At 36.1% G+C, this 60,948-nt stretch overlaps 5 protein-coding genes and 1 pseudogene across 7 annotated transcripts; 2 read left to right on the top strand and 4 right to left on the bottom strand.

Annotated features, from left to right (window-relative positions):
* The first annotated feature begins 897 nt into the window (after window positions 1–897).
* On the top strand, window positions 898–2,717 carry LOC103956802. Its single transcript, XM_009368847.3, has one exon. The coding sequence runs from the start codon at window positions 1,163–1,165 to the stop codon at window positions 2,381–2,383; it is 1,221 nt and encodes a 406-aa protein (XP_009367122.1). The 5' UTR covers window positions 898–1,162; the 3' UTR covers window positions 2,384–2,717.
* Window positions 2,718–13,341: 10,624 nt separating this feature from the next.
* LOC125473260 lies at window positions 13,342–13,460 on the bottom strand (annotated as a pseudogene).
* Window positions 13,461–13,811: 351 nt separating this feature from the next.
* On the bottom strand, window positions 13,812–19,361 carry LOC103956812 (zeaxanthin epoxidase, chloroplastic). The gene is made up of 16 exons (XM_018649777.2): window positions 18,637–19,361; window positions 17,963–18,125; window positions 17,509–17,583; window positions 17,277–17,377; window positions 17,039–17,154; window positions 16,665–16,876; window positions 16,388–16,479; window positions 16,054–16,168; window positions 15,851–15,954; window positions 15,631–15,676; window positions 15,425–15,489; window positions 15,245–15,331; window positions 15,028–15,082; window positions 14,835–14,923; window positions 14,614–14,698; window positions 13,812–14,090 (listed from the first exon to the last, which is right to left on the bottom strand). Exons 1-16 carry the CDS (start codon window positions 19,152–19,154, stop codon window positions 14,019–14,021), a joined length of 1,995 nt encoding a protein of 664 aa, XP_018505293.2. The 5' UTR covers window positions 19,155–19,361; the 3' UTR covers window positions 13,812–14,018.
* A 13,945-nt stretch (window positions 19,362–33,306) lies between these two features.
* Window positions 33,307–35,173, top strand: LOC103956823. Its single transcript, XM_009368866.3, has 4 exons — window positions 33,307–34,050; window positions 34,279–34,648; window positions 34,735–34,816; window positions 34,903–35,173. The coding sequence occupies exons 1-4, from the start codon at window positions 33,534–33,536 to the stop codon at window positions 35,107–35,109; spliced, it is 1,176 nt and encodes a 391-aa protein (XP_009367141.2). The 5' UTR covers window positions 33,307–33,533; the 3' UTR covers window positions 35,110–35,173.
* A 614-nt stretch (window positions 35,174–35,787) lies between these two features.
* Window positions 35,788–39,655, bottom strand: LOC103956829 (heterogeneous nuclear ribonucleoprotein A/B). The gene is made up of 14 exons (XM_009368874.3): window positions 39,494–39,655; window positions 39,184–39,315; window positions 38,977–39,066; window positions 38,688–38,753; window positions 38,450–38,515; window positions 38,197–38,282; window positions 38,035–38,080; window positions 37,777–37,831; window positions 37,191–37,267; window positions 36,913–37,057; window positions 36,672–36,799; window positions 36,485–36,589; window positions 36,265–36,405; window positions 35,788–36,132 (listed from the first exon to the last, which is right to left on the bottom strand). Exons 2-14 carry the CDS (start codon window positions 39,199–39,201, stop codon window positions 36,058–36,060), a joined length of 1,098 nt encoding a protein of 365 aa, XP_009367149.2. The 5' UTR covers window positions 39,202–39,315; window positions 39,494–39,655; the 3' UTR covers window positions 35,788–36,057.
* An 11,913-nt stretch (window positions 39,656–51,568) lies between these two features.
* LOC103956839 (triacylglycerol lipase OBL1) lies at window positions 51,569–55,613 on the bottom strand. 3 transcript variants are annotated; one of them, XM_009368887.3, is made up of 5 exons: window positions 55,248–55,613; window positions 53,330–53,472; window positions 53,032–53,065; window positions 52,273–52,889; window positions 51,569–51,906 (listed from the first exon to the last, which is right to left on the bottom strand). In XM_009368887.3, the coding sequence occupies exons 1-5, from the start codon at window positions 55,567–55,569 to the stop codon at window positions 51,634–51,636; spliced, it is 1,389 nt and encodes a 462-aa protein (XP_009367162.2). In that variant the 5' UTR covers window positions 55,570–55,613; the 3' UTR covers window positions 51,569–51,633. The 3 variants fall into 3 exon arrangements, with proteins under 3 accessions (XP_009367162.2, XP_009367158.2, XP_048431769.1); XM_009368883.3 differs by having other exon boundaries at window positions 53,330–53,523; window positions 55,248–55,612; XM_048575812.1 differs by having other exon boundaries at window positions 53,330–53,554; window positions 55,248–55,386.
* Between the last annotated feature and the right edge of the window lie 5,335 nt (window positions 55,614–60,948).

Genomic DNA, 60,948 nt, shown 5'->3' with positions numbered 1-60,948 from the left:
AACATCAATTCTTTTGTCAAACAATTTACGGGATTTGATGATTAGAATCATATATAGAAGAATATTTCATCTAAGCAACATTTCATGCGGTTTTTTTTTTTTTTTTTTTAAAGAAAATCTCGACAGAAATTTTTTTATTGAACCCAAAAAAGAAAGTTATACTTAATCAGAAAAAAAACATAAATATTACCCCTCAAAATAAAGCAATATTTCATGTTTGATATTTTAACAACAAAGTATATTGAGCTTGTGGTTTTAAGAATAAAAAAGTACATAAAATTGAAAACCGTTTATATTTGATATCTCATCTAGACCTTACATTCAACACAATGTGCCTCCGATCTGCATAGACGTGTACTCTAGGAAGCTAATTTCATAATTCGTATTTTACGAGCAATATTAATATTGAAAATAAATTTCACATTGAGGATGGGAGGAACGTGGCATGGGCTTATAAGAGCGCCATTTTGCTATTAGAGTAGGTTGTCCCACATATGAAGTCCAAATTACACACGTGCTCTACCTCACCCGAGTTGTGTTGTCTACGTGTTAGGCTAGAAAATTCGTCACGCGTGAGGAGGAATGTTGAGAATGAATCTCACATTGGTGAGATGAGGGACCTTGTATGCTCTTACATGATTTTGGACTACTCTCTATATTACCAATTGATTTTATGGTGAAACTTCAACCCTTTCAATTAATATAAAAGAAAAAAAAACTCGGAACTTTAGATACAATTATAAACAGGTCTTTACCGATTCACAAGCATGTCTAACTTCATAGGTCATGCTCTATCGGATCATGGTCAATTAATGTGGTCAATCAAATAACCAAATACATTGGTAAATTTAGTGGGTTAGTCATTATAAAAAAAATCCAAGGGAAATTAATTAGTAAATTTAGTAACGCCTAGGCTAGAAAAATGAAAATATTAAAATAAAACAAGACCAAAATCTGAATGGGGTCCACATTAGAGCGGCTATAAATATCCAATCTTGCTTTTCACAACCAAGTCCTTCCATCTTCTCTCCCCCCAAAAGCACTCCCCACTCGGCGGTCGGCACCTTCTCTCGCACACTTTCCCCTTTAGTCACTTCACTCGGACCATTTCACAAACACGCCACCTGCATTCCAAATCCCATCCGATTCCGTCCGATTCACAATGGTCGACGTCGACCGGCGAATGACCGGCCTCAACCCGGCTCACGTAGCCGGCCTCCGCCGCCTCTCCGCCCGAGCCGCTGCAGGCCCACCAACCCCGACAACCGCCTCAAAATCCACCCTTCCCGTACGGAATGGCCTTCTCTCCTTCGCCTCTTTAGCTGACAACGTCATATCCCACCTCAAAAGCTCCGGTTTCCAGGTCCAGCCGGGTCTGTCCGAATCCGAGTTCGCCCGGGCAGAAGCTGAGTTCGGATTCGTATTCCCTCCCGACCTCAAAGCCATTCTCTCAGCTGGGTTGCCGGTGGGCCCGGGTTTCCCGGACTGGCGCGCCGCCGGTGCCCGCCTCGGTCTCAAGGCCTCGCTCGACCTCCCGATCGCTGCGATTTCGTTTCAAATCGCTAGGAACACCCTTTGGTCTAAGTCCTGGGGTCCGAGACCGTCCGACCCGGAAAAGGCCTTGCGGGTCGCGAGAACCGCTTTGAAGAGAGCCCCGCTTTTGATACCAATTTTCAACCATTGCTACATTCCTTGCAACCCCTGTTTGGCGGGGAACCCCATCTTCTTCGTCGACGAGAATCGGATCTTTTGTTGCGGGTTGGATCTATCCGATTTCTTCGAGCGGGAGTCATTGTTTCGGAAATCGGAAACGGACCCGTATATCCTAAAGAAGCAAAGATCAGTGAGCGAGAAATCGGCCGGGTCGTCTTCGAATTTCTCGCGGCGGAGCCTGGACACTGGTTACGGGTCAGGAACCAAAACACCGAGATGGGTCGAGTTTTGGAGCGACGCCGCCGTGGATCGTCGCCGGAGGAATTCAAACTCTTCCTCCTCCTCGTGCTCTTCGCCGGAAAGGTTCTTCGATATGCCGTCGAGGTCCGAAATCCCGAAATGGGTGGACGAATACATTGATCAAATCGGGTCGGCTCTGAGACAGGGCGGGTGGAACGATACGGATATATCTGACATTGTTTCGGTATCGGCCTCCGGCTTCTTCGAGGGAGAAATGGTTATGCTGGATAACCAAGCGGTGCTCGACGCGCTGCTGCTTAAAGCGGATCGGTTCTCGGACTCGCTCCGAAAGGCCGGGTGGAGCTCTGAGGAAGTTTCGGACGCTTTGGGTTTCAATTTTCGACCCGAGAAGGAGAGGAAACCGGCTAAGAAGCTGTCTCCGGAGCTCGTGGAAAAAATAGGGAAACTGGCTGAGTCGGTTTCCCGGTAATATTTCCATTTTTCTATTTTTTTTAAATAATTTTTTGGGAAATTGAAAGGCTCGTCGGGTTTCGGGTTTCCCCCATCGGGTTAAAAGAATCGAATACATAGGGGAACGCGTTGTATTATTAAACGAAGATTATAAGTAAAAAAGACAAAATGAAGAGTTCAAATTACAAGGAAATAATATAAGCATAAATAATTGATAATCCTATTTTTAAGACAAAATTATGGTTCCTGTAATTATGTTGTTGGCTTAATTATGTGGAAACAGCTCATACTGATGGGTTTATTTAGTTGTACAAAAGCATAAGAATACTATTAATTAATTTTATTTTGATTGAGTCTTTTGTTTAAATTGGTTTATCCTCCTATTTGTTTTAGTGTTTTTTTTTTTCCGTACTTTCGTGAGTAAATGACAAATTGTTCTAATTAATAGCTTGTTAGCATCTCCTCTTTCAACTTTCTGTCTTTGAATTCAGATCCTCTCTACCCCTAGTTTAACTAAATTATTATTCATTAATTCATTGCGCAACTTAGTGGAATTCTGTACTTTTAATATTATTTTGAGAAAAGATAAAGAGATTTTTTTAAAGACTATCTTCATGAACTTTCTATCAATTTACATTTTAATGTCAATATTATAAAATATTATAAAAAAAAAGACGTGCGAAAGAATCCACGAAAGTAATAATTTTGAGAGAGTTTCCGTGATATTTCTCTATCATTATATAGGAAGAAAGAATGGGGTAACGGTTTCTAGGGGGTAATGCACGTGTGCTATCTTTTAAAATTTTGGAATTTAGAGCGCCCCAACCAAAGATTTGGCGATGGAGCGATGCGCTGGGCTGTGTTGTGTGACCGCGTGGGACAGCATGAATGCATGATATGCTTCCAGGCGGCAGTGAGCGAGCAGTGGGTAAACGACACCGTTCTCATGGGGCCAAAGCAAGGTAGGGGAGTGCAGGAGGGAGGAACGGCATCGGCAGGTGGCAAGTGAAACCAGGAACATGTCAGTAGTGGCAAAATTAAAATTTACTTCCTTTGCCTTGAAATTTGGGAAAAAAAAAAAAAAAAAAAGAGAGGAGAAAAATAATGGTATTTGAAGAAAAGAGTGAATGAACCCTGACATGGATGAAACCTTCTCCTCTGTGCTATGCCTTTAAGACACACAACTACCACCCTACTATCCTACTAGCCTACTAGGTGTGTGAATTTTCTTCCCCAAAACGGATTTCAATCATTTTGGGGGAATCAATCAATCATAACCACTTATTACACATCCCCCCAGCTGAAAAATCATTATATCGTGTAAAAAAAAATATTAAAAATTAAAATAATTTATGATCAGCGGTTAAGATTCTTTGATTTCTAAAATGTTCAAAATGAAGATCTGAAGAGAATCCTGATCATCAAAAACAGAATTTTGTTTACGTACATATTAATTTTGTGGATAATTGGCATTTTAAGTAGGTCTATATTCTGGACTTCTTTTTTTATTTTTTTGGTTTAAACGATAATATGCATTTACGACTTACACACTCAGTAATTCTTGCTGAATGGGCTAATAAGCATAGCAGTTTGTTAAGAGAATTTTCAGAAGATTAAATACTTATTTATGTAATTTTTGGAAGTGGAAGGGGCATGGTTGATAACTTGATATTTACCAGTATGGGGGGCAACGTGATGTGGGGTTATATTTCAGATGGGATTGATTTGGACTTTTCGCACTCCGGAGGGGGTGAGACTGGAGAAGTGAAGCTTTCACTTTTTTTTTTTTTCCTCACACATTTGTTTCAACCTCTTCAAGTAAGGGAGGGAGGTGGGGGGTTTTGTGGGATGTTTCGATGTTTAGGTTTTGGACTCTTTGATGAAAAAAAGAAGACAAAATATACTTATTTCGTTGTTGTTCAATACAAATTATATGCCAAAGTATAGTAGAATTTTCATTAAAATGAAACATTCATGTTTGGTTCGTCAACAAGTTGATCTGGTACACATTTGGGGAACATCTAATTTGTGTCCATGTGGTGCGAGGCTACGGATATAGAGCATGTTTGGAATTAGTGTTTGGTGACATTACAAATTAGTGCTCAGCAAACATCCAATAATTTGGGTTATTGAACGTATAATTCATATGCGGCTTTTTGGCCTTTGCTTTCAAAATAAGCCAGTTTGTTGTACTCTCTATCTAGCTAGTTGATAAGAACTTTGTACCCAAAAGCACATAAATGCACCGCCGAAGCATCATCCAGAGACTTCCACTAGAGAGATTTTTACATTTATTCATAATACAAGCCGGTATTTTACGTTGCATAATATAAGTAGAAATAATATATATATATATATATATATATTTTTTTTTCATTTATTATTATCTCTTCATTTATACTACAAGACAAATACTATTATACTTGCTCGTGTACTGAATACATACACTCAAAAACTTTCAATTAGTGCTTCAACTTTACATTTTTAGCCGTAAATTTAAATGCATGTCAGACAATACGCAATGTCAAATTATGAGCTAAAAACTAGGTTGGTCCACCACCTTGTTTCGTGCAAGTAGTGTTAGCTTTTCAATCTTTCTATAGATGAAAAGGATGAAGTTTGCAAAAATCATTGGCGGTTTAATAAAAATCATGTAATTTTGTAATTAATAAATGGAGTATTTGTCCACAAAAAAACATGCCATCGCAGTTGTACTGTCACAACAAAATTAAAGAAAAAGAAAAAATTAAAACGCAGATTTCAAACGGCTATTAAGTGTTGACGTGTTATAATAGAAAAAAAAAGGGAATGAAAATAAAGAAGAGAAAAGAGTAAAGAGCAGGAATAAAGGAGTATGAATCCGATCCATGATGCATGGAATGGAAAGCTCCCTGATTTGGCATGGTGTTCCAAACTATATGCTAATCCAATCGAATGTGCAAAGGCAAACACAAGTTGCTGAAAGTACGTATACGTGTCAACTCAATGAATGTTCCAACGGTCACTGCCACCGCCACCTGAACCGACCGTTGCTCCATCACGTGCTTCTCCTACTGCCTCATTTACCCTCTTCACATGCCACTCATCTCCCTGCTCCCTCTGCTCTGCTCTCTCTCTCACGTTCAAGGTCATAGATTCAGAGGGTCAGAGGGTTGAAAATAGTCTTAAAATCGTCTTCAACCGAGGGCTATGTTAAAAGACTCGTGGACCCTTTAACACAAGTGATGACGGGTCCTACCTCTATTATAGAAATAATACAAGTTATGGTATAAATAGATGATAATTGTAGCATTACTCATTATATATAAGTGTGTGTGTGTAAGGTTTTAATAAAGAGAATGGTTATTAGTACTCCACAAATCTCATTTTGTAGTCTAAACTTTTTATAATTAGAAAGAAAAATATATTTGTGGGGAGTGTAGAGTGAGTTTTTTGGAGTGTTAATAACAATTCACTTAATAAAAGGGATTCTTATTATTATTATTATTTTTAATGGGAGTTAGTTGTGGGCTACATCACGTCGAACTTCAATAATTCGAACTATTTATTTTTTAAGTTGCATCTTTTAGATTATCTATGCAAAATATTAGCCAAATCGGAAAGATTTAAGACACCTAATTGAGTTCAAAGAAATCGACGAACACTTTGTTCCATAAAAAAACAATGAAATTTCATTGTGACAATTAAATAAGCAAATGATTTCCGATTGAATTGAATAGAGAGAGAGAGAGAGAATGGTTATTGGCACTCCACAAATCTCTATATATAAGTGTGTGTGTGTGTGTAAGGCTTTAATAAAGAGAATGGTTATTGGCACTCCACAAATCTCATTTTGCAGTCTAAACTTTTTATAATTAAAAAGAAAAATATACTTGTGAGAAGTGTAGAGTGAGTTTTTTGGAGTGCTAATAACAATTCCCTTAATAAAAGGGATTCTTATTATTATTATTATTTTAATGGGAGTTAGTTGTGGGCTACATCACATCGAATTTTAATAATACGAACCGTCTATTTTTTAAGTTGCATCTTTTAGATTATCTATGCAAAATATTAGTCAAATCGGAAAGATTTGAGATATCTAATTGAGTTCAAAGAAATTGATGAACACTTTGTTCCATAAAAAAAAAAAAAGAAATTTCATTGTGATAATTAAATAAGCAAATGATTTTTGATTAAATTGAATTTTTGTAAAGATGATCTATAAATTGAGACTTACAAAAATAAACGGTTCAGACGTTGAAGTTTGATATACAGTGAGTCCCACAACTAATCCTTTTTTTTTGAAAAAAAATAGAATAGAGAGAGAGAGAGAGAGAGAGAGAGAGAGAGAGAGAGAGAGAGAGAGAGAGAGAGGAGCTATATTATATTGAAGCTAAGGCCTACACGTATGACAAACGATAAATTAGATGAAGAAATGACAAATATGAAGCAAAGATTGGTTACATGCAACACATACGCATGCATGTCTGGTTGACAGGGTTTTGCATGCATGTGGTGGTGGCCTCGATGTTTAGGGTTTTGCATGCAAAGGGAGACAATACCACTTGGTTTGGCATTTAATGGAGATCCAATTGATCTCAGAAGACTGAAGAAGAAGAAGAAGAAGAAAGACAAGCTCAAGACATTTCCAAGATTGAATAGCTAATACATGCACATATAATATACATACATATGTCAAGAATTCAGAGTCGGGCTAGCAGTTCACTAGTAATCACACATATATTGTCTCAACTTAACAATCTGCATATATACTGGTAAGTGTTGAGTTTATCACAATACAATTGGATGTAAAACCATTCAATATTGTTATTTATTTTGTCAAGTTTCTAACGTGGGATTGAATTCATCAAGATCGCATATGTGCAATCCAAATGCATGCATGTTGATATAATGGAGGAAGAGAGGGATGTCTTGGACTGTTGTGCTATTTTTGCTGCCAGAAGTCTTTCTCTTTGTTTGTTGCATTATCGTGGGAGGGGGCTCACATAGAAAAAACTAATAAAACTGAAAGCTCACAAGTCATATTTTCAATATCTATCCATGTGTGCATGGTCTTTTGGTCGATCATATGTCAATGCTATCTTCAACGTACGCTTTGATTGATGCAGGAGGTTGAGTCATATATAATGCACTGAAAAATGAAAGAGTACGTGTGTAATCACAAAGCCTTTTCTCATCAACCCTAATCACTAATTCACTAGCAACCAAAACACAAAAAACTTATTGATTTCTTCTTTTTGATACAGATACTCATTTGTTTATTGTTTTTGATACAGAGGATTGTTTGTTTGTTTGTTTGTTAGTTTATATAGTGAATGATAGTTGTTCGTGATGAATAGAAAAGTTTATGTAATTAATTGTCATTTAGCTTTGACTCCCAACAGTTTGTCTGTGACAAACAGAAAAGCAAGCTCTCACGTAAAGGCTAATGTTAAGGAGATTAAATTTTGTAAACTAAATGATATGGAAATTGATGATTGGATTATTTACGTAAGTGTTGATTAATATGCATTTTGTTTACTAGTGATATATTATTTAGTTTGTAAATTAAGTCTACCTAGCATCATTATCGCACAAAAAATATCTCTTTTATTTTCACTCTTCTCACATAGCATCTCTGTATAGCAATGTTTGGGACGAAGCCAACCAACATGAAAGTCTCTCACATTCATCATTCTCCTCTCTATCTTTTCTTTGATTTCCTAAATAACTAATAGTTTTAGGTTTGAGATTGTAGATCATAAAATTTGAATTTTAAATTCGTATTAATTGTTTCGAGATAAGGTTGTGTATGAATCTATGACGTGATAGTTTTAGGTTTTAGATTATCATATTTAGTCTATAAATAATTGTGTTTTCATTATAATTATAGAAAGTCCTCTTAAGCTTCTAAACCATGGGAATAAGCTTGCTGGAAATAAGATTGTTGTTACCTTAGGTAACCCAAGACCAACACTTTTCACATGCCATTTGGCGAGAGGAAAATCACCTTAAATGATATAGCTTATATCTAGGTATTCAGGAAAGTCCCTATATCTACGGTACATGAATTCACTTATGGCATGTTTACGTAACAGGGAATAGAAGGAAGGGAATGGGAATTGCACTATTTTCAAGGGATTCCGGTGTTTACCAACACTAGCGGAATGAAAGTGTCGGTGGGGCCCATCTAAAATGGAGAATCAGGTTACTGATTTTCCCAGAATTGGACTACCGAACAATAGGTGGTATTCAGACTCCAAGAGAAAGCATCGATCCGGAATCAACTTTTTTTGCCCAATATACCCTTATCCCTTTCTTCCTTCAACCTCTGTCTCTGCCTCTCTATCAAAGGAAAATTTAGCAGGTTTCATGGCCTGCGAGATTATGGCTTCATGACCAAAATCAGAAGGGAAGAAGATGAGGATTTTGGAATTTCAACTTTGATCATTCGTCGGCAACGACTAAAATCACTTCGATTCATCCCCGACTCGATCTCGTGTGTTAGTGGCGACCCAAATTAAACATTTACAAAATCAAGAACAGATGAAGAGAGAAGAATTTGTGAGGGATGGAGAGAGAGTAGGGGGAGGTGGCTGGTGGTGACTGGAAAGGCTGTGGCTATGGGGTAGGACAGAGGGTCACAATAAAAATGAAAATAATGGGGAAGATAGAGATGGGGCAGGAAAAGGGGCTCAACAAAAAATGAAAAAAAGAATAAAAGTTTTACTAAAGAAAAACTATACTCTCTACCATAAAAAATAAAAATAAAAAGTTTAACTAAAAATAATTAGCTTATAAATTCGATTAGTTACACTAGGGGTATTTTAGCGGTACCCTTGTCATAGAAGGAAACAAGAGGAGGTGACTATTTCATAAGGTGTCATTTTTGTAGCAGTGTGATACCCTGTGTTATAGCTCCATTTAGCCCAAGCTAACCACATAGCCCACTTCCTTGGTTACAAGCTGCAAAAACATCTCAAATATGTTTCAAGACGTCGATTGAGAACCTCAATTTGTCCATCTGTTTGGGGATGATACCCTGAAATAAAGCACAAATTAGAACCCTGAAGAATAAAGAACTCTTTCCAAAACTTGCTCATGAAGACTGGATCTCGATCACTAACTATGGAGTTGGGCATCCCATGCAACTTGAAGATGTGATTAACAAACATATGAGCAATCATAGAAGCTGAATAAGGATGAGCTACTACTAAAAAGTATGCATACAATCGATCAACTACCACCCAAATTACAGTTTTGCCTTTGCAAGAAGACAAACCAACAATGAAATCCATAGAAATGTTAGCCCAAATTTTAATATAAATAGGCAGTGGCTGAAGTAACCCTGGAGGTGACAGAGTTTCATACTTGTGTTGTTAACATATGGGGCAGCTTTCAACCAACTTTTATGTTCTTCTTCATGCCCGCCCAGAAAAATGATCTAGAAATCCTTTTATATGTTTTAAGGAATCCTTCATGGTCTGTCGTAGGACTAGAGTGATGTTCTTCAAAAAAATTTGTTCTCCAAGAACTACGAGGACTAAGAACAATTCTATGCTTGAACTTCAAAAACCCATTATCCATTTGGTATCTGAGATTACCAACTGGATCTTTATTTGAAGAATTAATCAAAACTTGTTGAATTTGTTGCAGTATCCAAGCATCATTCTCCCGATGTCTTCGAAGTTCATCCATCTATTAAGAATATGGATATGAGATTGCCAAACATTCCATAGGATCTAACACATCTGGTTCAGACAGTTCCGGATCAAATTGACCTATTGACAATGCATCAGCATCTAGATTATCACTGCCTTGCTTATATTGGATTTCATAATCGAATCCTATAAGCTTGGATACCCATTTTTTCTGAAATGGTGTATTTGCCCTTCCTTGAAGAATATACTTCAAACTGTGATAATCAGTTTGAATAATGAAATGGTTACCCGCAAAGTAACATTGCCATTTGGTAATTGCATGAACTATAGCTAAGATGTCCTCTCATAAGCAAACAATTGTTGATTTCTAGGACACAAAGCTTTGCTTGTGAAAGCTATAAGTCGACCCTCCAGTCGAAGAACTACTCAAATCCCAAAACTAGAAGCATCAGTTTCAATTATAAAGGGCTTGCTGAAATCAGGTAAAGCAAGTACTTGTGGTGATAACATTGATGTTTGGAGAGTATTAAAAGCCGTTGTAGCTTCTTCATTCCAAAGGAAACTATCCTTATTAGTTAATGTAGTCAAGGGACCAATAATTCTCCCAAAGTGTGGTATAAACTTTTTGTAATATCCAGTCAATCCAAGAAACCCCCTCAAAGCTTTGACAGAATTAGGAATAGGCCATTTTGCAATAGAATCCAATTTGGTAGGGTCAGCAACTACACCTTTTTTAGACACAATGTGGCCTAAGTATTCTACCTTGTTTTGACCAAAAGCACACTTAGATTTCTTAACAAACAAAGTGTGACTCTGTAATGTATCAAAAACTGTCCTCAAATGTTGTAAATGAGACTCCCATGAATCACTGTAAACTAATATGTCATCAAAGAAGACCAATATGAACTTCCTTAAGTATGGCCTGAATATTTCATTCGTCAAGCATTGAAATGTTGCAGGTGCATATGTCAATCCAAATGGCATAACCAAGAATTCATAATGACCATCGTGAGTTCAAAATGTTGTCTTCTCTATATCCTTTGGATGCATTCTTATTTGGTGATAGCCAACTCTCAAATCCAGCTTTGAAAAATATTGAGTTCCATCCAACTCATCTAACAACTCATCAATAAGTGGAATTGGGAATTTGTCTTTAACAATGATCAAACTAAGACCCCTATAGTCCATACACATCCTGCAAGTACCCTCATTTTCTTCCTTACCAAAATGACAGGTGATGAATAAGGGTTGTTACTAATTCTGATAAAACTAGATTGCAGCAATTTACTCACATATTTCTCTATTTATGTCTTTTGCACAAGTACATATCTATAAGATCTACAATTAGGAGGTTTGCTGCTACTAATTAACGGAATTCTGTGTTCATGCATTCTGTGTGGTGGTAAGGTATTTGGGCTAAGAAACAATACCTCATACTCCTCTAACAAGGATTGCAATTCATGCTGCTGAGCTTGAGACAAAGTCTGGGGCAGTTGATTGACAATAGAGTGATCCACATGAGCTGCGTCCATGTGATAAAGAAAGGCCCTAATTGCAGTTTCTTGCTGGAGAAGTTTTTGCATTTACAATGCAATGATATCCTCAATCTGGTGCAAAGAAGAACCAGGGCTACTAATGCAAAATGTTTGAGAGCCTTTGGAGAATTTCATATACATTTTGTCAAAATCCCACATAATTGTTCCGAGAGTTCTTAGCCATTGCACACCTAGTGCAACATCACAACCACCTAATGGTATTGCATATAGATCAATATAAACTCTTGAATTTTGTCAGAAACCTGACTTAAGGTTCCTTTTGTAGCCATTATTCCTTCATCAGCAATCTTAACATTGAATATATGGCCGATATCCAATGTACCCTTCACTATTTTCACTAAACTAAGGGCAATAAAATTGTGGGAACTGCCTGGGCAGTTTTTTATGAACCCTTGAACTCTCATTGTGTTAATTGTAGGAGGTGCAGGTGTGCCAAACAAAGCACAAGCAGTGATCTCAGGCTTTTCTGTTTCAATTACTTCTTCCCCAACCTTCAAATTCTCATAATCTTGAACATCAATAAGAAGTAGCTGCTTCTTTTCTCATGTGTGACGTCTAACATATTTATCTTTGCAGTGAAAACACAATCCATTTTTTCTACAGTGATCAACTTCTTCAGGGGTTAATCGTCTCACATGAGGATTCTTAGGGTGAGTTTCAATGATTGGAGGATTTATGACATTTTGCATAGTAGGTGATCTAAAATGAGGCTGAAATGAAGAAGCTTTATGGAGAGATTTCATCTTAAGATCAAATAGCGTAGCATCCACTTGCTGGGCAAAAGATTTCATCTTAAGAACATCCATTGGTTTCAGCAACTTCACATCATGGCGCAATTCAGCCTTCAAAGCTCCAATGAAACAAGATTTGAGAAGTACAGGACTTATATCTTTTGTTTAATTGGACAATCTTCGAAAATCCATGATATAATCTTTGAGAGGCCTAGTTTGCCTTAATTTTATCATATTTTCAGCATAATCTTTGAATTCTGAAGGTCCGAATTCTTGGCACAAAATCTTAGTAAAATCATCCCATATAGGATATTGTTAGAGGCATTTTGCCCTTTGGAACCCTTGCAGAGCTTCCCCTTCCATGTGAAGCGATGCCAATTTGACTTTCTTTGAATCTTCAATGTTGAAAAAATCGAAGTAATGTTCAGCCTTATAAACCCAACCCAATGGATCATCTTCTTCCATAAATTTGGAAAGTCCATCTTCAAGAAAGGTGGTCGATTAGTGTTGTGACCCAAATCTTGGCAATTGAAATTAGGATTAGGGTTCATCCCCTCAGGAAAATTGGGATTCAACGACGTTGCTTCAGAAGATTCTCCACACGATCCCCCACTGCCTTTCGCTGCAAGTGATTGCAGTTGTAGCAGAATCATATCTTGATTGATTTTGAGCTCCGTTTTGAGATCGACAATCATAGGATTCCATGGCTTTCCTCGAGGCTTGGCGTGTCATACAATGATGAAGGTTGAGTGAATCAAACACTGGCTGATATCAATGTTAAAACCCATGCTCTACTTCTTCATTATTGTATACAAAACTCACTTGTTATTTCATACAACAATCAATTAAACAACTTTCATCTTACAGATCTTCCCTATATATTCACCGGTATCTTACTCACCCAGCAACCTTCTAACAGTCTAACAAGATACACTTAGCAACAATTCCTAACAACAAAACCAATTATTAACAAATCTAGCCATCTTGGTTGTACATTTGGACAAACCTGATGATGCCACCTGGCATCATAATAGTCAATAAAGAGGTAGGGGGATGCAACACGAGGACTTCCCAGGAGGTCACCCATTTTAGTACTACTCTAATCCAAACTTGCTTAACTTCGGAATTTTGATGGAATTCGATGCATGTGAGTTGGTATGATTGCATGCATATATGACTGTTAATGGTAAATGTATGTAATGTAACCAAGTTTACCTGGTTTGAACACGTCGCAATCTTCAGCTCATTTCCCAGGCAAAAGCTAGCTAACTCACTAAATGGGCTCCAAATTGGTTGATCAGGATTACTGATAGATGATCTGGGATTAAGAGTAGACTGGGCTGTGGGCTCAGATCGAGGCAAGGATTGTCATTTTAACAAAAACGATTAGGATTAAATCTTTATTTATTTATTTTTTTTTAACAAAGGATTACTTCTTAATTAGCATTCAGATTGTTTTACAAAAGTAAAAGCTAAACTGGTATGTCCTGGTCACATTGAGGTCTACAACACAAACTTCATGACACTAGTAAAAATTGATATATTCACATTGATCATCAAGTATATAAAGTTCTACACGTCGTACATTTTTGTTTTGGGTGGGTAGAATCTGATGGTGTAATGCTATCTACTCTGCAAAGCGCAGCATATTCACATTTTGCATTTCCAATGATCTCAATAATGCTGTACAAATTTCATTCTATAAAGTTATCGGCTTCCACCAAGCGTCACGCGGCCTGAAGAACTCCGTCCTCGGCACTCTTCAGAGAAGACTTCATAACTTTAACCCTGAATGCTACCTGCATCATATTACTTGGATGCTAAGAATTCTTTCCAGCAAAGGAAACAGATACAACATCAAGCATGATGTTCCGTGCACTGATCGGAAAATTAAAGCCACCTGCTTAGGGAATTAAACGATTGAACCACAGAAGAAGATGACAACGCCGAACAAAAATGTGACACCATTCGCTTAATATACGATTTGTTTGTTTGTTTTCTTAAAATACCATGGCAGTAGGAAGTTATCTATGCTTCTATCTAGGTCCCAAAGTTAAGGTCCCATGTTCATGCGGGTTTCTTGTCCAAACAAATTTAAGCAAAACCATGTCAGTACGAGAGCTTAGATGAATACTATCACCGCTTTATCTAGAGAGTTTTGTTTTCCTGTCGCTCTGCAAAAATTCATTTGGAACTTCGTTTGCTATTTAATGAACATGTCAGTCGAAAAACATGCACAACCCAAACACAACTTAAACAAAAATGTCACATGTATTGAGTATGAGATATGGAGAAAACTCTAGGGTAAGGATTGTTTACTACCTTCTGGGAACCAATCTCAATAGCATCGGATGGATGGATACGAGCAGGGAAATTTGGGGGCACTCGGTATCGCTTCTCCTCAATACTGCACATTTAGAAATTAAATTGTAGGGGGAATGCAGGAAACAGTTTAGCAAATTGAGTTGCATGCAAAAAGGAGGAAATCACTTTGTTTCAACTATTTCGGAAAAAAAAAAAAAAAAAAAAAAAATTCTACTTACTCGGCAATCCAGGTACCATGCTCGCTTTGCAAATCAGTCACGTAGAAGGCACCATCCTTGTAGCTGATACGAGCATGCATTTCTGAGACCTATGATGAGAAATACCTCAGCACTCAATATAGAACACCATAAAAGGAGGAAATAGGTTTGTTTCTGGAGATAAATGTAAAGTGAACAAAACCGGCCAAATCACCTGGGGCGAGCGTATTGTTATTGATGTTCCAGAAGCATCCCCATGCGGTATGCTCCTACAATTAGAAGAAAACATCATACTATCTTTTAGAACATCTGACTGAAAACACTCGTGCATTTGAAAATTATACGGTTTTGATGTTTCTGTCCTAAGCAACAATATAGCTCATGGACAAATGTGTCTTGTAGGGGAGGACGGGAATGACGGATATGCATACCCAATTACGCAGGATGTTTTCTCATCTCGATTCAAACAAATAAGTTGTGAAGCATCATTGTCTTGCCCACAAGGTATAAGATACCACCTACAAGAACAAAGTGGATATTAACACAAGTATCCTGGATTACTAAATTGACTGAAAATATTTCGTGGACAGAAAGAAGGATTAAAAACCTACTCTCCGTCAATAGCACGCTCCAGTGCATCATCGTCTTCAAACCATGTTCGCAACTGGTCACTTGCCTTCATAAAATTTTGCCCACACATTAGCAGTTAATTCACAATAAAATCCAACAGGTCAATCGTAGGTTGAAGGAAAGAAATAACAGTTTCCATATCCAGTGACTAACACGGTGCTGATTAATAGTACTTTGAATGACATACTTTATCTGAGAGCCTGCAACTGGGGGACCTTCCTTCAAGTTTTGAGCTGCAACAGAACATTTTCAGATTCTTTAGAAAAGAATCGATTTAAAACACACGAAGATCTATGATCTACGCTTTGACAGATTAAAATTGTAACGAGACTTTTAGTTAAAACAAAAATGATACTGAAATAAGAAAAAGACACAGAAAATTACAAAGCTGTTGATCAAAATTTTACCTGTTACCACCTAAGACCCAACTTAGCATCAGGGGCATTGCCTTATCAATAAAAACTCTCCCGCCAACTCTTCCCGGATGCGGTATCCGAAACTTTGTCAAAAACTACAAGGGTATTAAGTCAACATAAGTACGTACGCAACACCTCCATTCCATCACCAATCATTTCACTGCTATTCAGATGAACTTAATAAAAGGTCTTACCGACAAAGGACCAAGTCCCACACCCAGATAAGCCTTGTAAGTAGAAGCCATTAGAGCAGCCATTCTGGCCATTCCATGAATAATTGCGACACGTAGTCTTCTAGAATTCTCGTAGCTGAAGACAAAGTAAGAAACATAAAAAGTTAAAAAACAGTCCTCAATGAGTAGTTCATCAACTCACCTAAGTCTATACAACAACTACTTAGGTTTCTTCTGTGAACATCACGTATCTATGTTCTCCATTTTAAGAACACTGATTTCAGATGCATCGGCAACTTCATCAGATTATCTCCATTTACTTTCAGATTATACGGCAAGTAATAGCACAGGTTACCTTCTTAAAGAAGAATTAATGTCAATAGGAGTTCCCGATTCGCTACTTTTCTGCCATGCTTTATCAAGCTCCATGGCCAGTTGATAACCATCCTGTCATGATGAAATAATAGTGTCAAAGAGTCTTATGACTCTTGAATCGATCACTTCCTGGTCGATAGCCTTGTGTTAGTCCATAAGAAGCTATGAAGTTTGGATAATCAACGCAGAGATGTCAAAGAATCTAAGATAGACTAAATTTCACCGGAAAAACTAACATGCCAATAATCAATGCATACCTCAATGGCCATGCATCCCCCTTGACCCATATTTGGCTGCATAGCATGAACAGAATCGCCAAGCAAGGTCACATGGCCCTTTCCCCAAGTTAGGATGGGTTTCCTATCATATATGTCACGTCGTAGAATTGCATCTTCCTCGGTGGCAAGTAACAAATCTGTCACATTATCACACCAGCCCTCAAATATTTTGAGCAGCCTTTCCTTTTTACCTGCCAAAAAAATAGACAAGAACAAATGAATTGTATGCTTGTACTATCATAAAGAGAAACAACACACACACACACACACACACATATATATATATATATATATATATATCACCATCTGACGTTTTCAACTACATAAGAAAGGTTGAGGATCTTAATCGATACCACTGGGGCTATCAACACCACCAGGTGCTTCCTTGTGAAACGCATACCACTGCATCTTTCCTGCACCTACATCTGAAGAAACGAAGTATTGCTTGTGCCCCAAAAATACTCGGTACCTTGAAAAGATAAGTTTAAATTTAAGTCTTCACGCAGGATACAACATTACATATAAGAAGATAATGCAAAGTAAACATGCCAGTATAGCAGCCATACTTGAAAAATAAAAGATAAAACATACCCTACAGAATTAATGTCAGCAGGCACAAAATCTGCGATACCAGTGTAACAAGTATAACCAGAGTAGACAGCGTCCGATAATCCAAACAAGTTCTTCCTCACCTACTCAGAAGAAAAATGTAATTTGATTTCAACTTAATATTTTTACAATGAATATACTCTGCAGATTATGGTCTATCAGTAGACAATATTTCATATGCGTGCCCAGAAATATCCTCAGAATATTGCAATACCTTTGACCATATACCATCGGCTCCAACCAGAACATCACCTTCAAAACGTTCTCCATTCTCAAGTATCACATTAACCTACAAAAATGACAGAGGCATAAGAATCAAATGCCAAACCAGATGAACTACGCTGCCTATACAGTTCAAATACATCGAACTAGCACTAAGAAGCTGCAGATTATATATAGAAACAAACAAAAAGTACAAAACAAGTACCAAAATTTTTCACATTTCTAAGATGAAAACAATGGTCCATATAAGATTTAACTGATTAGCAGGTAGTACGAGGGGAACTTTAATGAAAAGCTCCCGGTACTGTTCACTTTAACAAAAAAAACCACATTTTTACACTAAAAAGTCAATCATGGTACTATTTACTTTACCCTTTAGTTTGTCCTTATTAAAACTCAAAGTTTTAAAACCTTTTTCATTAGTTTCCTTTGTACGAGATCATTACCTTATCTCCAAGGTCCTCAAAGTTAACAACATTACTACCATTTATAATAATATCGTCCCCAACAGCACGAGCAAGGATTTGTTGCAAGGTCATTCGGCTTATAACTCTTGTAACTGGAAGCCCTCGTTCCACTGCAGGAGTGAATGTGTCAAACTTGACATACCTGGTAATCAACTACTCATCAATACATATGAATGGCTGCATACAGATCAATAATTGCTCCCACTCGCACACATCTCATCTTATAACAATACTACTTGTATGGAATCGTGTAAATTGTGTTGAAAATTGAAATGAACAATTTCTAATTTGTTTGACAAAAGATTTTATTTTACATATTTTCTTCATCCATTATTTTTCTTGGTCTTCATCAATTAAACAAGAAAATTTTATTTTCTTTGACTTCTCATTATCGAGTTCGTAAATTCCCATATTATTTTTGGACTAATACAATCAAAAGGAAACAAATTTGGCAATCGATATAAATTTGATCACTTAAAAACACAGAAAAACCAAAAACAAATACCCATATATAAGCTAACAGTTTAGGACAACCGCTATCCAGTTATGGAGTCCAATCCAATCCTAGACACCAAACGCGACCTCCATTCAATCAAAACAGATAAAAATTAAAAACAAAAACCCAATTTAGAAAAAAGTCCAAAACAACATACCAAGTACCAGAAACCCCATCAACGAGGCCATTGATCCTGTCCCCAGTAACACAACCAACCCTCATAATCTCATCAGCAACATCAACATCAATGGCTTCCAACGCCGCCAACGCGTTGCTCTGTATCTGAATAGGACCTCTGTACTGCCCCTCTCCTCTCACAGCGCTCAAATCCTTCTCAAACACCACGACATCAAAACCCTTCTTCTTGGCCGCAAGAGCAAACACCAGCCCTCCGATTCCACCACCGGCAACCAGAATTCTCAGGTTCTTCTTCTGCTGGGCCGGCGCGGGTGCACTGGTGGGGGCCTCTGCAGGAGGCACCGCCGCCGTCACAGCTCTCACCACAGTCAAACACTTCTTATTGCCAGTTCTTCTTCTGCTTCTCAAATGGCAGTTGTAGTGAAAATATGGGGAAAATTCAAGTGGGAAGTCTTTGTTGGCGGGAACTGAAAGGTGGTTTCTTGAGAAAACTGCCGCTGATGGGCTCATGGAGTTGCTGAACACAGCGGAAGCCATATCTTTGCGCTCTGAGAAGAAGGAAGAAATAAAGAAAAAAAATGGAATGAAAAAAAATGAAAGCTTTGGGCTTTCTTCCTCTGTGGGGAAAGATAAACGACTGAGACTGAGGATTTGTGGAGGGAGAAAATATGGAGCAGAGAGAGAGAGAGAGAGAGAGAGAGAGAGAGAGAATGAGTGAGGGAGATACAACCATATAGGTGATTGGCAGCCACTCCCTTTAAAGGCTTGAATTGCCCACCAATCATGGAGATCCTGAAGCCATGCGGCAGTCTCTGGGCGAGCCAAACCCCACTTTCTCAAGAGGGAAAAATTAAATATCTTTGTCGAAGTGGTGGTGGGCGGTTTGTTACGTGCTTTCATTATTTGGTAAAAAAGAATATTGTGGTTGGATTTTCAAATTCCGATTTCTTGTGTACTTTTCTTGATTGTAAAACTGAAACTGCCGAGGAAAGTGATCGTTTAAATATCATAGGAGTACATGGACTTTACCAACTTATCTCCATTAATATCTCTCTTTTTTCCTTGTAATTGTACTTTGGATGTGTGATAGAAGTTGCACTAATCTCAAACTATGAAACTGGACCACGCATTCTCAAATTGTAAATTTGAATTACATATTTAGCAGCAAACGTCGAAATGATTATGTTTTTTAAATCTTACTATTAAGGGAGGGGGTCGACATTATTACTTTTTTCAATATTATTATTATTAAAGAGAGAAGATGTAATAATTTAGAGGAATGAGAGTTTCGAACGCGGTACATATGTATAGAAATTCAATACTCTATCCATTAAGATATTGGACCACATGCAACTTCGAAATATTTCTCACAAATACAATATATTACAGTAGAAATCTAACTGATTAGTAATTTAATTTGTCAGTCTACAATACGATCGTAGGAGATTATAGCCACACATTATTTTTCTTCTCGTATACATTCAGTTTATTTTTACGATTTGATTGAATAAATTAAATGACATAATAGACATAGTTAAACAAAGCGTATATAAAAGAAAAATGTGTAGTTAACTTATGTGGTAGCAACAAATGGAAAACATGTGGGGGTGGGCATAGAAACCGCAAAATCGGAAAACCGAATCGAATCGTGACAAAAAAAATGTAAAAACCCACGTTAACCAAAAAAGTCAAAACCGGAACAAAAATCGAACCGAACCGTTTCAAACGGTTCCAATTCCGGTTTGGAAATATTAAGAACCGGAGGAACCAGACCGAACTACTTTTAATATAAATTATTGTTTTATTATTATTTTTATATAAATAAGACATTTTTCCAATAAGACCATGTGCATAAGCCCAATATTTTTCTTCACTTTTCTCCCCATCCTTTGTTGTTTTATCACTTTTCTCCCCCTACATGAACCAAACCATATGATTTTAGTAATAAATTTAAGCGGAACCGCACCAAACCGAACAGTTGAACTTTTTTTATTTTGGTTCCATTTTGAGGGTGGAACCTGGCCGAACCGGACCGTGTCCACCCCTACATATGGATAGATTTTAAAGGGTTCATTTAAGTCGAGAACTTGAAAGTGGTAGCAACAACTCAAGTTCAACTCTCAACTAATTCAAAAATTATCTCTCTATGTTATCTTAATTTAATTTTATGAGATTATGAGTTAAGTAGTTGGTTCGTGTGATGGAGAGTATGTTTCTTTTCTTTCTCGTATATATCGACTTTAGAGTTACTTAAATAAGTGAAGCATGAGGTGAGGATTTCTTCTACGATATTAAAACTGGAAAATTCATGTGTCGCGCCATGACTTGGGACATGCATTGCATCCATTGCCCTTTTCTATAGAGACCGTAATTGATGGGGATGAAACATTATCGTGGTGATGACTAAAAAATGTACAAAATATTCAAGCGGCGGTGTGGTCGCAAAAGCAGAAAGATAGCAATACTCTTCAGATATAATATAATCAAGTGACATTAATTAAATAATAATTTGAATAAAGACAAACAAAATGGAAACCTTCTTCGAATTTCATAATTTGAGCTAATAAATAGAGTAATCTGAATCATTCATTTAAAATCTTACAGCCTTTATTATTCATTTTGCTGACACATCTGAAAAAACGAATCTCTCTCGTGAACTGTTCGGATTAAGTGATTATTGTGCTCTAGCATGCAAGATCCATCTGAATTGGGACAAACGGAATGCGTGTTGACTGTTGGAGGGCGGTGCGGTGGTGGAATGTAACATCTCTCGCACTCTTTCTCCCTCCTCTGAGTGTGGTGGAGTGTGGATATGACATTCTGTTTTGTGTTGTGTTGTGTTGTGATTGGTTGTTGTTGCTTCCAACTGACTCATTGAACGACAGTATCATTCGTTGTTGTTGGGTCCACTAACAAGCTGACTCATCTCATGCATACGTGGCGTTAATAGAAGAACCTCTGTGTTCCCACAAACCAGGTGTCAGGTGCCTGGGTTAACACGAGTCTCTATCCTTTGAATAAAAAAGTAAAAAATTATTAGAAGTGGATTACCCTTTTGGTATTGACGAAGTTTAAAACTTTATTAAGTCGCTTGGTGACTAAAAATACTAAAAATACTAAGGAGTAGGATTCTCATTTATTTTATTTTATTTTATCTTCTTCTTCTTCCTCTTTTTCCTCCTCTTCTTACATGAACAGTTATAATTAAGCCACGTCAGCATCTGATATTAATTTTTTTATAAAAAAAAAAGAAAAAAGAATGAAAAAAAGAGGGAAGATAATCCTAATTCTAATACTAATCACTCATCGTTAAGCTTGATCTTAATTTTTGGGATTAAATATTATATTTATTTATTTTATACCCTTATATCAAATCGATCAATAACTTTATTGACCAAGAAAACATTTGGATTATTAGGAATGGGCATATATTAAATTACTAAGTTGTCAATCCTTGATTAATACCAACATTAAAGATTATGGTATTTCTATATTGTACAATTCAACCATTATTATCAAATGCTCATGATCCATGATGTTTGAATTGAACAATATAAAAACCCCAACTCTTTAAAGTTGGTATTAATCAAGGATTATGAAGTTATTGATCGTAAAATATAACACAAGTTCAACTTGAGTCAATTAGAACGTTCAAAACTATTAACCAGTACCATTAAAGCGTTAACATAAATGTAAGTTTCAAGGGGCTTCCAGCTCAACTTGTCTTGTAACACTCTTTATGTATTGGGTAGCAACCAATCCAGTCCCTTGATACTTTTTTAACCAATTGTAACATGAATAAATACATGTGAAAAAAGTATACTCAATGAAACGTTCACATTGTTAAATTCGATCGATAAGTTAAATTGCATGTAGTTGAGGTGGAATATATGTGGGCAATTTAGTCTAGCTAGTTGGGGAAGGCTACTTTGAAAAACAAGTTAAAAAGGAGTTATCATTTTGTTATTTTCCAAAAGAAGGACCATGACCTATGGTAGAATGAACATAAACATAACTAAACCATATTCAAGTGCTAGGTTAGGTTAGAATACCGTCAATTGAGTTTCTATTTTAGGTAAGTTTTTTCACCATTACGTATGAAATGAGTAAATTTTTTTGTGAGTATATAATCTTAACAAATGGTGTTATGGCTTCAAATAACACTACATGTATTTATTAGGATGACTCATGCTACATATAACTATTTATTAACGGTATATTAAATGTTCATGAAATAACAATAATGTTGTCTACTCAAATATGTGAAATAGCATCACGACTGCGAACACTTCCACGTAAAGAATAGAAATCAAACTACCCTATTCCTCCTTTTCATTACCCTCTATCGATAGATATCTACAATATGAAAAGGCCAGGGGCCGCGTTCTGTTTTTTATTTCATTTATCAAACATGATAGAATTTCATTACATAAACAACCAAGTGAGATAGGTATATATACTCCAGTGATCAATTTCTTGATCTGAAGGTAATTAACACAAAATGGAAATAAATTTAAACGCCTATACGGAAACCGCACAAACTACACCACTAGAATGAGGAATCTCAAGGTAGGTATGCCCCATAAACAAGACGTGACATACCAAACATCGAAACCCCCACCAAAGCCATCGCAAAACAACGAAGCTACAAAAACATCAAAATGACACTAACCACTTGCCGAAGCAACAAAGATAGAACATTAAAACTAAACTAAACCACAAGAGAACAAGATGACATGTCCACAATGGAGAGGCAATTGCATAAATGGTAGGATGCGTGGGGTAGCAGAGGCAGAGGCACGTGCAAAAAGACAGGAGGTGTGAGACACCAGCTGTTGCCGAGACAAACACATAGAGGTGGGCGGAAGGGGATCCAGCCAAAACGACCAACGTCGTCGAAACGCCACCACATCCCAAAAACCTACAAACGACATGTTAACACCATGAGCCGCCAGAAGTTTTCGCTGACGTGTGGGTCGCAATTATGGCAAGAGTAGCGGCAACAACATAGATGGCAGAAGGGTTGCCAAGCCAAAGCCACCCACGGCGCTGCACCGCCATCCCCACCACCACCATGAACCCAAAAAATGACAGAACCATGGTTCCAAGGGCAAAGCCCTTGGAAAGTCCAAACAACCAATAGAAACTCTGACGGAAAATCTGCACACTAATCACTTCGAGTACCTAGGAAGCCACCGCCGGTAGGAACACTCCACGTGCAACCTCACCCATGAAACAGAGGCATGCAAAAGTGTCGTGGCACAGGTCCCAAATTTTCGAGGGCTCCCAAAAATTTTCATCCTCCTATATATTATGAGTATAAATTTTCTTATAAAAAGGTTTTTTTTTTCTTTTTTTTTTAGTACATTGATATTTTACACTAAGGGGAGGGAGAGTTCGGCTAAGTCACATAATGGACAGCCTAATTGGTATCGAATTCGCCATCTACGAGATTCGAACCTAAGACCTATCCCTTCTAGGTGAAGAAAAATACTACCAGACCATAAGACTGAGTAACTTATAAAAAGGTTTTTCATTGAAAAGAAAAATCATATGATGATGATTTGATCTATATTACAATTGATTAAGTGGAGCATATATACTTGATGTATTATTTTCACTTTTCTCTAGCAATAAAAACTTGTGTATTACTTTTTTCCACTTTTGACTAGCAATAAAAAATTAACTTGTGCATTACTTTTCTCTACAAACACAAGCGTATTTCCATATCTCTTTTACTCCTCATGCTCCCTTTTTTCATGGTTGAACCCTAAATCATAATTTCACGGCATTTGAAGATTATTCAATTAGTAAGAGTGAGATGCTGATTTCAATTAAGTTTAATATTAATTGTTGAATTTTGTATGAATACGTATATAGTCTAAAAAATTATGTAAGAATAGTATTTTTATTAAATTTGCATAGAGAGCCCAAAACGTCAGAAACGGCCGATAGAGATAAATGCCCATCAAAAGCTGCAACCTCCCCGATAGGTATAGAAACCAACCTGACTTCTGAATATGCCATATTACAACGCTAAAATGCATAGAAACCTTCACCCATAATTAAAACCTCATGTAAACCTTATAATGTTATACAATTAAAATACAAACGAATGAGTGACTAACCTGATTCCAATGGCAGTTATGGAAGTCAAACACAAAAGTAGTAGAGCACAGCAACATCAGGATCTTCTATAAACTCCTAGCCGAATAAAACTACTCTATGGGAAGTATTATGTTGTGTGTTCTAGGGTTTATAGGGACTAATGTTTTATGTATGCTAAAAGCTAGGGTTTGCATCCATAAAGGAAACCTAACTTACCTTATTAGCGTCCAAGTCAAGTATCATAATCATATTCAATTAAGGATTCCATCAATCCTATTTCCAATATAAGACACTTATATAGGATTGATATCTTTAAGAGATCAAATCACAATCAACATTATTCTCCAATATTACATTCCTATTACATGTAGTAGACCATTTAAAGGTTGACTTATATTGGATAAATCCAACATTCTCCCACTTGGTCAACAAAATGTAATATTCACGTTTATACTTGAGATTGGAGATTAATGTCACTTTAGTGGCCATGTAACAGTGATTACATCTCGTCCTTAATGCATCTTTTCTCAAATGAATTTCTTAACATGGAACTAACAAGGTTGTAGGATTGACACAACCCAGAACCTTCATAATCACACATGCTAAGATCCTCATTCACATGAAACACAAATTATGATCAAGAGATGAAACTTTAAATTAACCAAAATGTCTTACTTTATATCATCTTAGGTCCACCTTATTGTAACTCACAAGTTACACTTTAAGCTTCTTCGAAGCCTTAAATCTGCCAATGCAGACATCCTTCATCTAATGAAACCACCATAACCTACAAGTGTGAATACATCTCCAAAACAATCATGCATCATTTTCATTAGATCAGTAACAATACAAACAATGTTTGTAGCCAATGGACACAACTGAAAATACCAAATAGGCATATGTCCAAGTAAAATATCCCAAAAACTTCATAAAACAAATTAATTCAACACTTGTGAGCAAGACGAATAAATATGTTTTTGACATTGATCTATGCACCATACCAGTTACTTTCATAGTGATTTCTAACGCCTACAGGCAAGATGGAAATCCTCATAACTGAGGTAGTGCACAAACCATGTCATGCCATTTAATATGCAATTTGATAACAACTTGATATCTGATATGTATTTCATCAAATGATTGACTAGCACACGAAAATTGTGACTTAATGAATCCAACTGGAGATTAAAATGAATAAATGGACTCTATACATACCTTATAGGTCATCTGCAAATGTAAGGCATTACTAACACGAAACTTAAACTCTCACCGATCTGCACCATCGTTACTTAATTTGCAAATCAATACTTAAATCATATTTTTGAAAATATGCCTTTGGGAATAGCCTTACTCAGTCAATGAATGCACATTACCTCAATGAAAGGTACGACTAAGCACGAAAGCATTCACCATGTTACAAAAAACATGCATCCAACAACCATCTTATATGTATCAATAAGTCCACATTTATGCTAAGTCCTTATGAGCCTCAAAACAAATGATCAACTAAGAAATCCAAATGACTGCAAATAACAGAAAAACGTACGCATATACCAAGTATCCATTTGTGCAACTTAAACATATTATAGACATTCGAGTAACACAAATTCATGGAAGATAGAATAATGCTTTAATAGATTCATGCAAGTCCACTTAATGCTCAAAATTTTAGAACAACTCCCACTAAGTTTTCAGATTTTATACTTGCAAATAAGTTAATGAGTGTGAAGCCCAATTTTCGTTCACTAATTCTCCCACTTGGGCAACACCCTTTCAAAGATGTACCTAAATAAAACTGCTTTATATTTTAGACATAATAAAATAGGCATTACAACCAACATAAAGTTGTCACACATAATTTCAGCAACAAGTTACACTTACTTTAGAATTTATCATAATTAATTTACAAGCTTGATTGCTACCAAAGTTATACTCATCAAAATAGACATACTAATCTTCATAAAATAAAAATATAGAGCCGTTTTGGGTCAAATTGGTAGTCTAAAGTCACGTCTCAAAAAGACCAACACAATCTGCCAGTAAAACTGTCTATACGAGCATGGGTTACTAGTAAATTCACCATAATTAAAATACATGGCAGAAAATTACACAAATTTTCCGATACATAGTAGACATCTATATGTTGAACATATCCAAAATTCAGGTCAACTGGTGGCCATTAGACATGTCATTCATCCGATTTAAATCAAGACACTAAATCTGCCAGAAACAATTATGTGCATCTACCATGAATTTATGCATCCATAACAAATTCAATTTCATATCATTTCAATTTCGATGTCCAAAGGAAACTCTAGTAGTCAAATTTCATCCTCTAAACCGACATCATAGTTCAAATTGAAAAGATTTACAAGCATAAGGCTTAAACAATGCGTACCTTAGCAATCCTTGATTAACTTTGATGGGTCCAATGCTTTGCATCAACAAGTCTCATGAAGAGACACAAAATACGTCATGATGCAACCAATTTCCATGCCTTAAAACCACAACCTATTATGGGCTCATAGTGGAAATATTTTAACTAATGGCATGGAACTTTATCCCCAATAGACTTCATGAAACTAAATTAATTTACACCTGTAGGCAAGAAAATTAACTAGTTTCTAGTACTATATTTATGTCACAAAAGTACCTTCATGAAAAACTTCAACACCTATAGGCAAGATGAAGATTTTCTCAACTTTTGTGAAATAAAACCCATACTGTGCCATCTTAGTTAAACTAAAAGAAGTAATCCACATCTATAGGCAAGAAGATTATCCATTTTATTCTAATTAAAATGCAAAGTTGACCGAAGTAACTCAAAAACATAGTCTCATAATCAACTAAGCCGTTGTGGCTTGCTTTAGTTGAAAAGACATTTATCAACTCTGCCCTGAAACAATACAAATGTCACATGGATTAACTAACTGTAAGTGACAAAATTATGATAACCTGATTCGAGCGTTGAGTCTTGCCAACAAACTGCACTAATTCCTTCATGACTCCCTTTGACATTAAATTAATCTCAAGAAACCTGACAGCATACTTGAAAGAGAGTAATCACATATAGAACAAGTTCTATTCCACCACATGAAAGAGAGTCTTGTCAATACTTATCATTATGAAGTCAATTACTTAAAATAGAAATTCTTTATGTAATGGGAAAGAACAATACGTTCCTTTACTTTAAAAGCTTAATCACTCAAATGTTTTCTTAAGTCAAATGTGTTCCTTTCCTTTTATATGCATACCAAATTAAATAAAGGAACAACCAAAAGTATTTTCTTTCATAGAAAACATCTCCAATATATGCCCTACATTAGCCTTGAAATGTTTCTTTTCTTCTCCCCTTATGACACATAAAAATTTACTAATCAAAGCACTGTTTAAATTCTTTACGCATAGGAAAAACCACAAACAATAATACGTGTTTGAAAATTCATGCTTATCAATTAAGCCACATACTTTGAATGGATTACATACCTCATGTCTTCATATGTTCATCACTTCTTTGTAAATATATATATAATCACATGACCAATCAAAATTCTCATATAATTAGAATAGATAAAAATACAAATGAGAATTATCACATAATTATTACAAACCTTATTCATTTGTATAATACCCTTATTCTTGTCACTGGATGCTTTCTGTCATTCTCAGTCAATCCATAAGTTATGCATTAGTCATGTACAATTAAATGACTACTGAGATAGGAAAGCAAAATTGTAGACAAAACTAATTTGATTAGTCATGCCAATTCCGTATGGAGTTAATATCATTATAAACCGTACTTGAATTAATCCCCAATCATACTTAAGTGCTAGTATACTGCATTACTAATCAACACATTTGTGTCTTTACATTAGAACATCTCAAGCTTAAAGCAATATAGGACAACCCAATTACTTTAATAAAACACGCCATACGTCAATTTTGCTACATATTTGCAAAACTTAAAATTTTAATCCAAATTGATTACTTCCCACAATAATGAATGTCATGGCAATTCAATTCAGTCTACATATATGTCCCACACATTATCATATAAGACAACTGATTAAAAAAAAAATTGATTTGCATGAATTTATTTTACCCATGGAAATCAGAGGCAATAAGGATTTGGGGTTTAAGAAGAATTTCCAAAAATTGTCCGTAAAGGATTTGAGGGGATGTTTAGAGCTAGTTTGGTATTATTTTGTTTTGAAAAAAAACTACTTCTACTGTGCTATGAGAATAAGTAGCTGTGAAATAAAGCAGCAGAGTGTTTGGTAAACTTATTTGTAAAAGTGCTTTTGAAAAGAAAAAAAAAACAGTATTATAGTGTTTGGTAAACTTTTATATAAAACAGATGTGAAAAAAAACCGGTTTTTCAAAGCTAAGTTTTGCAGCTTCTTGTTTTTGGCTTTTTTCATCCAAAACTGTGAAAAAAAGCTGAAGCTGAATGTTTACCAAACATAAAAACAACTCCCAGCTTTTTTTATACCAATTTTTTTCAGAATCACCTCAGTATCAAACCAAACCTTAGTGTCCCCTTGTTGCCCTTCCACCCGGGAAGCACCGACTGGGGCTGCTGGGATCAGCCAATAGGCTCACTCATGCACATTACTAACGAAAAGCCACGAACAAACAAGATATATATGCACTTTTATATGCATGCATCTTGGCATGTCTTAAAAAATTCTTCTTTCCCTCGTTCTGTATGCCACTTATATGCATATAAGAATTAATCATGTTCAAAACATATATTTTCTCTTTGTTTTGATAACCAAGTTTAAAACTTAATAGTCAAAACTAAGCGTACGCATGATCAACTAATTAATTCGCAATTGACACATATAATGATCGATAGTGTTTGCTTTGATAGGAGATTTTACCGAGCTGCTGACTTGAGATGCTTCATAGTCTTCCTTGGCAAGATTAGTAAAGAAGTACATATTTCTATATGCTTACAAAGTTGACAATAATGTTAGCCAAAATAGGTGTATCTACCACTAAATCATTTCAACCAAAACATTGGCATGAATACCGAAATAGAAAGCTTAAAGCATATCATCTTCTTCCAGTCATAATTAATTTAGTAAAGATGATGAAACTGTTCCAATCTTTCTTTATGGGAACTGAATACAATAAAGAAAGCTTGAAGTGCTTGAAAACCTACCATTCTCGTATAACTGAACATGAAGACCAAAAGAAAATATCATACCAAGATCTCATATGCCGATGAACTTCTCCATTGGCTTGCTGATGTATAGGGATTTCAAAATTTTCTCCAATACAAGATTAGAAAAATGTAAATATATACACAACTTGAAATTATATTTGTGTATATTAGTCATACTGTTGCAGAAGCAACCAACTAGTTCTGTCTTTGATTTTATCCATACTTTTTATATTTAACTGGTTAAATATGTACAATAACGTGGGCTTGTGACCCAAATGTGAGGCATTAAAGATGATGTGGAAGATAAGTGCATTAAGTCGATCTCATTCTCTCCTCGGGAACGTGTCTTCCTGTGTATACGTATACAGCGGAGCCAGCCATATGGGCCTCTACACTGGGACGGCAACGCCGCCACACCGACAACCTCTTAACCGTGCGGCCATCTTTGATTTTTATATTTAACTAACGCTTTCAATTTATAGGATCAAAAGAAAATAATAGCAAAAACACCTTTACATAATAGCACGATATACATATATTTATATGCTTCTCCAAATTCCTATTTGATTATAGGATTGGTCCACGACTTGCTGCTATTCTTTATAAAGTTTCCCCAGATTGATTAAAACAGAATGGTTATACAACCTATTAATCATCCTCAGATTCCAACACGGTGGTGTTGCCGTGTACATGCAATTATATGCAGGAAACGTTATGCAGATTTCATGGGGGTTCGGCGTGATGGTGTTGCCAAGTGCAATCACAATTTGGATGTAAGATCAAAACCGCAATTCATGAAAATTTTATATAATCAAACTTCAAACTTAATAGGTCTTAATTATATAATCAATGACTCTGATACCAACTGTAAGCCTTATAAGGTTATACAATTAAAACACAAACGAAGGAGTGACTGACCCGATTCCAATGACAGCCATGGAAGTCAAACACAAAAGTAGCAGAGCACGACAACACCAGGATCTTCTATAAACTCTTAGCCAAATACAACTACTTTATGGGAAGTATTATGTTGTGTTCTAGGGTTTACAGGGACCGGTGTTTTATATATGCTAAAATTCCATCCATAAAGGAAACCTAAACTTACTTTATTAGCCTCCAAGTCAAGTGTCATAATCATATTCAATTAAGGATTCCATCAATCTTATTTCCAATATAAGACACCTGATATAGAATTGATATTTTTAAGAGATCAAATCACAATCAACATTATTCTCCAATATTACATTCCTATTACATAGACCACTTAAAGGTTGATTTATATTGGATAAATCTAACACCTCCTCGATAGGCATGGAAGCCAAATTCCACCCTAAAAGCAGAAGGAAAACCCAACATCTACGCATGCACCATGTCTGGCATCTTGAGTCATCACACCACTTAACTCACTTCCATGTACGTATATAAATCCACAACGACAGAGATAAATAAAGCAAAATGATTTCCTTATTCATTGGGCATATATCATCATATACCCTTAAATATTCATGATTAAATCGTGTATTGTGCAAAATGGGATGGCGTTACCGAGACTAAATCACGGTTTATCAGTGGGTTGACGTAAATCAACTCGTTTTTTTAATAGGTGCTTAATAGATTGGCTCAATAAAACCCCAACCCATTAAGCCTCGACTTGAAATTTGTATTTTTTTATGACGTTTCGTGTCAAGTTACGGATCGTACATGAAATTGTCATGTTTACACTAAACCAAGAATTCTTGAATATTGGTCCCATAATTTATCACAATATGGAACAATAGTCCTTTTGAGCAACTCTGTTAGAATTCCTTACCTTATTTGTCCTTTAAACCCAATTTATTTTGGAAAAATATTCTAACAATGTTATTCAAAATGAGTATTACTACTTATTGTGACAAGGTTAGGAGTCTACACTCAAATTAGAAACTATGATTTTTTTTATTTTGTCAAACAATAAATTTTGTTAGATTAGAAATTAGAGTAACAATCAACAGATTTGAACTCACGCTGTCATGCAAATACTTAACACTTTTCTATCACTATAATAAAATGCTACTTGTAAATTAAAAACTTTGATTTAAAGTACCAAAACTTCAATCGGCAAAAATGCACGGATAAACGCTTGAGTTTTCTCTAGTCATCAATCAAAATTGACCTTAGACCTCACTGGCCCATCCTATCATGACTAACTGCAGCTCGTATTTGGATGGGGGTTGCCCACACCACTACCGAGATGCCTGGCGTCTGAATCACCACCGACCTGCCAGCAATCAAAACCCCCCAAAAAAATGAAATAAAATGAATAAAAAAAAAAAAAAAAAATATATATATATATATATATATATATATATATATATATATATATATATATATAGAGCAGACCTTTTATGCATAGGGATTCTCATTTTTTTCAAAAAATAGAGATTAGGTGTAGAGCTCACTTCACATCGAACTTCAGCGATCCAAATCGTCTATTTTGTAAATCTCGATTCATAGATCATTCTTACAATAATTCAATTCAATCCGAAATCATTTGTTTATTTAGTTATCAAGATAAATTTTCATTATTTCTTATATAACAAAGTATTCGTCAATTTTTTTAACCCAACTAGACATCTTAAATATTTCCGATTTGGCTAATATTTTGTAAGGATGATCTATGAGGTGCAACTTGAAAAATAGATGGTTCAGATCGTTAAAGTTCAATGTGGTGTGGACCCTACAACTAATCCCTATTTTTTTAACTAATTCCCATTTTTATTATAAAAAAAATAAAAATAGGATCTCGTCCCTTAAAGGTTTCCTATATATGAGACGATTGTTCTCAGAGATTTATCTTATCATATCGTTAATATATAATACATAAATACATCATTTTTACTACCGGTAACAAAAGTATTTTATGTTCTCGATAAATTTTTCTTTTATTGTACGTATTACTAAATGAATTAGAAAATCAACGATTTAGACTTTGCATATAAAAATTTAATAAATTATCCAACGGTTAAATCTTTAATAAAATTTGTATGGAACATAGCATTGTAACCAGACCATTTTCTTGCAAAAGAACTTTTCCTTAATATCTCTACTTGTACAAACAGTAAGATTTTGATGGACATCAATCGCTTATTAAGATATGGGACGGTGGAAAGCAATTAAACGTTTAACAACGATTAAAATGACCTAACAGAGATTACAAAGAAATAGTGAGCCATCAAAGCATGCAACAATGCCCTTGATTGGGACAAACGATACCATGCTTTTAATGCTGTTGTCTACTTCCCTACTGTCCAAGTCTTTGATTTGATTCACAACTTTGGCAGCTATACGTGGAATTTCATGAGTGAACTTTTGAGTGGTCCAAATCCAATGAAATTGAAGTAGCCACCGCGCCAAAAATGCCAAAACTACAGCTGTGTCAACATGTTCTTTGCTGCAACTGCAAATGAAGAAAGTACATTGAGCAAAACTTCATATGCATTTTTTCTTTTAATGCAAGCGATATTGAGTAAGGGGGGAATTGAACTCAAAGCCTTTGAGTGTAGGGAGTGCGTATGCCTTTAACCAACTGAGTTATAAGCGTCTTGCAACAAACATCATATGCTTAATCAATATTACAACTTGAGAACATATTTTGTAACATGAATAGAGGTTCTGTTTCTCATGATTTGGGTTTATTTCCAACCCTAGGAGTCTCCGATTGTCGCGGTAATGGAATTGGAGGCCAAAAGGGTTGGAGCTCGGAGCGTGTGCCGTTGCCGACAAGCAGTGGACAGAGGCATATCGTCAACGGGAACACTTCTTTGATGGGGTTGAGTAACGGTGGGAGGACTATGCCTTCAAAATGGGAGGATGCTGAGAGGTGGATATGCAGCCCCGTGATCGGATATGGGGAGAGCAACAAGAGCTCACACTCTCAGGATCAGCAGAGGAGGCCTAAGTCCATGAGTGGTCCAATTGTGCCTCCTTCTGGGGTTGTACACTACTCGAACTATTCGCCTGCAAATCCGGCATTTGATGGTGGCATTGTGAGAAATTTCATGATTGCTTCGCCATTCTCAACGGGAATTTTGGCTGCTGATAGTGTCTCTCTTCTCTATGGTGGGAGTGGAGGAACGGGAAGACCAAGTAGTGTGCTTGGATTGTCTGAATTGCAAAGTGAGTTCTTTCCCATCTTCAATAGCAGCATGTTTCGTGTTAGATATTGTATATGTTATGTTGTCAAACTATCAAATTTCGTATCAGATATGTAATCGAAATTTCAATTAATCATGAGGGGTTCGGGGTTTTGGTGTCTAATTTTGTTGCTAGTTCCATTCTTAATTTTCTCGAGCTGTGTCGAATACCGAATGATTCATGGCTAAAATCAACATGTAAAATATGCAGATGAGAAACTGGATACAAAAAAGTCTGCGGAGCCGGGAATTCCTCGAGCTGTTTCGCAACGAGACATGGCAACCCAAATAAGCCCGAAGGGCTGCCTCCACTCACCACCACCTCCTAATAGGAGGTCATCATTTGCTCCATCGTCTCCAAATCTCATTTCCATTGTGGAGCAGCAGCACGACCATTTTGCCAAATTGGAGGTCAGGGAAGTGCGGGTAGACAATGGAACCAATGTTACTAAGGGGTCCAGAACTAGAGGACGTGGAAGCAACACGAAAGGACCGCCGGATGTTTATGATTTTGACAAAATTGCTATCGAAAATCAAGCTTCATCTTTTGATGCTGCAGATGCAGCTATGAACATTTCAAGGTAATTCCCGAAATTTGTAATCGTAACCATTGAATTGTTGACGAAACATGGATCACAGAGCCAAATCTTTCTGACCATGTATGCAGGTGGCAAAGAGAGGAAGCCAAGATCACTGCATGGGAAAACTTGCAGACGGCAAAAGCTGAAGCAGCATTAAGAAAACTTGAGGTTTCTCTTTCTTGCAAAATGCTTAACACAAATATTTGTCTATGTATGTTGTAGCCATTAGTAACTACAAAGTTGGTTTGTTGCAGATGAAATTGGAAAAGAAGAGATCGTCGATGATGGATAAGATCACGAAGAAGTTGAGAAATGCACAAGTTAAAGCTCACAAAATGAGAAGCTCAGTGCCAACGAAAGACAACGAGCAAGCTCCCAAAACTTCCGAGAAGGCTCGTCCCCTTGGTAAACATGTCCGGATGGGTTCCCTACGCAGTTGCTTCACCTGTGATGCTTCCTAATTCTTTTGGCCTTTTACCATGTCATTTTGGTTCTGCGCATAATGCATTGCATTCCCAATGATCAGTCTTTGTCCATGGGTGTACGTTGAAAGCTTCTATAGTAAAACTCATTCGAAAGGGCTTGGTGGTCTTAAAAGTGGTTCGGATGGGGAGTTCCCATAGGAATAAAGACGACGAATAGAATGAAATTCATGTTCATGCTAACAGGAGAGCGGATCCAATACCGAAAAAGAACTTCCTACTCAGGAAGTGTAGAAAGTACTTGAAGATTAATGATAGATCATCAACATCACCAATGCGCTCTCAATTAGGTAGGCCAGACAAGTCATGAGTAATGAATGTTATTGGCTCAATTCATTCAACCTTCACTTTCCTCTCGCTCGGCTCGCATCGACTCAGTTTACCAACCAACATGGATACACAGCGGCGGCGACAACGGAGCACTAAATCGGCCAAAAACAAACCCTCTCCTCACACTCAATCTCAATCCTCATATCGCTTTTACGAATTTTCAGCTGTTTCAAGTATTAAACAGTCGGGGTTTCAGTGACCAAAGACCGGCGACCTGACTGGTTGAACACCGGCGAACTGACCCTGGTTGAACACCAATTCATACAAACGACATTACCAAATTAAACGATGGAAAATGGAATACCGACCCACTCAATAAACATAAACTGAACAAAATAAAAACCCCGAATTTGCAATTATCCATATATAACCCGGGTAATGAGTCAACAAACATAGAAATTGCTACAAAAAGGAACCACGATCCCAGTTCCTGGACTCGCCAGCATGCTAATATGACAGATTTGGCCATTCCTACTCGCCTATATCTTCACTGGATCATAGAAACCAAACTATTTCAAAAGTCCGACAAGAACATTATTGGGGGCGTCAACTGAGGATGCGATCCTTAATCTACCAAATTTCCCGAGCCATATCTCCCTAGTATGGCCTGTACCTCCAGTTTGCTCTTGATGGTCTCGCAACGCCGACTCCACTGCCAATTCCGTAACCCCACTGCAAAATTTAGAGATGCAGTATGTTAGTAAAGGTCTATTGCAGGACACCGATTGTCACCCATATAATCATTATCTTTTGAACTCTACTCTGCCATGTGTACATCTTACTGAACATATAAAATATACTCACATCATCAAAATCCAGACTTCCATACATCCTACCATAGGAGCGCATAGGACCACCATAGCCGGCAAAGGGATCTACATTATTCATCATAAAATTTCCACTCATACCAGCATCCTCGGGAGGTGTGGCTGTATCTATTGCAACCTACAGAACAACGTATTAAGTTCCATCTTAATGAAACATAAGTGAACAGGTACAATGAAACTTCGCTTCCTTCTACTACCTGCTGGCCACAAATCTCATGAGACCTTCGTGATACACGTTCGGCTACGCCATCTTCCCCAAAAGTTACAAAACCAAATCCTCTATGCCCAGTTCTTTTGGGGTCCTGCATAATTGAGTATTTGCACATTTTCAGGTTCCAATATCAAGAATACAGTTAGTTAATTACAAAATATATGATATCTTACCCTTGGAACATAGACATCTACTATACGACCAAATCTCCCAAAATACTGGCGGAGATCATCAGAGGTTGCTTCCTGAGGAAGCCTGCCAACAAAGATCTTTTTGCCTAGTCCTCGAGAAGATTCCCCTCCTATTGCAACACAAGATTTTTTTTTTAGTTGTAACTTCTGAGTAGTCACATAAAGTGCAATTTAATATTCTTCAAATGAAATGCATTGTGTTGTAACTTGTAATGGTACTTACTTGGAAAAGCTGGTCCAGGTACAGGATGGTCATACAAAGTAGGAGCCCCGAGGGCTGCATATCTAGTTGCTGCTGAGATGTAAGCATTATATGCACCATAGCCACCCTGTTGTGCCATTCTTCCAACTGGTCTGAAGTCTTCTTCCTGAAAACAAGAAATTATGTATCTTGATTCTTGAATTAGTGATATCTGTACAACCAATTTTTAAACTTCAAAAGGAATTAGTGCTATAAATTCAAAAAACGAAGGAGTACAGATTGTCAAAGCTGTAACTTGCCTTGGGTGTAGCTCGATCAACAACTACATTGGAACCGCCTAATTCATGAGTATCAACCATCAAAGTTTCCACGGAATCTGCAACAAAGAACATTTGTTTGTCCAGTACTTTTCCTCAAAACTATAATGATATCAACCACAAAGGAATATATCATACAATCAGCTCCCAGATCACCTATCCTAATGAAGCTAACACATTATATCCAATTCCTATTTTGGATAATGATAAACTAACCACTTCTTACAAGACTTAATGGAAAAACAAAACATGACATCAAAATGTAAAGAATTTCAGATGTAAATGCCACTGAAAAGAACATATAAAGTAATCAAATGTGCTAGAGGAAAACATCTTTTCTTCCATAGTTCCATGCAACAAAATGCCACTGACCTTTAATTCTCCCCTATCTCACGGTCTCACCACACGTGTTTCCCACATCATCACAAATAAATTTATGTCCATTGCAAGCTCAAGTAAAGGCAAACTACTAACTTAATGTTTCCACGAAAGGACTTCAATTCAAATGGAAAACGGAAACTGACATTAGGCATGATGCAAGACATGAGAATATATGAGATGGTCTGACCTGCATTTTCAAATGTTATAAACCCAATTCCACGATGTGCTTTTGAGCCTTGATCCTGAAAAAACATATTTGTGACAATCATAGGATACTAGGTCCAACCCAGCAATAATTCGAAAGGTAAATGTGTGTCTTGGTGGGTACGTGCACAGACATATCTATGCAAATTTACAAGACTTGGAAGGATATGTACTGAAACATTAACACACACAAAATTACAACATCTAATATAATGTGAGTTTGAAGAGCTCGATAGAGAACCTTTGGCATGTATAAATCCGTTATGTCACCATATTTCTCAAAATGACTGCAAAAGAAATTCAAAGAAACATCAGGTTAATTCCACATCATAACTCACAAAATAGTATACAAAGAATTTAACAACGATAGCTAACATCTTGCAACAATAATACATTTAAGTACCTTCTAAAGTTTGCTTCTGTCACAGATTGTGGGATCCTTGCAACAAATATCCTGGTAACTTTTCTTGCAGGTGCTCTCATCTCCTCCTGTAAATAAAAATAAAAAAGAAAAAAGAAAAAAAGATTGTTGGCAATACAGCCCATAAAACTTGTTATGTTAAAGAAACACAATACACATGGACGACAATTATGATTAACCAAAATAAAAATTTGCGAACAGTATTAAAGCAATGCTTGTTATGAATTTATATCACCTTTGGAGTAGCTATTTTAACTTCCAGCATTCGATTGCCAAGAAAGTGCTCACTTGATGCTGCATTCTATAGCAAAAAGGATGTAAGGTATTAGAAATCTGATACTGACTGTTGATCCTAATTCTTAAGATTCTTAAGACATTTACGTTTCCTAACTAAGTGATCATGCAATATTACAACCATTGAAAACATTTAGCCGGTACAAACAGGACCCTTAGAAAATTCTAATCCAACTCACCTTCGCATCTTCAGCAGATACAAATGTTGCATATCCAAATCCACGAGACCGACCAGTTGACCGATCCTAATAAATATGGAAACAAATACAGTAACAAATGCTTTTAAGGTTAGAGAGAAACGAAATGTTACACGAAATTTGCGCAACACTCACCTTCCAAACCAAGCGGCGACAAAACTAACTTACAAAATTAATTCAAGTAGTAAAGCACAAGAGGAACACAGATAAATAAATTTTGAAAAGGAACAACAGCATTAGCGAAGCAAAAAGGGTTGGGTGATTGGCAAACCTTCATGACAATGCAATCCTCCAATTCCCCAAATTTGACCATATACTCTCTCAGCCCTTCCGTATCGATATCCCACGGAATGCCCAAAACCTGAATTACGATCACAAACAACCCAATTCAAATAAATTCCATCAACCCATTAATAAATATGCAAAATTTAATACATAGGCCAAAAAAAAAAAAATTCAAATAAATAAAACAACTTACCACGAGCTTACGGTCCATGAAGTAATTGGAGAAGGCAGCTCAAAAGGGGGCAAAGAAACCCTAAAATTGAAAAAAGAGAGCTTTTTGTTCTTCTAAGCACTCTCTCTCTAACAAATCTATCACACTCGCTCCCTGCACATGATAAGCACACCTCTTTCTCACACACAATCGGCATAAACCAAATCAAACTCACCATTTTGGAAATCGACATTTTTTCTTTCTGTTTTCTTCAATTTACGAAAATTGGGATTCAATTAGAGAAAAACTGAAATTTAGGGCATGAAATCTGTTCGTTTACGCGCTCACTAACCTTGTGCAATCTCAATCCATCAATCAATTTCTGGGATTTTCAAAACCCTAGACACCTGACCTGACCAACCTCTCGCGCTCTCTCTCCTCTCTCTCCCGTGCGCGTTCTCTCGCTCGCTCGCGCCGCCCGGACTGGAAGCAAACAATATACGCAATTGGGCCGAGCTTGATCTCCGGTACTTGTCTTTTTAAAATCAGTTTGTGTTTTTGTGGTGGTGTTGCTGGTGTGGATAGAGAGCAGGGATCCAGTGGGTGAACCACCACGGTAGTCTAAACTCTAAAGTAAGGGTGGGTATGGGTTGGTTTGGATCAGTTTTGGGCCAAAATCAAATCCAAACTGACCTAGTCGGTTGGGCCGAAATTGTAAGTTAAGAGAAACACTTGGCTCTTCAAGGATTGAGAGTAAACTTCTCCTTAAAATATTTTGTGGTTTTTTTTATAGAATTTTTGTTTACGATCAGAACAGTTCAATATTATAAATTTTTCTGTAAAGATCATTTCTAAAAAAATAAAAAACAATTACATGCAACTAAAATCGTTTAGTCATCGAACTGTATAAAGACAGATTGCGTATTTGGTAAAAACATTATAAACGATTTATCTATTTGTTATAGTTGATTGATTAAATGATTTTAGTTTTAATTAATTTTTTTTTCAAAGATAATTTTTACAGAATGATTTATAATATAAATCGTTAATTATAAGTACTAAGTTATATGAATAGGCTGATAAGTATTTTGAGAAAGAACTGATATTTGAGAAATAGATAGCCAATATATATCTTGCTAAAACACATCAATAAACTTCATATCATGCATGCAAGCCAGAATCGAGAATTAACTTTGATTTGACAATGTGATGAACTTTGAAAGGACAAAAAAAAAGGTACAATTCATCCTTTATTCAGAATCGAGAATAATTATAGTGAGACTTTAGGTTCAATAAGCCAAAGATGATGTTACAAAAGAATAAAGAAATCAAAGCAAGAATTAGAGGTGGAAGAGCTATCCCATATAAGTCTAGAGATGACTTCAAAAGCATTTTGAAAAAGAAAACATACTTTGCCTTTGTAAAAGCTACTTTGAACCAATGGCATGAATAATATCAGAAACTATTTCATCACTCTTGTTCCACGAAATTTTTGGGATAGTTTTTCGTTTTTCTTTTTTTTTTTTTTTTTTTTTTTTGGTGATTAAGTTCGTGCTTCACGTTTTTGGTCTTACACACACTCCAGAGGAAAAAAAAATTCCCTCGGTCTCGGTCGTAGGCTTCGGGGCCGACAGTAATCTCTCTCGGCCTTTTCCCTTTCTTTTCTTCCGTGTTTTTATGTTTTGGTTGTTGTCATTTTTCGCTCGGACAAGAAGAGTTTTGGTAATTGTGTTATCTATGGCTTCCAGCTATCTGGCAAACGACTATTGTTCAGAATTAAAATTGGTTTTGTTTTTCTTTTTGTTTGTGCATAAGGAAAAAGACTACAAGAGCTCCACGTTTATTGGAACAAAAGCTACTGCTGCTGGTGATATTTTAGAGTTCAGCTTGTGCTATCACAAGCTGTACAAGACTCTTTATTGTTCTGGACACTTGATATATTTTATATTATTGAAAGGATTTAAGGGATTTAGCTTAAAAGGCGAAGAAGTTGAAATGGATGTTTCTGCAGTCTATTCGGACTCAAAATAAAAATTAGGATAAAGTACAAAAAATTACCTTAACTATTGGTGTCACGACACTTTCATATCTCATCTTTTAAAATTGACAATGTTATATCTCATCTTACGAATTTGTGCCAATGTTATACATTCCATTAGTCTGCCTTTAATTTGTCAGTTAAATGCTGACGTGGCTTGATCCAGACCTCACTTTCTATTAAAAACTTAATAAAATATTAAAAAAAAACATTTAATATTTTTAAATATTAAAATAATAAAGAAAAGTTAAAAAACAAAAAACCAAAAAAAAAAAATAAATAAATAAAACAAAACCTTTCGTCCCTTCCACCCCCTCCCCCTTTCTCTCTATCTCACCCATCTTCATCTTCTTCCCTGCTTAATCTTCAACCAAAATAAATAAATAAATAAATTTTGAAAACCCATCAACCCACCCCCCAAAAAAAACAAACTCAGTTCATTCCCCCCCCCCCCCCAAAAAAAACACAAATCCAACCCCCTGCAACCCAGAAAGAAAAAGAAGGAGGAGGAAGAAAAAGAAAAAAAAAAAAAACCCAGAACCCGTTCGCCAGCCCGATTCCGTGGTGGAGAACCTGGGCACGAAGAAAATGGGTGGGGGGGGGGGATGGGTGTGGATTTAAGAAGTGGGGTGTGCAAAGGAGGGAAGAGGGTGGACACGAGGTTAGGTGTGGAGGGTGGGTGCCGGGGAAGCAATTGTTTATTTTTTTTCTTCTTCTTTTCTTTTTTCTAGGTTGCAACATATCGAGGGAAGAAGAGGAAAAATGATGAAGATGGGGAGAAGAGAGAGGGCACAGAGGGGAGGGGAAAGGGACAAAGTTTTGTGTATTTTTGTTTTTTTCTTTCTTTCTCCTGGGTTGCAGCAGGTAAGAAGAAGAGGAAAGGAGATGAAATGGGGGATAAGAGAGAGGGTGCGTGGGGGGGGGGGGAAGTTTTGCTTGTTGTTTTTTTTGTCTTTTCTTTTTTCTGGGTTGCAGCAGATAGGGGGAAGAAGAGGAAAGAAGATGAAGATGCGGGGAAAAAGAGAGGGCACCCGGGGGGTGGGGGGAACAAAGTTTTTGTTTTGTTTTGTTTTTTTTTTTTTTTTTTTTTTTGTGTTTTTTTCTTTTTTCTGGGTTGCTATAGATAGGAAGAAGAGGAAGGGAGATGAAGATGGGAGAGAAGAGAGAGGGCGCGCAAAGGGGAAGTTTTGTTTGGTTTTTATTTTATTTTTTTATAACTTTTCTTTATTATTTTAATATTTAAAAATACTAAATGATTTTTTTAAATTTTTAATAATTTTTTAATAGAAAGTGGATCTCAATCAAGCCACGTCAACATTTAACTGAGAAATTAACAGAAAAACTGACGGAGATATGATATTGGCACAAATTCGTAAGATGAGGTATGATATTGTCATTTTAAAAAGATGAGGTATGAAAGTGTCATGAGACCAATAGTTAAGGTAATTTTTTGTACTTTACCCTAAAAATTAGGATAGAGTCATTTTGGTTCCAGTCCCTAATCAATCTAATTGTTAGATTGAAACCTTATTTGTTTAAATATTTTCATCGAGGTTCTTTGTGACATCCCACATCGCCCAGGGAAGTGATCCTTAAATGTATATTCTCATCCCTACCTAGCACGAGGCCTTTTGGGAGCTCACTGGCTTCGGGTTCCGTTGGAACTCCGAAGTTAAGCGAGTAGCGCACGAGAGCACTCCCAGGATGGGTGACCCATCGGGAAGTTCTCGTGTGAGTTCCCAGAAACAAAACCGTGAGGGCGTGGTCGGGGCCCAAAGCGGACAATATCGTGCTACGGTGGTGGAGCGGGCTTGGGAAGTGGTGCCACCCGGGCCGGGATGTGACATTGGTATCAGAGCCTATCCCTGGTCGGAAATGTGTCGACGAGGACGTCGGGCCCCTAAGGGAGGTGGATTGTGACATCCCACATTGCCCAGGGAAGTGATCCTTAAATGTATATTCTCATCCCTACCTAGCACGAGGCCTTTTGGGAGCTCACTGGCTTCGGGTTCCGTTGGAACTCCGAAGTTAAGCAAGTAGCGCACGAGAGCACTCCCAGGATGGGTGACCCATCGGGAAGTTCTCGTGTGAGTTCCCAGAAACAAAACCGTGAGGGCGTGGTCGGGGCCCAAAGCGGACAATATCGTGCTACGGTGGTGGAGTGGGTCTGGGAAGTGGTGCCACCCGGGGCGAGATGTGACATTCTTAGCATCATTTAAGAGATTTCACTCATGCATTTATGCATTTAATTAATGTCCCACAAATTATGAAATTTAAGCAAATTTAAATAATATTTTTATAATATAATAAATACTTAAAAATCAATTTTAGAGTAATATTTTTCTTTACAAAAATTATAGCAAACAATAATGTACCCACATAATTATTAACATATTTTGAAAAATAACTATTGATATATTTTAAAACATAAAATAAATACATATAATTAGCATGGGTACATTTAGCAAAATTAAAAATGGGTACAATTACAAATAAAAGTTTAAAAATATGGGCACAAAAAAAAAAAAAAATATATATATATATATGGGTACAAATTAAAATTGAAAAGAAAATTAGTACAAATTAAAAGAAGGGTTGCAAATTAAAAATGGGTACAAACTAAAAATAAAAATATATAATAAAAAATTTAGCCATAATTATAAATATACCAAATGTAATGTTTCTAACACTCATTGAATATATTTTAAAATAAAAAATATTTTATTATTGAAATAATTAATGACGTTTATTAAAATTTAATGACATTAAATAAAAATTGAAAATGAATAAGGTTTTAATCAATGGAGTAGAAAAAAATAGGGATAGGAACTCAAATTTTCCTAAAAATTAAGTACTACTTAGTACTAAGATTCTTGGGACTGTAGCAACTGACTCAGCTGGTTCTGCCATGCCTCCTACCAAAACTAGATACCTTAATAGGGTTTATACTAATTCCACCTTAATTAAGGACACTTGAAACAATTGTTTGAGACTTGCAACGCCAACCTTGCCATTGCCCTAGTGTTTCCCCTACTTAAGGGTGCATTTAGGACGTGGGATGAGACGGAACAGAGTGGGACGAGGTGTTCCGTCCCACGTTTGGTGTGCCTAAAACAGGTGGAACACGCTATTTCATGGGACAAATTTTGGGTGATTTTTCGTTCCGCCTCCCCCCTGGAACGGCTTGTTCCACCTCCGTGGAACACAAATTTTTAACATTTTATGACAAATATATCCCTTGTCTTTTTCAAAAATTACACCATCTAAATCATTCAACAAACTCTAAAACTATTCTTCTTTCTGCCGCTATCTTCATTCCTCTTCATCCTCTGCATCTCCCTTTCGTAACCTTCTCTGTGAACTTTAGCTCTGCATCTCTGTTCCAGATTTTATTGGTAGCTTCTCGGTCTCTCTTTCTTTGTGTTGCTTCGATCTGCAACTTAAAAAAAAAATTGCTTCCTAATTGTTTCAATTTCATTAACACCCAGTTCCTAATTATGATGAATTTCTTTGTATTTTGTAGTGCATCGATTTATTTGTATTCTTTTCTGATTTGCTTGTTTCAATTGCTTGGTATTTTTTAGTTCTTTGATTTGCCCAATACAGCCTCTGCAACCAAAGATTCATCTCTGTTTACCTGCTTCCACTCCCCCTATTGAGCAGTACTGCATTTAGAGGTATTTGTCTATCTAGATTCATTATTTCAGTGTTAAAGTTGTCGATTTTTATGTACTGAAATATGTAAATCTGATGCCTTAGGCATTCATGTGAAAAACCCATATCATAAAATCAATCAAAAACATAAATTTCAGAAGGAAAAAAAAGGGAGAGAAAATGAGAAAAATTACCCAGAAAGTTGCGCATGTCGACGAACAGATGGTGTTTAGGGGAGTGAGGAATCTTGGGAGTGACCAGTATTAACAAAACCCAACACAGAAACGCTCATCCCCATATCCACCGTCTCTTCCTTCTGATTGCAAGATACCGAGTTGCCATCCACCCCATCTCTCTCTCTCTAAAAGTCACTCACTCACTGCGCTTCTTTCCTCTTTCTACTAATGATTTGAATATGTTCGACGAAGTGCCAACTTTCTTTTCGAAAAAAGTTACTGACTGGTCCTGGTCTTGAGTGAGGGTAAGGATAGTGGGAGACATAGGTCTTGAGTGGGGTGAGGATAGTGGGAGACAGAGACAGAGGCCCGTGTGTATCGGTCAATAACTAGAAAATGAGGAATTAGTAATTGAAATAGATTGAAAGACTTGAGGTCTAAAGGATATTGTGCTATTATCCAGTAACAACCGGAAAGTGATTGTGATATCTGACCAAACTTTTTAAATCATAAACACAGAGAGAGATGCGAGGCCTCCGCTTTCCTGCTTTACATGGTCCCAGAATGCATCACTGTTATGCATTTTTCTTTCTGTTCATATTGATATGCATATTAGTTCCTTTCAACATATACATTTGCTTCTTAACTGTTTTACATTTCTTCTATTTTACACTCTTATGAAATGATTGAACACTTAATCACATACGTACGGGTGAAGTTTATAAAAAGAAGGGGTTTAGGATCAAGGGTGAACTTAATCACATCCCAAACACTTAATCACATACGGGTGAAGTTTATAGCTCTTTGAAACCTAGCTAGCTACTGGGGTGTAGGGCATAGAAAAAGAAGGGGTTTGGGATCGGGGGAATCAAAAACCTCTTAATTGTTCAAACAATGTTCTGACAATTCTATCATTCTCCACTTATTTATGTGTTTTTTTTTTTTGCATGTGAATGTATGGATGAATATGAGACTCAATTCTTTGTTCTTTTGAACATTTAGATTCTAATGGCACAAGTCTTTACTATGAATGCACAATTGTTGAGATATAAACAACAACAAAGGAGACAACAGGAAAGAGCTAGTTTAGAGCAGAGGACATTTGCTAGACTTCATGTTAGGAGAGGGGAAATAAATCGTATCACGCGATTGAGTGATACTAACTGTTTGTGGGAGCTGCGAATGGATAAGAATGCATTTGCAGTTTTATGTGATTTACTAGAAACTTGTGGTGGATTGGTAGATGATGGTCATGTTACAATAGAGAAACAAGTAGCTACTTTTATTAACATATTAGCCCACCACAATAAAAATAGGTCAATGCAAGTTAAATTCGTTAGGTCTGGTGAAACTATTAGTTAGTATATCCACAGAGTATTGCGTGCGTTGCTCAGTTTGTAGGACGTGTTGTTTGCAAAACCAACCCCTATCCCAGAGGATTGCGCAGAATCGAGGTGGAAATGTTTTAAGGTAAGCATCATAGTAAAGGCATTAATAACATAATTATTTGTAGTTGCTAATTAATATAAGTTTTTCTTTTGTCTAGGGTTGCTTAAGGAAGGGTCATAGAGGTCACTGTGCCTGATGTTGATAGACCAAGATATAGAACAAGGAAGGGTCATATAGCAACTAATGTGTTAGGCATATGCACACATGACGTCAAATTCATATATGTGTTATCCGGTTGGGAGGGATTAGCTACTGATTCGAAAGTTCTTAGTGACGCTATTACTAAAACTAATGGCCTCAAGGTCCCGACCGGTAAGATAGACAAGTACCTAGTATTCTTCCTTACATTTGTTGGCCAACAACTAAAATTTATTATTAACTAATATAGGTACATACTATTTGGTTGATTCCAGATATACAAATGGTGAGGGTTTTCTGGCACCCTATAGAGGCACTAGATACCATTTGCAAGAGTGGGAAGACAATTCACGTGCACCTAGGAATCATGAAGAATATTTTAATATGAAACATTCACGTGCTAGGAATGTCATTGAGAGATGTTTTGACCTCCTCAAAAGACGATGGGCTATCTTGCGAAGTCCCTCATTCTATCCAATCAAGATTCATGGACGAATGATCACCGCATGTAGTTTACTTCATAATTTTATCAAAATGTATATCGCAGTTGATCTTGATGAAAATGCAAGGCTTGCATTTGATGAATTGCCTATAGGGGAAGATTTACTAGAAGTATTAGCCTACATTGAAACTATTGAGTCAAGCCAGACATGAACTCAATGGAGGGATGATCTTGCAAGAGAAATATATGATGAGTGGAGAGGAATGAGAGCTTGAAAATTGGTTGACATGGTAGTTGTAATTGTCTTTTATTGAGATTTGGACTCAATGTAGATGTTGTAATTGGCTTGAAAATTCGTAATATCAAGACTATTGAGATGTTTGTTGTTGTTTTTTATTTGCTGGAATGAGTTGTTGTAATTAGACTCAATGTAGATGTTTGTTATTGTTTGTTATTGAATCTGTTACATCATTTTTCAGCTTGCTTTTTGGTTTTGCTTCAGTTTGGGAGCATTGATTTAGTGGTTTTAAAGAAGCATCACCTTGATGTGTTTTTTTTTTTTTTTTTTTTTTTTTTGGTTTGGATGGTGTTGATTAGTCAAACTGTTTACTTGGGTTTGATGGAGGAGAGAAAAAGAGATAAAAGAGTCATGGAAAGGAGAGATAAAAAGGTGAGAGTGAAGAGATAGAAAGAAAGAGAGGCATGAAAGAAAATCAAGAAAGAGAGACATGAAAGAATTTGCTTCTTTATTGTTCACTAACAATATATGTTTGCTCCACTAACAATATGTTTCTTTGTTTTACATATGTAATATTATGGCTTCTTTGATAAATTATATGGCCACCTCACGCAATTGGATTGATCATGAGGAGGATGTACTGCTTACCATCCTTGAGGAGATGGTTGTTGATGGTGTTAGATGTGAGACTAGAAATTTAAAGGCTGGTACATTTGTAATGGTTGCCACCAAGATGAGGGAGATGATTCCGGGCATTAATATAGAGCCGAAGCATATTCAAAACAAGTTGAAGCGTCTGAAAGAAAAGTATTCCTCTGCATATGACATGATGAATACCATTGGATTTGGTTGGGATGACGAGAAAAAATATGTTCTTGTGGATAGTGATGATGTACTACAGCTATGGGTGAAAGTACGTTTTGTTTCTTATTCTTTTTCAATTAGTTGCTTTAAAAGTCATAACTTTGATATTTTTGGGTTCTTATTGTAGAAACATCGTAATGCATCTTGCAAACGAAATAAGCTATTTATGTTGTATCCACGCTTATGTATGATGTTTGGGAGAGACCAAGCCACTGGTAGTATGGCTAAATCAGCAGTAGATGCAATAAAAAACATGAGGTTAGAAAATGAGGATTACGATGAGACCTCTGAGATGCCTCCGACTTGACCTATCCCATCTCTTTCTGTTGGTACATCCAGTGCATCTCAACCTACTAAGAAGAGGAAAAGGAATAAGAATGATGCCGATGCAAATATTGTAGCTAGTATCCATGAAGGTTAGGATAAAGCAATTACTGAAATGAAGAATTTAGGTGAAAGTTTTACTTTCGGAGAAGCGAAAGCTAGGTTACCTTCTGAGCTTTAGGTCATGGGTCTCCCATATGATCAGGTGCTAAAAATTTCAATGAAGTTAGTGATTGATACTGATCTGATACGTATTTGGTGTACCTTGGATGACTCACATAAGACAAATTTCATTAAGATATTTATGGGTGGCCTCTGAGCATTAGGGGATTTAGTATCATATGAACTATATCAACTTCTAGGGTTTAGTAAGACATTATCTTTTTTTTTTTTTCTTAAGTCGGGACGAATGTTTAATTTGGGATTTCATGTTTAAGTTCTGGATATTTCATGTTTATTGCTTTAACAAGATATTATTATTAAACTTATATATTTTTCATCCTTGCATGACAACCATTGCCATAGACATCCAATTGTCTCACAGCTCAACTTATACTATACATATTGTTTGACACAATTTGCATTTCAATGTGATGACGAAGAGATGAAAGCAGATTATGTCAAAGATTCCAACATAGCCATTGCATTAACGGTTGTTCTACCACACTAACCTCTTCATATGTAATTCATCACATATACATAACCATATACATATTGTGGGAAAAATCAGAATAAACTTTTAATCAACAAAGATTAGTTAGCTTGATTAAGGTTGGCATGAATGCTTACACATTTCTACTTGTGGCTACACTGCCATGTGCCAAGCCAATGGCATGCTCTCACCCTATTATTTTTTTTAAATCGCTTCAAATTAATTGACGTATTATCCCACTAAATTAATTATATGAGCAACATAAAGTACAAATACATGTCTCTTGTTTTCTGTTATACACAATACGAATATATGAACACAAAGTCCAAGTATAGTGTACAAAATATATTCTAGGTAAGCAGCAGCAAGAAGAAAAAAAAAAAAAATTGTTCCGTCCCATCCCAAGCTTACCAAATAACAGACGGAACAGAGATAAGTTAATCATTTTAATATTTTGGTTTCGTTTTCCGTCCTGCGCACCAAACACAGAACAAAACAACTCTCCCGTTCTGTCCTACGTATACCAAACATAACATGGAACCATTGCTCCTTCTTGTCCCATCCCGTCTGCGTACCAAACACTACCTAAAGGATGAGAGACACTCCTGAAAAAGAACTTTACTGAGATTTAGTTCTGATGCAAAAGAGCTTACTAAGAATTTGAGTAGTATAGGACAACACTATATTTTAGGGAGTAGGATTATCTCCTCTCTTTTTTCCCTCCTCTTCTCTCATTTTCTATTTGAACGGTCACAGTTAAGTCATATTAACATCTTATATTAATTTTTTATAGAAAGAAAAGGACAAAATAGAGAATATAAGAGGAGGAAATGGAAGAGGATGAAAAGAGGAAGGGATAGAATCCTACTCTATATTTTAGAGGGAGGAAAAGTTAATTTGAGCCGCCAAAGAGGATGGCTCTGATACTAGTATAACTGGGATTTTTTTAAGGGTTCTTTGGATATAGGCCCTCCAAACTCCTATTTTCCAAGTAAAAACCCATCTAAATTTAAACATTCAAATAAAATCCAAATTTCAAATAGCCTACCATGTAGACAAATATATGACCAACTATTACAATACAATTACAACTTATGCCATAGAATCCTAATTTGGTCAATAAATGTTATTACTCATCCTAATTATGATGAGCAATTAAATCCATATGGATATTTTACCTTTCTTGTATCATAAATATTAGCAATATATAAAAATTAATTTACCAAATTTAAAAGAGAAAGACAATCTTGTACGAAAAAAATAATATTGTTTGAATTATGTAATTACCTACATACAAATTAATTTATCTACTTATAAAATATTATACTAATAAACCTGCATTTTGAATCATGTAATTACCTACATACAAATATTATACTAATTTACCTACATTTAAATTAATCTACCTACTTATAAAATATTATACTAATTTACCTACATTTAAATTAATTTACCTACTTATTAATATTATACTAATTTACCTACATTTAAATTAATTTACCTATTCCAAAAAAAAAAATAGTGATATTAGATAATGTTCGAATGTTGTGGGTTTGTGCTTGTAGGCAATTAAATAAACTTTTAATCTAATGCACATAAATCATGTAGGTAAATTAGATCGTTTTGAAAGTAAACTAGACCCTTTAAATTTTGGTTTGATGTAATAGGTATAGACTATTTTGTAGGTAAGTATTGTGCGGAACATATAGCTTTTGTTTTGTGTATTAGGGATTGAAATATTAGCCGAAGCTGTTTTAGGTTTATTGTTGTGTTGGTAGGTAAATTAACTTATATATGTAATGCACAAAATTATGAAATTAGTATTATTATTTTTCAATTGGCACGTTATAACAATTTGAAAGTTAATACATTGAATATACAATGAATGGCATGAATTATTTTGTAAAATATATAAAATTAATTAAATGGATATAACAAGTAACTGATCCAAAAACCCCATCCAAGTATTAATAGGGGTAGTTTAGGCATTCGAAAAATACACAATTTGAAAAGTCAAACTTAATTAAAGAATTTGTTTAGTTGGAGGCTAGTCAATGGGCTTTATTCAAGAAAACAAAAGAAGATGGGTTTTAGTAGAGGAAAATATAGTTTCAAGGGGTAATATCAAATTTTCAGTTTTTTTAAAGAAAGGAATCTAGAATAAAGGAGATTTCCCCACAAGCCTGTTCTTACATGGTTCCACTTCCATTTGTAGGCTAGGGAGGAAGTCTCCAGATATTCTAAAGATCCGTCTTTAGCTACTTTATATACATCTATTGATAAGATTCTGAAATTAATCTCTCCTTTGTCACTCTATATTGCACTCAATACTATTTATATAAGATTCTTTTACCTTACATTATATCATAGTACTATTAAGCGATTTCTCTTGTCCGCTTGTTGTGTCCGTGTTGTCGTTTTGTCATGATCAACATTGAGAAAAGAAATACTATCACACGAAATATATGCCGTTATTAATCTTCTTTTATGGTTTTACAAGGGTGAGGATTTTAAACCCTAAACTTCTTGCGGTATGTTTGTGGATGGGAGGAATACGTTTGATGATCCCAACCGGGTAGCATTAACATAATCTTGGGTGCTATGAGCTGGAACGCCTGGAAGTACCAAGCCAATGACCCTAAAAATTCTTAGAAAAGATCCTTCTTTATAGTCTGGTCCCTTTGTGCGTGAAATAGTGAAGCTTCTAATCAGCTCGCAGAAGGCATTTATCATCATTGGTACTGCCCCCAGTGGTGAAAAATAATTCTTGTTCGGTTCTTCTGCAACAACCTGCCCATATAAAAGCACCAAAAAAGAGAATGGTCCTTCAAAAGTGTGCTACTACATAGAACTTTATTACAAACTCAAGTATTTATTACATATTCAATTAGAAACATGTAGAATTTTTTTTTAATAGAAAATTCAAGTGCTTTTTTAGAAAAATACTTAAATGTGCTACATGAAATCTTCAAAATAATGCTTTTAGAATCCAAAAACGTTCTTTAAGAGTTTTTAGCAAATGTAATCATAAGAGATTTTTATTGTTAGAAAACACTTTTAGTCATTCCAAAAATCACTTTTATTAGTTTTGAAAAAAATTTAAAAGTAAAAACGTTTTTTTTGTTATCTGAAAGGAATAATTTTAAGTGGATTTACCTTCACTTCATACTGCCGATTATAGTAGAGGCATGTCCCAAAATGCTTGAACATTAAGTCCTTGTCATCATAAGGCAACCTAGGCACCATATCATTACCATAAACAAATCTAAAATATCGAATACCATGCTCTTTCAATTTTTCTCTCATGAACTCTCCAAATTTCTCATCTCCTACCCTTGGCTGCCCAAATGTATACACCCCTTGCAACCTCTCCAATAACCATGCCTCATTGTGCAGAGCCAGAACTGCAGGAAACAGAATTGCTAGAGCCCCACCCAAACTATGCCCTGTCACAATGTATCTCGCTTGATCATTTTGGCTCAAAATTTCTTTTAGCATCTCTCTAATGGCATAGTAAGCTACGGCTGGCTGCCCGTCTTCTTTTTTGATTTCTTTAGGCCAACCAACATTCTTTTGTAAGCCTAAAGCTTTCATAAAGCCACCATGAATTTTTCCAACCCCGGCTGAAAGCTCGTACCATGAGATGTCAAAGTCGGAGCACCATGCATCGGCGTCGAAAGGTTCAGTTCCCCTAAAGGCCACAACAATGGTGTCATGGTCACCAGTTTTATCACGAAGCAAGAAGGCTTGTGTTGTGGCTTTTTGTTGATAATCTGCATTGAAAAGAAAATGAAAAATCATCATGAATCGTAGTTCAAAATGCTATTATTTTCATAAGAATTGCACGAAGACTTGTCGCCAATTTGAAAAGAATGCAGCAACTACTTACAAAGTGATAGGTTACTAGCTTCTTACCATTCCAGAAGTCATAAAATCCCAAGAACTCCATCTGCTCAAGAGCAATTGCATTTTGGTGTTATAAAAGTAGAACTCAATACTTAATACTGTACAAAGAATATATGTTCAATATTTAACACTACAAATGTATATACGCATAAAAATGTTCTTTTACCAGACTGTCTATTGTTAGATTATTTAACTCTGGCAACGAACTTTGGCAAGAGAACATTACCCTAACTGCTATGTGTGTGTGTGTGTGTGTGTGTGTGTGTGTGTGTACTAATCAAACTGCTAAAGGAAATATTATATATACCTTCCAGTGATCATTCACAGTAGTTTCAATGTAGGTCTTGTTTTCATAAGAAGCTTTAGAAGCCATCATAGAGAGTGCTGCATGGTAATTGGCATCATCATGTTTGATGCTACTGTCTAACTTCAACCGCTTGTCCATATTCCCTATAAATGACAGAAATATTGCCGATGATTTATCTGGCTTTACCAGCTTCCCTGAACAACATGAACCCATCTCCATTTTAGTCTACATGAAAAAGAATCACAAACTTTTAACTATCTTGGTCCGGTCTGTTTCCTTGGTTGGTAAAATCAGTGGTATGAACCCTAATTGATCCCTTGGGTTAGCTAAGCAATGAGGATGAGTAGGAAAACTGGTGAAGAGTTTGATCTTCTCCATTACGACCAAAAAAAGCCCAATACTTGCATCAATCCCTATAGGCCAGATAGTCTTAAAAGCAGGCCGATATTGTTGTGGTTTGAACACCCCTTAATAAAGACATTTTTAGGTGTATCTGAAATACCGTGATATAGTATTATTTCACTAAATTATAAGAGGTGTACTTATTTTTTATTATGTACCTTTAAATTGGGATAATCAATTTTGTTATGTATTCATATTATAAATGCAGGTGAAATAATTATACGACCTGAAGCATACAAAATTTCTGGGGACAAATGTCCAAGGAAAATATCTGCTTTGGATACATTAGGACAGCTGTGGACTTTATAATCTGTATGGGGCCCGGGCAAGGGAATTTCATAATTGTTCACCCACAATAGCGATAATTGAGGGTGACTGATTGATTCAATTGATTTGATGTGTTGGATCTGAATTATTTGTATTATTACACAGTATCATTAAACCATGGTAATGTTGCCTTAATAAATAACATAACAAACCAAATTTAATTAATTTTTCAAGACATGACAATAGCTAATTAAATTATATATTCAGAACACAATGAATTAACTTTTTAACACATGTCAATAGCTTAATGTTAAGAGACCAATAACTCTGAATGTAAATGTTTCTCGACTTGAAGCTGCCTTTGTAAAATACTTACACTAATACATAGTCTATTGATGCAAAAAGAATTTTAAATTTGAGTGCACAAAACGCACACAGTACCCTTACTAACTTACCTGACTCAACATTTGCAAACAAAACTATTTTTTGGAACAACAATGTTTCAATTCAAATACATGTATGAACTAAAAATTATTAATTATCAAACAAAAGGAGCAAAGCATAAATGGATTATACGACTTGGAATGCAGTTTCCTCTTTTAAGTAGTAGATAATATGCCTAAAGTTGATGTTTTACTATAAAATCAATTGGTAATATGAGAAATAACTCAACTATTTATAAGTATATTGGAATACAAAATTTCTTCTTTACCTAATATGAGATTTATACCCTCAACATACTAACATATATAATCAAAAGAACAATTCAATTTTAAAAGGAAAAAAAAATGAGGTAGTCGTTAATCATGATCTTCTAGTATCATAAGCATGCAACAGATATGAGATTATATAAGTTGGCTAGAGGTGTGTTTTCTCTACACCTAGGTTCAAATTATCCTCAGTGTAATTGAAGATTGTCTTATTGTTTGCCAAAAAAATAAAAATAAAATAAAATAAAATAAAATAAATATTAAAAGCAAACCATTTTAAAAAGGCTAATGCCATGAAGATTAAATGTTTAAACAAAATTTTGTAAATTAAATGGTGTAGTTATTAATGATTAGATTATTATGTAAATGTTAATTAACGTGTTTATTTTTTATCGGTGACACATCATTTGGTTTATAAATTTGATTTGAAAATTTGATTTATCTATCATTATTCTTCGAAGAAACTTCAAAGAATAATTACGTCCATCCAAAATATGATAAATACAAGGAAGGAAATTAATAATAGTTAGCACCCGAACCTCGGAAGGAATTGAGTATGAGCACAAAAATGTTGCGGTTGCTTGACAGAAGGTTCAAACACATTTCAGTCGCCGACCCTAAAACTGAGAGTGGCTTTGACACAAGTTGCAGAAACTTTTGAGCCAAGATGGAGATAAACATAAGCCATCTGCGTCTGAAGCTGATCGTATCATCTGTGACTGTGCCCTCACTCTTAGAGTAATCTGCATACCTTCCTTCCTCAACGTTGGAGGAGAACAGAATGTGAACCAGATCAAAGAAGCCAACTTCTTCTGGCTTCAGTAGAAAATAGCTACTCGAAAATCCTTTGTCGCAGGCCATGGTGCGTTGGTGCGTTGGTGCGTTGGTGGTAGATATAGTGTTTGTATACTATGTGTTCATGTTTTTGGTCAACTTTACATAATAGGTAGAGATAGTGGTACAGGCTAGCTGGCTCTTCAGGTAATATTTGTGTGGTTAGGTTATATAATTACTTTCTTTGTCCTTGATTAAAAATGGACCCATTTGCTTTGCTTCAAGAATCGAAATTTCGAGGATCCTTCGGATATTTTGGGTTTCCCTGTTTCATTCCCAAACTTAATACTTTCACAAACCCCACCTCTACTCTATTCTGATCCTTACTAAATTTTGAAAGAAACAAATAAATAATTTACTAAATTAGAATCTTGTCGTTTTCATTCACAAATTATGATCCCTTTAAAAAAGAAATGTGACAGCTACAAATTTATTAAGTTATATTTGTACCCTGACCACAGCTAGTTTGCTTTAGCTTTGGTGCATTTGCATAAACCTAACCGCTAGGTCCGCTGCAGATAAACAATCCTCCGTCGCCAACTTTTGCCTTTGGGGGGCAACAATCCTTCTTGGTCCCTTCATCTCCTTACCTCTCTACATCTCTCTACCTTATAACCATCTTTCTCAAGAAGAGCCTTTTGTCTTTTTAGTGGTCCGTGTGCTTGATAAAGAACTATAAGGACGAAATTCAAAGTTTTGTAGGAGATAACGCATAGCATGACTTCTTTGTTGGCAATTTCAAGATTATCATAGAGTGGTGCGATAGTTCTTCAGCTTGCATGGTTCAGTCATTGTGAATGTTATCTTTCATGTTAGTTGGATGTGAGATATTTGTAACTGAGGAATTGTATTGTACTTGTGATAAGTTTGTAATTATTGAGTTGTGGTGTTTTAAGATGTGTGCCCTCATGTTCCCGCTATAGGAATTTCACATGTGGTTCTTTCTAAGTAAGGTTCACTTTGAGACACGTTTGACATGCCTAATTTATGTAAATTCTTGACCGCTCTTACTGAAATTTTATGTTATCTGAAAAAATCCTTGGTGCATTTGCAGTTTACTAACCGCGCCTTTCTTCCTTAGTTTTCATATATATATATATATATATATATATATATATATATATATATATATCTCAACTTCTAAATATTTCAAATTCTTCTTACTTAATTATTAAACTAACGCAAGTGGCATTATACCACAGTGATGAAAAAAAGTTGAGCCTTTGTGACGGCATGAGTTTGAACCCCGTCAATGACTAATCTAACAAAACTTATTGTTTGACAACAAAAAAAAAAAAAAAAAAAAAACAAATATTAGACCAACAAATATGATCAAAGGATAGTTGATAAACCTATCTTTATAATATCAATCATATAAAACTTAATACCCTCCAAGTCAAATGAAATATACATTTTGCTTAATACAAACTTTGTATATATAATATACTTCTAAATATTTCTCAAAATTTATGTCCTATAATATCTAAACTTCTAAATATGCATACATCACATCAAAGGTAGATTAGCCTAGCTGGTGCGCACAAGGTGTGGTCCTATTCATGTAAATGATGTGGTTGGCGCAATCTTATAAACTCACGTTTCTCATTTGAAAACTTGGTTTGGTGTGGGGTGGTTAAAATGTCCAACAATTTAGAACGTAAATACATTTTCACAAGACATCTAATGATAAAATATATATACATATGATTGCATTTTTTTCTTCCTCTGTGTGGATCCACCATGTTGAAATTAGCCGGCGCGATAAAATATATATACATATGATTGTGTTTTTCTTCCTCTGTGTGGATCCACCACTAGTAGCCACCCTCCACCACCCCCACTCCCCCGCGCCCCCACCCCCGGGGGAAGGTATTACTATGTGGATCCATCATGTTTGAATTAGCACATCCCTCCCCAAAAAAACACAAAAAAACAAACACCCCGTATTACAGTGTGGATCCACCATTAGTGGTTAAAATTGAGCGCACCACCACCCACAAAAAACAAAAACAAACAAAACACCAAACAATAAAAAAAAAAACCCTGTATTACTGTGTGGATCCACCACTAGTGGGTAAAATTGAGTCTTGAGTGGGAATAGACAAGTAGGACAACTCACACGCTAACACGACTGCTGTCATTTGATGGGAACGGTGTATGACCTGCTTGCACTTATGCATCAGGTAACATGAATATTTCACTTTGACTCTTTTTTTTTTATTTAAGTGCATTCTGAACACCGTCACATAATATTATCATTTTACGTTATATGTAATATAAGATATTTAAAGAGTAAAAACATATCAATCATGTCATCTCTCTGTATTATAATTAAGGGTGCGTTATATACACTTCTTTTAACTTCCCACACATCCTCTTAATTTCAGACTGTCAGATCGAATGAATTGAATGAGATCAAAGGACAAAAATTAATAAGGGTTAATTGAGAAGTAAAAAGAAGTGTGTGATTATCATACCTCTATATTTAAATGTAGTTGCAACCCGTTAGGCCTTTTTATTTAATTGTACTTGTAATAGTTGTACAAGAAGGGTTTTCCAAATAAAAAAATGCATGAACCATAAGCTGGTAGTTCAGTGGTAAAAGGCGGATTGCGAGGCATCATTCAAACTAAAAACTGGAGGTATTGGTACGAAACCTGTTGTTGGTGTGGAAGACAGATTAGTGGATAGGAGGAGGCTCAAATGTCTCTGCGAGTCATCCCGGCCTCCGAAATGGATGGATAATTGTAGCTTGTCATTAATTGTCTCTTTTTAAAATAAATAAATGCATTTATTTTCTGTGAAAAAATGTAAAAAAATTAAAGATTTAATTAAATTCAATACCCTTCTTAGTGAAGGGTATATACTTGCATACACACTACAAATTCATGGAGAATATGAAATTAATAATAATGAAACCGTAGGCAGGACTATATCGATTTTGGTTTCATAAAATTCGTGCGAGGGAGGAACACATGCGAGGAGCCTTCACATAATCATGGGGACAATGTGCTTGTGGTACTGCCAGTACCAAACCAATTAGCCTAAACATTCTGAAGAAGGGGCCACCACCCTAACTTATTTGGAATGGTGAAACTGTAAAATATAAATCAAATTAAGCCAAGATCATTGAACTTCACGACTTTCACATATGCATTAGATGTGGAAATACAATAAACAACAAAACGTACCTTGATCCATGATGGCAAACGTTACGAGATCCCAATCGGTTTTGTCAACAGTGGAGGAAAGAGGTTCCTCACTTGCCCCTATTTGCACTTGAAAACTCTAATCGTGTTTTTCTGTCAAGTGCACATAAGATGTGTATATGCAATATATGTAAGTAAGGCAGAGAGGGGACCTTCTTTGAAGCCCATAATCAATTACCACCCATCACGGTAATATGATAGGAAACAATTTCTCATAATTTGACTAATAAGATTATTTACAAATAATAATACCCATTAAACCTTACACATTATATGGACTGTTCCATATGGACCATCTTAGAATATTAAAAATGGTTTTACATTCTCTCACTTAGTCCATAATGACACAATGCCTTTTCTAGTTTAACAAATAAACATTAAGCGCGTAGTGAAATTCAAAATAGTCTTCATTATAAATTGATCAATAAGCGATGCAGTCGCTTCCATGTACCACAACACTGGCAACTACAGTCTATTAGTGAGAAATATATACATACTATATATGTGCCCATAATGTCTTAGTTGGAGACATTCCTGCTATCATTCATCCAATCTCATAAATGTATAAATATAATGGAAAATAGGAAACACTAGAAACATGTTCAGTTGTTAAGCTTAGAGTGTCAAACATAATACTGTCATTAAACAAATCCTCAAAAAACAAAATAAAATGACAATCATCATGGACTACCACCAAGGCCCATTCTTTCAACATGATCATTAAATACCTTTGGCCCTAGTCCTTTTGTCAAAGGATTTGCAATGATAACCTCCTTCTTAAGAGTCAAGTATTTTATATCCAATGGGTACCCCTATGGACACCAAGTTTAGGAGATGATGTTCTTTCGAATCAATATCATCAAAAGGAGTTGCCAGGCTCTGTCTCGGACCCACAAGCTTACTCATGCTCTGAGTTGTCACTTACCATTCTGAAGTTAGTTTACTTTGGAGAATTGACCAGATCGAAGGCACGACAAATGGAATAAAGCTAGGGCGACAGGTGTAGCAATAAAGGTGTGCGCTAACAAGAAAAAGGTTCTCAGACAAAGAAAAATTATTTAAAACCCAGACCGGGGTAAAAGGTTCAAGTTATAAATTGGACATGCCCTTATTCTGGCTCAGCAAAGAAACAAAAGATGAATCTTCAGCATCGTCGACATTTGTGGCTCCCTTAAAATTGGCTAGAGGAGACCCGATAGGGCAGCTTCGACGGTGACAGCATCCCCACCTCCTGCTACCCCCCTTCCCGAGTCAGAATAAAACTCACTAACCATTTCGAAGTTAATTTACTTTGGAGAATTCACCAGACCGAAAGCACGACCAATGGAATAAAACTAGGGTGACATATGCAGTTGGCCAGAAGAGAACCGATAAGGCAGTTTTGACAGCGAATGCACCCCCTCCTTCTGCTATCCCCTTCCCCTACCCGGCAGACTCACTTCATTCCGACAAGGCAAGCTTTGATGCATTAATAACGAGAGTAAAAGGCACCGACAAATCAGCTTCTCGTATCTCCTCCAATAAACGACTAGAGTCTCATCTATCGCGGTGATCTTTGCTCTTGTAACCGTCAAGATATCCTTAATTGTACTCCTGCACGATATCCTCTTAATATTGTCATCGTAGCTTGGGGATCTCTTCCTTGTTTTGCTGAGAAAATTCTGCTTAGATTTTCTCGGTTCGACTCATTTCTTCTCGGGCTACATCTAAGTCTAACTGAAGAATAGATCTATCAGCATCCCACAAACTCCACTCTAACGCCAACAACCTTTCCACCTCGTCTAAGCATGCCTTCAGAGTTTACCTCTTAGCACTCCAGACCTGCTTTGAATCCAAAAACACCTCAAGTCTAGTACTTTTTTCCTATAAAGCCCCTCTCAGACTTAATCCTGCCACCCAACTTGCTCTTGTAAGCAACTTCAAACTTGAAATTTTCATCTACTTAAGCAGGGGGTCAAGGCTTCGGTCCAAGTGTTTTATTGAAAAAGATGTACATGGGTAAGAATAAGAAAAGAACAAAAAAGTAGTAAATAGCGTGTGAGGTAAGCAAGTTAGGAAAGTTAATTGCAAATGTACTTTAATAGCACTTCTCTTGAAGGTCTCCACAGACATAGTCCCCCTAAAATCAGCAAGAGAGATAGCAGAACAAATCAATGCTTGGGCATGCCTCGCATCATGAAGATCGCTTTCATCCAAA

The sequence above is a fragment of a genome, unplaced genomic scaffold (assembly GCF_019419815.1).
Source record: "Pyrus x bretschneideri cultivar Hongxiangsu unplaced genomic scaffold, Pyrus_bretschneideri_v1 Contig8, whole genome shotgun sequence".
Taxonomy (NCBI): domain Eukaryota; kingdom Viridiplantae; phylum Streptophyta; class Magnoliopsida; order Rosales; family Rosaceae; genus Pyrus; species Pyrus x bretschneideri.
Note: the sequence above shows the minus strand (reverse complement) of the source record. Positions and strands in the feature narration are given on the sequence as shown.

Bases quoted from the DNA above. Each gene is read 5' to 3' on its own strand.
- LOC103956839 (XM_009368883.3), bottom strand. From the start codon at position 55,569: ATGGCCTGCGACAAAGGATTTTCGAGTAGCTATTTTCTACTGAAGCCA. The intron at 53,524-55,247 runs GTTCGGGTGCTA...CATGTTGTTCAG, and splicing joins CATACTCAATTCCTTCCGAG to GGAAGCTGGTAAAGCCAGAT. The intron at 51,907-52,272 runs GTAAATCCACTT...TTATATGGGCAG, and splicing joins ATCGGCAGTATGAAGTGAAG to GTTGTTGCAGAAGAACCGAA.
- LOC103956812 (XM_018649777.2), bottom strand. From the start codon at position 19,154: ATGGCTTCCGCTGTGTTCAGCAACTCCATGAGCCCATCAGCGGCAGTT. The intron at 17,584-17,962 runs GTAATGATCTCG...TCATTTTTGTAG, and splicing joins TTGAGGACCTTGGAGATAAG to GTTAATGTGATACTTGAGAA. The intron at 14,924-15,027 runs GTGATTTGGCCG...TTCTCATCATAG, and splicing joins TAACAATACGCTCGCCCCAG to GTCTCAGAAATGCATGCTCG.
- LOC103956829 (XM_009368874.3), bottom strand. The intron at 38,754-38,976 runs GTTTGCCAATCA...CATATTTATTAG, and splicing joins AGGATTGCATTGTCATGAAG to GATCGGTCAACTGGTCGGTC. The intron at 37,268-37,776 runs GTCAGACCATCT...TCTTTGTTGCAG, and splicing joins TATAACATTTGAAAATGCAG to ATTCCGTGGAAACTTTGATG.
- LOC103956802 (XM_009368847.3), top strand. From the start codon at position 1,163: ATGGTCGACGTCGACCGGCGAATGACCGGCCTCAACCCGGCTCACGTA.
- LOC103956823 (XM_009368866.3), top strand. From the start codon at position 33,534: ATGAATAGAGGTTCTGTTTCTCATGATTTGGGTTTATTTCCAACCCTA. The intron at 34,051-34,278 runs GTGAGTTCTTTC...TAAAATATGCAG, and splicing joins TGGATTGTCTGAATTGCAAA to ATGAGAAACTGGATACAAAA. The intron at 34,649-34,734 runs GTAATTCCCGAA...CCATGTATGCAG, and splicing joins GCAGCTATGAACATTTCAAG to GTGGCAAAGAGAGGAAGCCA.